The sequence below is a fragment of the Diadema setosum genome, chromosome 13 (genome assembly GCF_964275005.1).
Source record: "Diadema setosum chromosome 13, eeDiaSeto1, whole genome shotgun sequence".
Lineage (NCBI taxonomy): Eukaryota > Metazoa > Echinodermata > Echinoidea > Diadematoida > Diadematidae > Diadema > Diadema setosum.
In genome coordinates this window covers 8,574,876-8,635,823 of record NC_092697.1, presented here as the reverse complement: position 1 = coordinate 8,635,823, position 60,948 = coordinate 8,574,876, and the positions used below count along the sequence as shown (strand labels likewise).

The 60,948-nt window shown below is 40.2% G+C and overlaps 1 protein-coding gene across 1 annotated transcript; it reads right to left on the bottom strand.

Moving 5' to 3' along the window:
- Window positions 1-2,968: 2,968 nt before the first annotated feature.
- Window positions 2,969-31,633, bottom strand: LOC140236979 (uncharacterized). The gene is made up of 31 exons (XM_072316927.1): window positions 31,576-31,633; window positions 29,055-29,102; window positions 27,272-27,822; window positions 26,718-26,928; window positions 25,966-26,245; window positions 25,298-25,565; window positions 25,046-25,150; window positions 24,510-24,895; window positions 24,064-24,304; window positions 23,389-23,646; window positions 22,850-23,053; window positions 22,351-22,553; window positions 21,787-22,191; window positions 21,466-21,626; window positions 20,789-21,140; window positions 20,207-20,444; window positions 19,529-19,748; window positions 18,979-19,223; window positions 18,341-18,638; window positions 14,381-17,865; window positions 12,773-14,059; window positions 10,423-12,168; window positions 9,373-10,389; window positions 8,626-8,861; window positions 8,021-8,478; window positions 7,342-7,733; window positions 6,162-6,999; window positions 5,139-5,885; window positions 4,438-4,853; window positions 3,849-4,113; window positions 2,969-3,199 (listed from the first exon to the last, which is right to left on the bottom strand). The coding sequence occupies exons 1-31, from the start codon at window positions 31,631-31,633 to the stop codon at window positions 3,006-3,008; spliced, it is 15,813 nt and encodes a 5,270-aa protein (XP_072173028.1). The 3' UTR covers window positions 2,969-3,005.
- Window positions 31,634-60,948: the final 29,315 nt, after the last annotated feature.

The window sequence follows — 60,948 nt, the reverse complement described above, 5'->3', positions numbered from 1 at the left end:
ACAGTTATTTACGAATGTACAGTAGTCTTGATTTTTGTATGTAAGTCGTTTGTATGCAGTTGTCAAAACAAACGGGAGCTTTAGATTTTCGCGACGGGGACGTTCAGAGGAAAAAAAAAAAATGTTCTGAGCATGCGCAAAAACGCACGTCAAGTCGATCTATTTATAGTGTGCGTCGCCAGAGTTTTTCATTACGCGTTCTGGGCTATTTTTACGTCCGCTCAATTTACGACGTAGAGAGCTACTTCCTGCAACCATGACATGGGGGCGTCATTTTATTTTCTATAGGTTGCGTCTCCGCGTAATCTAAAGCGACTTTTCAACCCGACGCAGGGAGAGAGGAGAACGGCCAACGCAATCGTCTCAAACGTCCGCGCGTCAAAATCTAAAGCTCCCTATGGACTTTGCGTAGTACCTAGTTACCTTAGTAACTAAAGCTCCCTTCTTTCACTTTTGCAACAACACCATTATCGCAATTCTTAGCACGAAGAAAAATCCGTAAAGTTAAAAATAAACCTAGAGAGGAAGGGAGAGGGAGAAGGAGAGGGAAAGGGAGAGGAAGAGACGAGAGGGCGGGTGAGATTCGTGGTCTTCAAAAAAAAAGTTTCGTAGAGGGCGGTTCTCTTTGCTGCCCCACTTGGTAATTTCCTCAAACTCTTGATAAATTACCTCGTCTTCGATGTGTGAGCTATACTTTCACTCCGTTTACTTTGAAAAAGTGTGAAACGTTCCAGGAAAAAACAAAGATTCAGAAGTGATATAAAATAATGCAATGTAAACTTCGTCAGAAATTACTGAATGCCTGTGTGCTCAAATTTTTAATAATAGAGTAGCACATCTCCGATTCAATAGAGGAGCTATATCGGGTGGGGAGGATGTTCCAACCGGCATTGAAAAGAAGTCATAAATTGCTTCTTAGCTTTCCATGCTCTCTCCCTCTCTCTCCCTCTCTCTCCCTCTCTCTCTCTCTCTCTCTCTCTCTCCCTGACACAGGCAAAAGCAGCAGCAGCAATAACAACAGAATAACACACATCATCAAAGACAAATGTACCATCAACGCGTGCGCTCAAGCAACCACACACACACACACACACACACATCGGCACATAACTCAGACTAATACAGACAAGCACACACATACTATGCACAGTGTACAAGCAGACCTTGCTAGAGATAGCTATAACTTAGATGTGGATATCATAATTTTCTCTTTTATGTCCCCAGCAATTGACACTTGCCATAGCTCATACTCGTAAGGAATTAACGCGTGAAGCTGTTGTGTCGAACTAATTTCTGTGATGTTTATATGTCTGTGAGTGATCATATTCTTCGCAGATGTTGAATGCGTGCATTTTACCGAAATTAATTTCATTTTAATTCATTTCATTTCGTTATGCTTGAGAACGCTGAAGTGTTGCGTTCAAAGCTCTGTTCAGCTAGATTATTGCATTTGTTCGTAACCGCAGCACGCAGTATATGTAGGCCTATTTGAAGAGCAATTTAACGAAATGACTCTACGATATGAATATTACACCATACCTGCCCTATTTTCTCTCTCCCATATAGTTCACTTTCCTTTTCTATTTGGTCTTCTGCTTCTCTCATTTCTCCATTTTTTAGTTTCAGCAATTTGTCTCCGTACCCTTCACTAGGACATCTCTGCACATCTTACACTTCCTGCAATTTGCTGCCTTTTATCTTTCTTTCTCACTTGAATGCATTTGATATCATTAATACCAGAAACCAGTATTACCAGTTCTACTCGAAATATATGGCTTATGGGATGATCGATTGAAAAACAGGTGAATACACGTATATGTAGTCTGTGATTTTGTGTGTGATCTCTCGATTGAGTCGTGATGATTAACGTGTTCTGTTCCTTGTTTGAAATTCTCGCTTTTTTTTTTTTTTGAATGCCAGGGTGGTGCTTCATAAAATTGTTCTTAAAGTTACGAACGACTTAAGAATGACTGGTATTCAGTTCTTGTGCTGAATTATTGAAATTTTGATAAGTATAGCACATCAGAACTGATCACCAGTTGTTCTGTAAAAGTCGTTCTTTATTTTAAGAACAGCTTTATGAAACCCTATCCATGTACAATTTCGTAGTGTGGCAATTTCGATTTTCTTACTTTCAAGTCTTTCGCGCGGATTGCATCACTCTCGTAGCTCTACACTGTCACTAGACACACACACACACACACGCACACACACACATACACGCACACGCATGCCCGCACACACACACAACACACACAAGCTCACAAACACATGAAAGGACGCGTGAGAACCAATGTCTTTGTTTCATGCAGGTATCATTATTAAATTGACATTTGCAATGATTCACTGTTGATACATAGATACAAATATTGCCGATAAAATGAGAAAAATAAAATAAAGATAGTATCACGAAACTCTACTCTGGCTCTTGGAGATACCTCATCATCTGGTTTTGGAATGTTGAGAGTATAAATTTTTGCACCACCAGGAACATGATGCATGGTAACTTAACATTCGTCCCATTAACATGCTTCAGTCATTTTTTTTTTCTTGTAGGACCAAATTGTTACTTCAATGAAAATTAGGTTAAAAGTAATACCCGACTTATTTCATAATGCCTGGGGTCATGGATGACGAGAGTCCAGTTGATGCTCTCATAAATTGAATACAAAAATTGACATAAATTTATCCTTCTTATAACAAAATATTTGTCCGTACAAGTAATACAGAATCGTCGTCGAGGAACAAATCCAGTAAGTAAAAAAAGATACCTTTTTCAAAGGTTGACTACTTCGTAGCCACTGAAAACATTGTATTCATACTTGAAAAGTTAAAAGGAAGTTCGTACCCTGTTTAATGACAGATAAGATGGGAAATATTGACTATTTCCAATGGATGTAGAATTATGACAAGAGGACATAACGTAAATTTAACAACATTATTGTAATTTTGAGAACATGTTATTTTTTCTTCCTTTAATATACTGTATGCATTGGGAAACGTGTTTAGAACACTCCGTCAACGAAGCGGGTAATGCGACACTCCTCACGAGCCTCTCCGTAGACTCCAAGGGTGCAGCTACAGCTGTAGTCCACCTCACCGTTGAACTGGGGCTGCACCTGCTTCCAGATGAGCCTGGGGAACATGTAGGTCAGGTCACGGTGGCCGCTCTGGAGCCAGTAGACGCCCATGATAGAGCCTGAAGGAAGACAAAAATCAGCGGACATGTAGTAATCAAATTTTCAATAATCACACAAAAATGAATCAGCGCACGTAATCAATCAATGATTTTTTGTTTTTTTGTTTTGTTTTTTTTGCTATTGCTCAAAAGACAGAGGGATATTTGGTAATTGGTGCTACATAGATTCACTTGAAACTATACATACCTCATGTATAAGTAGCATTTTTCTTATATTACTGACGGCTCTTTGTGAAAAGAAACCACTTTGTTAACCTGCAAAACAGTATTATAATACATTGTAATAATAAGGTCTTATTTATCCATGGTAGCCTCTTCAGTTTTGCCACTGCTCTACCAGAGGGCCCTGCCATTATTATTACCCCAGCGTTGCCAGATACCCATTTATACACATGGGTCGAGAGGGACATGGTGGGTAAAAAAAAATCATGCCCAAGGACGTAAAGCACTAAGCGGGAATCAAACTCGGGTCCTCCGATTGGGAGTCGGAAGTCTTATCCAGTATGTCACAGCCCGGATAGGTACGAAAGAGAGCACATTTTCCCTTTTGCATGATGATGTTATTCCCTGTCATCAGCAAATCACCAGAGAGGGAGGTCACTTTCAACTGTTGGAATATTCATGGAAAGAAATGACCAACGATGCTTACCGCGAGTAGCAGTTGCGAGTTTGGCGTATTGTCCCTTGGGAATGGCAAGTCGGTCGATGCCTTCTTCGCCGCTGCTCTTCTTTCTGATCACCTGCTTCCCAAGGTAGTTAACACCAAGGATTGGCGACTCGGTGGTCTTCTTGTTCAGGGTTGGGTAGGATGAGAAGACGTTGAAAGTGATGCCCTGGCGGTCAAGGAGTTGCTGGATTGCTGGCAGAGATGTGTTGATGTTGAAGAGGAAGTCCCATGGCTTGCCACTCTCCTCCTACATGAGAAAAGTGAGAAAGAAGACATATGGCATCAGCATGGCAATGTAGCATTCTGGTCGGTTTTTCTAACGCACATGAACTACGAACAGTTGGCATTTCTTTTTCCTTTGTGTACGAGAAAATGCAATTCACAGAAATTTACCCAATGATTCAAACTATTTATATTCGTCGGTAAATGACTTTGGATCGGTCAGGTTTATATTAAACCAGAACAAAACTGTCTTCCTTTGGACATAAACAACGGGTCTGAAAAGTTCTATTGTCTTTCAGTATAGAACAGCCCGACATTTTCAGTATTAGGAGCATTCATAACAGCGTACCATCAGCTCCTCGTCCGTGATGAGGATGAGGATCTTAGCAGCGTCCTTGCGGAATGGATAGTGAGCCGCGTATTCGACAGCCTGCATGGCATCGATCGGCCCAGCACCTTGGAAGACGAGGCTGTCGATTCCGCTGTTGAGGCATTCAACGCTGCTGTCCATCAGATGTCCACAGGCAGTATGGGTGTGGGACTTGCCGTGGATGTCGGCTCCACCGAAAGCTGTGACACCGAATTTCACGTTGGTGACGTTGAACGCGCCAAGTTTGCTGCTGATACGATTGACAATGGTCCTCAGGGTACTTTGAATGGAGTTGTCCTCAGCCATAGCAAAAGTCTCGGAGATGACGAAGATGATATCTGCAGAGGTCACAGGTCTGCCATTCTCCTGAGTAACATCCCCGATGTTGCAACTCACTGTGTAGAAATAAACGAGGAGAGTTATAGATCACTTTATTTCAGAGAGAGCAGGAATGCAGGTTGCAATACAGGTAATAAATCCTCAAGAGTGAAGATAATTCTCTGTTGCTTATTTAAACATTGTTTCAGTTCAAGTAGTTAAAAGAAAACTTTTGCTGTGATTTCATAAAGAAAGATGATTTGATCACTCAGGAAAGATTTAGTGATGTATTCAAAAGTCTTTTGATTTTGTTAAATTTCCGTTTATAAAGAAATAAGGCAATCTGAGCCAAGGGTACTCACAGCATTCTGGTACGTAGCTGACGTTCATGCCTAACTCCTTGCCAAGAGTGACCACTGCGTTGGAGATCTGACAAGTCTGCAGGCATTGTTTGGTATCTTCGATGCAAAAGTTGTAGACCTCGGTTCTATTTATGACGCTGAATGTCTCCTTCAAGACGGAATTGTCGTCAAGGAAGAGGGCTCTGCACATCTCATAGTCAGCCGCGCATGACCCAAAGCGGGACGGGACAACATTTCTGGGGTTAGAGACCGGTGAGACGTCGTATGAACGTACAAATTCAAGCAGGTCAGTCGTGAGCTCACCCGTAGGAAGTACAAACTCGTTGTGGTATTCAGTGTCAACGTTGCCGAGAAGTCCTCGAGACTTGCCGTGGTACCAGCCGCTCAGATGGAAGATACACAGGAAGTGATCACTGTGGCACAGAAGAGCCATACCAGATGATGTGGTAACGTTGACCCATGGACCCTTGCGCATGATTGTCAGCTCTTTGCTGACTGGTGTCTGGTAGGGAAGCTCCTTGAATGTTGGCTCTCCATCGATGTATACTACCATTTGGTCGTCCACGGCAACGCTCATGTTGCGTACCAAAAGAGTGATGCGACTCTTCTGGACGAGCAGAGAGAAGTTGCGATCGACGAAGTCGTGAGCGAGGATGTAAGTCTGCTGTTCATCGTAGTATGGTGGCACGCTGTAAACCTTTCCATCGAAGGTCATCATGTGGGTGTCCCCGAAGATCATTGCAGTGTCTGCCGAAATATAATTGTTTAGCATATTGCAATATTATTGAAACCAAAATTGAAGGAGCTATGGTCGGAAATATGATTTTTTAGCATATTATAATATTATTATCAAAACCAAAATTTAAGAAGCTATGATTACATGTATTTTGGAGTGTCATTTTCCACTGCGCTGACAAAGCAATCCGTATCGACTATTGCAAGAATATGGCAATTGAAATTATTGGCGATACGCAAGACATTCATATGATTTGCAACCACGCATCACTTCTACACTATACTCACATTTCCATGGGTTGTACAGAGTGATGCGCTCGAGAGGAAGGATTTCAACAGGGATGCGAAGTTCTTTGAGGATGGAGAGAATCTTGTTGACCAGTTTGGTGAACTTAGCCATCAGTTGAATCTTGACGTCCTCGAGGTCTGCCTTAAGCTTTTTGTATGTCGCTGGCCAATTTTCCCTCAAGCTTAGAATCCTGTCCTTGAGCTCGTTCCACATCTCGTCTCCCTTCACCCTCAGCTTCTCGAGTTGGAGCTGCGTGTCTTCAAGGAACAATGTGACGTTGTCTTTGAACTCTTCAAACATCTCTTTCGCAAGTTCATATCTGAAAATCAGCTCCTCCTTTATTTCAGGATATTTCTCGTCAACAATGTAACTCTTCATCTCTGGGTATTTCTCTTCCACGATATACCTTCTCAGTTCGGGCAGATACTCATCCTTGAAGTAGGTAACATTCTTCATCAGGTTGCTGAGAAGCTTGGGGTCTCTGACAATACTGGTAACGTTGGCTAGCAATGCGTCGAATGTAGGTTTGATCTCATCTTCCCATTTGCTGATTATCTCCTCCTTCTTCTCAAGAAGAGTAGGCTTCCATTCATTCTCCCATTTCTCCTCAAGCAGCCTCTTGTACTCTTTGAGAATATTCTTGTACTCCCTAATCTTTTCCTGGATCTGTACACTGTATTCCCTGATCTTCTCGTCGATGATGGGCTTCTGTAACTTATAGAATTCCTTGACCATTGCTGATATTTTGAAGTATTGATCCGTCAAGTTTTGACGAAGATCAGCGATCCTAATCATGACAGGAACAACAACTGTCTGGTTCAGCTGGCTCATTTTGTCCTGTGAGGGAAAAGACAGTGAAAGTTTATGTTAAATAAACCATCGTTCATAACAATGAATTGAAAATGTTCGTAGCTAGAAAAGGAATAAAATACTAGATAACTATGGTGGTTTCACAACAAGCACAGTATTTATGAAGAATTCTCTTTGAAAGATATAAGGTATATGTAAAAATGCGATATAAAACTTCTATCTCCCATCTCGAGAAGCTTTTAAAAGATCCAGTCGTTCTTTGAAAGACAAGAAAACCAATTCAAATTGTAGCATTTCTGCACACACACACACACACACAAAGTGATTTAATTTTCAAGTCAAACACTTTCACAAACACAAAAAAATTACCTTCATATACTGGATTTGACTCTTGCTCAGCTTAGGGACGGTTCTGAAGCTTGTCCAGTTAAATGGATGAGAGATATTCATGGCAAAGCTGTGACCATCAAGACGACCGATGGTATTCAGAGTGTCCCTGATGAGAGTGCGGGTGCGATTGATGGCTTTTTTGGTGAGATCACGGGTCCTTTCAAGAGCAAACTGTGTAACCACGCGAGTCTTGTTGACGGCGTACCTTGTGAGCGCTTCACTGCGGTTCAGAGCCACTTCGGTCATGAAGAGGGTGCGGTTGATGGCAAATGCGGTCAAATTTTTGGCTATCTTGACTGGTTCAAGGGCGGCAAGGTTCACACGGACCTTGGCTGGGATTTGGTCGATCTCGTAGTAGCGGATCATCCAGCCTGTAGCATTGACAAAAATAAAATAAATGTGCATAATGTGTCCTACTTAAACATTAGCACATACATAGGAAAGCGAGGTACATTCTTTCCTCGATTTTAACGCGTTAAACTTGTTTTGTTTCAGAAAATACGTGCTCCTGACATAGAGAACGCACTTTGTAGGCATTTTAACAAAACCAGAAATCATACCTTGAAGAAGAATGTCATGATTTTGGCTAAACATCAAAATGTGCTTTGACATTGCTATAAATTCCAGCACAGTTTAGATATACTGCTATACTTCTTACCAGGCATGGTATTATTGATGTAAGTCACATATTCCATGGTGAGGTTTCTTGCAGTACCATTGACGAATGTCACCATGTACGTCGTCATGTTGCGAGCATAATCCATCGATAGCTTTGAGAAGTTCCTTGCTCTGAAGATAGAATCCTTGGTGATGTTCTTTGCAAGAAGGGCATACTCCTTCGTCAGATTTAGCAGAGGAGTCTCATCCCTGATGTACATGACGAGATTGACACTCTTGTTTCGCAGAATGAAGATCGTCTCGTTGGCAACGCGAGCGTAGGTGACTATGAGGTCCTTGGTCGTGTTAAGGTACATCTTCATCATATTGATGCTCTCCACGGAAGTGATATTCTTCCACGTATCAATAAGTCTGGTTTGGACCATGATGTAGGTTTCGTTTGCCTTGCCCATCAGGATGACGGAAGTTTCATTCAAGAAGCTGAGAGTTTCATTCAGGAAGCCGAGAGTTTCATTAAGAGTGACATTCCAAGGCTGGAAGCGAGTGCGGTTCAGGAAGAAAACCAGATCACGTGTGGTTCGGATGACGGAAGTCTCATTCAAGAAGCTGAGAGTTTCATTCAGGAAGCCGAGAGTTTCATTAAGAGTGACATTCCAAGGCTGGAAGCGAGTGCGGTTCAGGAAGACAACCAGATCACGTGTGGTTCGGTTGACGTAAGGGATGATGACTTCTCTCACGGTCTTGTTGGTAAGGATGAGGACGTCAAAGACTGTCTTGTTGGCAGCAACCAGGGTGTTGTTGGCCCAGACAAGAGTCTTGTTGGCATAGAATTTCGTGAAGTTAGTGGCCACCAACATTTTGCCGTAGGTGAAGTTTCCAGCCTAGTACATTGATAACAAAATAAACAAACTTAGTTCGTTTTCAGATCACCCCCTGTACTGATTAGGCAGAAACAACAGTTTCTCTTTGAGTGTACAAGAGCGACAACAAAAGAAATAGATTGATGCATCAATGCTGTTCTATCTATGAGTCCCATCACAACGTCACATTTTGGCGGGATTTTGACTTTGACTTTATCTCGCAGAATGCAATACCAGCATTGATGTCGCAGTATCATTATCGAGCAACAATATGATTAGAAGACTGTAAATTAGTTAATGAATTTAATTACTCATAACCAATTTTAGTGGCGTGCATGTCATTTTGCTCTGCAAGCATCCAATGTATTCTGCATCCTTTTGCTTACAATGGTACTGTTGTTGATAGCCTTTTTTTTTTTTACAGATACATTTGTAGCATTGAATAGATATCAGAACAGTCTCAATTTTCCTGAACAATTTATTGAAATGTGGAACGGAAAAGTGGACATATTAATCTTATTTGGAAAATTACCTCAAAGATGGTCATGTTGAAATACTGCACGGGATAGATGTTGAGAGCACTCTTCCTATCCTTGATGGACATTTTAGCGCTGTCAACAAACTGCATTATCATATCCCTCACATCAACGGCCAAATGAAAGATAGTCTTATCCAAGGCTCTTATTGGTAGTTCATTGATCAGGGAGAACTCATCTTTGGCCATGAAGATTGCAAGATCAATTGTCTCGTTTATCCTGAGCTTGGTGGCATTGAACAGCTCCAAAGATTTGTTCACCATGACTGGCCTGATCATCATCCACCTGTTCTGTGCTGCCAGCATGTACTCATTCAGTTTGGTGTTGCTTAGGAGGTACATTTCCAGGGCTTTCTGAGAGTAGCGCATGTATATCTCTGTAGCATTTTCTTTGACTTTCAGATAGAGTCGAGTCAGGTTAGCCTTCAGTACTCCGTGCAGGTTAGTTAAGTTGACCCTCAGCTCTTCAATCTTAAGCTTGGCCTCCTCGATCATTTGGAGAGTCTTTTGTTTGTATTCGGGGTATCGGTCAATGTGGTATTCAGCAATATCCATGAGGTACTGTTCTGTCTTTGCCGGTAGTTTAGTGATGCGATCCTTCATGTCTGCCACACGAACCTTCATCAGGTCGTATTTCTCCATGACGATCACCCGGTATGGTTGGACATGTGGCTCAAGCAGCTCGATAGTCATGTTTATGTACTTCTCGGTCACATTGCGCAGGACGATGGTGTAGTTAAAGACGACTTGTGCGGCTAGGCGCGTGTAATTACGTATGGTCTCGTTGACAATTGGGACATACTTCTCATAGTATAGGGTAGCGTTACCCTTGGTCATGTTGTAATACACGATCGCCATCTGTTTGAAAGTTTTGCTCTTCTCGACGACAAGAGCTTTGTATTCCTTCAAGGCCTCTTTCACAATTGGATAGTACTTCTTTGACAGGGCGACTCCTTTATCCAACGCAATTTGAGAGTATACTTTGGTCATGTTAATTACTTCCTTTCCGTACACCTTGGTCATGTTGATTGCTTCCTTTCCGTACACCTTGGTCAAATTGAGTGCCATTTTGCTGTACATCACTGTAAGGTTCATTGTCATGTTGACTGGAGGCTGAACAAGTTGGTAGATGGTCTTATTGAAGTAGCACACAGGAAGCATGTTGATGGGATGGGTTTCATTCTTTGAGATTTCAATCACCTTAGCGATGATGACATCAACCTGATCCTTCCTCTTCATGTATCCTTCAACCATGTTCGCATAAATGACATCAATGTCAATTTTGTAATGGTCTAGGAGGTAGCCGGAAATGATCTTTTTCATTTCCATCATCATTTCCGTCATGCGCATCTTCAGTTCTTCAATTGATCTGGGACGAGCATCCCACTTTTCTTGAATATAGGTTTTGATGACCTGCATGTTAGATTTTGTAAAGTTGAGAAGAGACTTTGTGATGTTTAGTACCATTTCTCTTGTCATGTTCAGTACCAGCTTGACGTCATCTTTGATGATATCAACGTATACGAATTGATGGAAAGTAGCGTTCCACTCTCTGAGCATCAGAAGTGTATTCTCAACCGTCTCGTTCACGTAAGTTTTGTTGACATAACGGAACATGGTTGAGTTGATCACCTTAAGTCCTTCTACGATATTGTCTTTAATTTCCAGGACACGGTCTTTGTCTACAATATCAATGACATTGCGTGGTCTCAGACGGATGACTTTGCGCATCAGATTCTGGACTTGAGCATCATCCTTGTAGTCGATGAAGATGGATGATTCAATGGCATTCAATGTGGTGCTGTTGAGGTAGTACACGATGAAGTCCTTGATCATCTGCATGCGAACCTTAAGCTCGGTCATGACCATTTCGCTGTCAAGTGCCAAGATTTGCTTCTTTAAGGCGTTGATTTTCTCGCCAGTGGTGAGCCTGAGATCCTCCATCATTTGCTTGATCTCCTCAATCTTCAACTTCAGCTCTTCAATTTTTTCCTGCATCTTGGAAACGTTGAAGCGTGTTTCGATGTTCTCCTTGAGAGCAGCGACCCTGGCGTCATACTGAACCAGCTCCTTCATGTCTGTGATAAGTTTCATGACTTCCGAGGTCAGATTTGCCCTAACATCCTCCAGGACGACGAGAATTCTTGTCTGGACAACATCTCTGTTAGACATCATCCAGCTAATCTGGTCACGAAGCTGATCATACTTAATGAGGACCTTGATATTATCTAACGTCTCCATGGGATGGGTGATGTTGTAGCGGAGTTTGGCATACAGCTCCCTCAGAGTGACATTAAGTCTAACAACTGTCTCGTTCACGCGGGAGAGGTTCACATACATGTTAATGAAATCCCTTGGGTTGTTGCGAGCAAAGATGATGGTCTGGTTGAGCCTCTCCAGTTGGTTGTAGAAAGTCTCGTTCAGCTTCATCAGTTGGACGTAGACGGTTTGATTCAGTTCCACGTATTGGCTGTAGAAGGTTTGGTTAAGCTGTGTCAGTGCTGCTCTTAGGGTCTCATTGGCTATCATGTAGGTGTAACGCATGAAACACTTAGTGCAGTTGGTCATCCTCTTCGTATGAGTGAGAGTGCGATTCGTAATATCCATGATTCTGGCTATGGTGCCGTTAGCAATGTTGATGGTATGGTTGAAGGTGCTGTTGATGGCGCCTACGGTGATGTCAATGATTTCATGAGCGGTGTCTGGATTCCAGCTGAAGTTGCTGAAAATCACGGTGCTGTCATTAAGTCTCAAGAACCAAGCAATGTCGTTAACGGCCTGTAAGTTATCCCTCTGTAAGGATACAATCAGTGAAATTCAATTACCACTTTATTTATGTATGCCAGGATGTAAGCGAAAATTTGTTTCTTGAACAATCACGTTGTCCATTCTCGTGTACATCAGGCTTCTGTGGTGAACAAGTTGATATGTAATATTTCAATTGCAGATTAATATTAACTTCAACTGAAATACATCACGTTTCTGCATATTTGTATTATCACATTCTATTGTGTATTATCAGATTTGGCCACCATCACATTTGGATTGTACATTTACAAAAATACAATGTCTGATATACCACCATAAAAGATTTGCTGTAGTTAGAAAACAGACCAAGCGTGACTGTAAGTGGACTGTCACTTGCAAGCATACGTGCACATGTGCAGCAATTCTCAAAAGTACAATGCGTTTCGAGGAGCGTTTTGTTTATTATCTAAGGAACACTTGTCATTGTAACATTCTGCTTGCAACTTTATCGGCTCAAGATGTTTGTCTTTTGCTGTCTTTTCCATTTTACTATAAAAGTGCAATATTCTTTTAAATCGGTAGTAAATTCGCACGTTATGAAGTAAGCTACTAGAAATGGCCACCCAGTATTTTGCATTTTAACACTTACCTTAAGTTGGTGATCAACGTAGATTCTCAAAGTATCTCCATAGGTGTTAAGGTTGGCTCCAGCAGAAACAATACCAATAGAAGGCACCTTCACAGCAGCGACCAAGTTTTCGTAGTCAGCCCGTTGAGAGATAAAGACGATTCCCATGGGATTCACCCAAGTGGCATTGAACAACTGTGTCATATCCTTAAGTGTGGTCATTTCAAATCCATTCTTCATGGTTACCTCGTTCATTGGATCAGTCCAGATGAATTTGAAGCTGTTACTGATCGCCGAATACTTCATGCCTCGCAAACCGGAAATTACAACCGAGTTTTGGTAAGTGGTATTCACAAATTTGGACTTGAAGTTGGCAAATGAATCAGTCAGTGCTTTTTGGACGGTCAAGATACCTGCGCCTCTGGAAACGTAAACTCTTGAGTAACCACTCGTCTCAAAGAGCGGATTTGTTACGTTAGCTGTAACCAAGCCAGAAACTTCCTCGAAATGTGTCAAGTTTGTGAAGCCATTGAAATTCAAGTCCCCATGGACGTGTGTTAAACCCACTGGGGTTTTGAGAAGAAAGGTACCGTGGGTTCGGGAAGCTTCAAATCCAAAAAGAGATCGAGAGCTGTTCGTCTGCATTTCAACCATGGTGGTGCTGTTGAGCCACTTGCTCGTGACATCACTGTAGAGGCGGCTGACCTGTTGGTTGTACTTAAAGAGACCTGCTTTGTTCTTGATTGAATAAATGTACTCAGTTAGGGCTGTGACTGGTTTGCTGATGAAGCGGGCACCAGATGTGACGTTCAACGATTCAAAACTAGTCAAGTTTTGAACATTGCGAAGCTCAAGCATGGTGATGGCACTGCCGGTTGCAAACCTGGTGTTTAAAGTGGCAGCAGAACGCGATAGCAGTTTGACAAATCTAGAGAAGCTTGACGAATCTGTTATACTGTGGTTTGTCATTACTGTCACATTCATGAGCATATTCTGCGTGACTGTTTCCATTGAAAGCCCAACCTTCTTAAAGTTGAACAGTGAGATGAAGTTTTCCATGGAAAATCCGCCAGTAGTCGAGCTGTTCAGAAGAGTGCTGTTGAAGTTAGTCAAGAAGCTGCCGTTAAAACGTTCAAATGTGGTAGGTCCCCTGAAATCAATAAGTTCCATTCCAGTCATGCCGTCCATAGATGCAAGCCTAGATGTAAACTTTACACCAGCAGAGCTGTTGATACGTTCGAATGTAAACATTCGTTGGAAGTTTGAAAAATCGATTCCAGCCATAGAGGTAATATTGGCCATAATAGTCTTGACAATCATAGAGGTGTTGGCGGATACTTTGTCAAACGTGAAAAGCCCCTGGAATCCAAGCATTTGCATTCCAGCCTTTGAGGTCATATTAGCCAAAATAGTTTTGACCATCATAGAGCTATTGACAGATATTGAGTCAAAGGTGAAAAGCCTCTGGAATCCACGCATTTGCATTCCAGCTTTTGAGGTCATATTAGCCAAAACAGTTTTGACCATCATGGAGCTATTGACAGATACTGAGTCAAAGGTGAAAAGCCTCTGGAATCCACGCATTTGCATTCCAGCTTTTGAGGTCATATTAGCCAAAACAGTTTTGACCATCATGGAGCTATTGACAGATACTGAGTCAAAGGTGAAAAGCCTCTGGAATCCACGCATTTGCATTACACCACTAGATGAAGAATTGAAATATTTGCTGGCAACAGTCATTTCGGCGGACGACTCCGAAGACTCGAAGTTGGTCATGTTGACAAAGTTGGCGAGTGTCGAATTGGAGTTAGCTGTCACATTAACCATGGCTGTCAGGAAAGAGAACTCATTCCTCATTGCAACCTCGTCAAAATTAAACAGTTTTCTGGAGTTGATCACCTGAGATGTTGTTGCTGTTTTGATTTTCCTCGTGAGAGGTGTATCAATTGATAGTGACCCCGTAATGTTAGCCCGTTGGACCTTGAACAGACCAGTTCCTACGTTGGCTTGGAAGTTCATCTGAGAAGTGGTGTTGAAAATTCTGCTCGTCACATTTGTTGATGCAGAGCTCGAGATGCTGTCATACCTCATGAAACCGGCCATATTCTGGATGTTAAGCATAGATGCACCATCAACCTTCAGTGGCCATGATGAAAAGTTGGCAACGGTAGACACAAATATTTCATCATAGTTGAGGATTCCTGACTGACCGTTAATGTAAGCGCGGAGACTAGCATTATAGGATGAGATGATGCTTGTAAAGTTTGAAGAAGCAATGCTCTCTACTCGGGAGTAGGTGAGAACGTCAGTCATATCTTCCAACCTGAAGTGAGAGTGTACGTTCCATCGTGCTATCCTGGTAAAGACATCATTTCCAGCATTTACCTCAAACTTTCCGAATCGAGTAATGTTCATCCAGTCATTCATCTCGACAGAGAGAGCAGACCCTGTGTTGTGCAGAGGTGACGAAGTGTTGAAGAAGAGGTCGATATTATTCGTGCGGAAAGTGAGAAGGCCTTTGAGGTCATTCACCGCCCAAACTGCTCCTGTGTCGATCTTCGCAATACGAGAAGAGATGCTGAAAAGATTCCTTGAGTTGGCAGCATATGTCGTCAGGAATCCAGTTGATCCAATAACATTGTTTGTAGTATTGAATATCGTGACAAACAGTGGATTTCTGAATTCATTTAATGCTGTCACTGCTATACGATCAAAGACAAGGCCAGACCTAAAGCCAGAGAAGTCAGAATCCATGCTCATGGTCCAGTTGGCCCACTTTGATAGAACAGCACTACTTTTGGCGAATCCGCGGATGTAGTTAAACTTATTGAATTTGTCAAAACCGAACAGGACAAGACCAGCATCGTATGAAACGTAGGTGGTGTTGAGAGGGGTGATCCTGAAAATGTTTGTTGTTGTCACGTTTACACGGTCAAATTTGAATAGTGAGTAGAAGTTGAAAAACTCGACCAGACCTCTTACAGTCATATGAGTAAAGGGAGTGTTTACCACAACGGATGACTCGCCATTGATGCTGTTGAAGTCAAACATACTCCTCATGACGGATACATCAAGTTCATGAACACCAGTTGCATTGATGATGCTCTTCAGAGAATATTGCAGTTGGGCAATACCGCTGTCAAAGTTAAATGGACCACGCATCGTAACAATGCGCCCAACATAGGAAGTTGACATGTTCAGTCCACGGGATGTGATGTTGCCCATGACAAGGCTCTCTGCCAGAGGAAATTGGAACCATCCACTCATGCGTTCAACCTTGTGAGCCTGTTGACATGTCATATTGAGGGGGAAGGTAAAGAACGATGAAAACATGTCTACTGATGCCAGCTCAAACTGGTTAATACGCTGGAAGTTCTCGAGTGCGATGCTCTCTGACATGCTTGTGTTCAGATAGTAACTGCTGGTTGCAAACTCCATGGAATGCCTGATAGCGTTGAAGTTGAAGAGGGACCTTACGCCATCAAAGATGATATCATTCAAAGCAGAAGTTGACACGTTAAAGACTCTAGATGTAAAGTTGGTTTTTGCTGAAATCAAGTCAAAGTTTAGCCAGGACATATGTGTATTCACAGCAACGTTGTGGGTGAGGGATACGTTCACTGGACGGCTTGTGAAGTTAGAATAAGAGTCAATGGCAATTGCTTCAACTCTCGTCATTGATTCCATTCTCTGAATCAAAAGAGTGTTGACGGTGACTGCCTGTGCCACAGGAGATGTCATGTTGGCAGAAATACGACCTGATACTCCATCAAAGTCAAACAGGCGCCTAAAGCCACTCAACGTCATGGCATTGTCCATGGTAGCATTCATTACAGGAGTCTTGATGAACCAGATTTGGTTACCAGCGATACTCTCGAACTCGAAAACTCTGTTGAATCCATCGAGTGTGAGTGTGTTGTTAGCAGTAACATTCAAAAGGCGAGATGACATAACATAATTCGAAGAGCCTTCAAGTTTTTCGAAAGTAACCAGTGACTGAACGTTGTTGACGTTTACTTCTGTTTCATATGTACTGTTGACAAATTTACTTGTGATATTATTCCTCATGTGTCCAGACAGCTCGTCAAACTGCACGAGTCTGTCCATGTTTCGGAGGGCAAATGCAGAACTGTGGCTTGAATTGACCAACTTGTTGAGAAGGTTGGCATCAAGGCTAGTACTGATCTCTCCAAATTGAGTTAGGGTGCTAAAGTGCTGCAAGAGAACATAGCCATCAGCATTCCAGTTGATGAGTTTGCTTGTGATATTATGAGATACAGTGCCACGAACTGTTTGGAACTTGAAAAGCTTCCGGAATGTGTTCAAGGAAACGGAACCATCGAATGAAGTATTCATGTAACGAGAGAGGACATTGTAGTTCATATATCCGGCAATAGCGTCGAAGTGAACAAGTGATTGCATTTCAGTAACACTGAAATCGCCAATGACGGCCATAGACCCAACTCGAGAAGAGACTGTGGTATTATGATTTGCGACCATGTTAAGCGTTGCACTTTCCCCAATATCACCGTTACCTGTGGACATGGTACTGACGTTGAGGAATGGGCTGATAATTTCGATGTTCTGGAATGCTTCCAAGTCAAATGGCAGACTGAGCTTAAGAATGGTAGCATTAACTGATGTCAAGGTCTTCATTTGTAGGTATCTGCAGAAAGACAGGTTTCCTTCTGTCTTCATGGTTATATCAGAGTCGGCCATTACCATAGAGTAGTTAAGTCCGCTGGAGATATTGAGACGCCTCTGAGAAGCTGCAAGCGACAACTTATGATCAAAAAGCTCTCTGCTCAAGAAGAAATAGTGAGAAGCCGACATATTTGCAATGATCGGGCTTGACACGTTGATATTCTGGCGAAGAGTGAGTGAAGAACCAGTGACATTATACACAAATTTGTTCAGGACAATATCCTTGACTGCTGAGAATTCTCTGCGAACGGTCTTGTTCAGAATGTCACGGACTATAGCTGGTAAAAGCATAGGGCGCATCTCTGTGATGGGGCCACCAAGAGCCAAACTGTTGGAGACGTTCGATGAGAGAACCTTTGTTAGGTACGACCAGTACATTGACGCAGCAGTTGGTTTCAAGGAGATTGTACCTGTAGTGGAAAAACGAAGAAAAAGAATACGCGTACAAATCTCGATCGATTTTTTTTTCTATAGATGATACATTATACAGTGCTAACTGGAGAACATGTCGTCGTGCGCATGGCAGATTGTCGTTAGCGCACTTCCCTGCGCCTGGCAGATTGTCGTTACAGCGTGGGAGTGCGCATGGCAGATTGTCGTTAGGGTATGGGAGTGCGCGTAGGGTTAACAACATTCTGCCATGCGCACGGAAGTGCTCTAACAACAATCTGCCATGCGCACGGAAGCGCGCTAACGACAATCTGCCATGCGCACGACGATGTGTGGACATCTGCCAATAATAAAAAAAAAAAATCCACGTATGTTTGATTCTATTTTAGGCCATTTTGTGACATATACTATAAAGTGGTTCATGTTAACCCTAAAAATACTTTAAATGAATTCGTTAGTTCCTCCTAAATTCACAGGATGTAAGATTGAACTCACTCATCTCGATGTAGTCGAGAAGATCAGAGAAGGAGCTATTCTGACTCATTTCAAAGAAGTACTCGACGCCATTTTCCGGAGAGTAGAGAGCAGTGTAGTTCTGGTGGTAGCTGAGAGTTGGCACTTGCATCTTCATATACCATTTGGCTGAAGGTTTCTTCCATCCCATGCTGATTGTGTTGGAGATATTGGCCTGCTGTTTGTTGTAACGCGTGTCGTAGGCTGTGAACACGTGCTGTAACATCGCCGAGCCGACTTCAGTATCGACCATGAGATGAACAAGATTGATGCCGGTCATCTATGTATGATATCGAAAAATCTCATTTTAGCAAACGCGTTATTTTTGTCTTTGCATGGTGTTTTCACCCACACACACACACGCACTCAACAACAAAAAAAAAAACTATTCTTGCAAACACATGGGCACTCTGGTTCATTTGTTGAAACCTCCTCTTGTCTTATCATTTTACAGGATATGCGAAGATTTTACATAGACATAACAAACTCTCTAAACTTTGATATTGCCAGTCAATGTGAGACAGACTTATAATAAACTTAAGAAATCCTTAACCACACATCTTATTTTTTCGCAATAAAAAGAATGATTTCGCACAAAAGAGGTTTGATTTCATCCGTACCTGTAAGAAAGGGACGGGTGTTGACAGCTCCAGGGAGTAATCTCTCTTCTTCAAAAGACTGGCATTCTCGCTACGGAGATTGAAGTCATATTTGAGCAGGCTGGTTGGGTTCCTCGGGTTTGGAATGTAGACTGTGGCTTCGATCAAATGCCTGCTGGCATCACTTGACTCATCGGTGATTGTGAAACTCACACCACCTGCAACTTCTACTGGTTTGTCGATGAGGGCAGTCTCTCCAAAGAGTTCTGAAGAACGAAATGAAAGAAAACATGTTCAACATGCTTCATTGGGACAAGTATATTAGTTGTGCTTGTGTGTGTGGCACGCAGTGTAATTTGATGTATATGAGGAATTTTCTCGCTTTTCTCACAAGCAGAAACCAGCGCGAAAATAAAAGTACGTGAATATTTGTACTTGCCATATGTTCCAGTAGTTCATGTCTTGATTCCGCGGAATTCAACAACACGCGGAACTCATATGGAACGATAGGGTCTTAATCATTGCTGACTGGCATGCGCAAGAAAACAATGAGTCCTTGAAAGTTACTTACTGAGGAGGATTGGCGAGTTCATGAACATTGCCAGGTCAGGGTTGTCGACAAAGACGTCAGTCCTAAGCCCAGTCCTGAAGTAGTGGCGTGCCACTCGTCGCTCATTGGTGACGAGGTATTGAGCGAAGACATGATGGGTGTTGCGTGAGATCTCCGCCTCGACGGTGTAGCCCAAGTCAGTTGTGCTGTTCCTTAGACTGGCGTTCAGGAGAGGGAGTTCCTACATGACATAAAACAAACAAACAAACAAACAAACAAACAAACATCAAAGCATTGACGGGCATTGCAATCATCTGTGACATTATTTTGTACCTATACACAATATCTTACAGCGGTACATTTTCAGACAAACCCCTATCTTTTTAGTTTGTGTTGGATGTCGATGTGAAAAGGAAACCACGCACCTGAATTGGTAGACTGAACTAACAATGATAACTTGAATGAGAGTGAATTGTTTTGTGTTTATATTAGGCATCAAATTGATATGATAAGCCATTTATTCTCCCACTTAATTTATCAATGAAGACATGATTGAAATCGACAAACACACCGAGACGGCTACACTCGTTTTTAAAACCTTTATTCTTTTTATTGTTTTGTAAAAAGAGAGAATTTTAATAAGAATATATGCCATCACGTTATTCACAGGACTGAAATTAAATTTGCTTCAAGTCTTACCCATGTGGCATTTGAGATCTTAGTGCGGAATGTAAGTGCCTTCAGAACATCAGTGACGGTCTGGCGAGTGTCAATGTCGAAGGCCCAGCCCAAAGTTGAGATCCTCATATTCCGATCAACCACCTGATCATCACCTTCCCTCACCAGAGAAATGTAAGTTTTCTGGTACTTTTCGTGGTTGATCTGGTAGCCAGTCCATGGGAATAGCATCTGCCTGTAGAGTGGTGTCTCGTTATCCCTTTTCAACGGAAGATAACATCGTTCTTAAACATAGCGAATGCGACGCTTGTAGGAACTAGAAACATCTATCAGATTATATCAAAACTGTCATTTCCTACTGCCAATTTAAATGAGGTGTTTATATATCAACATATGTGTGTGTGTGTGTGTGTGTGCATATACATTAATCTATTTACTCATGTACTTGATAGAATTGTAGTTTGGTGTGCATACGTGTACATATTACAGAAGTCCCGATGCCAAGTGCAACGGATATGATTGTATTGACATAAAGAAAGCACGAAACTTAATTCAACAGCGTGCAGTTAGCATTGCTTTCTATGATAAAATTACAATACATACCAGTAATATGTTTCCGTGAGGTGAGCGTTCCAGTTGCCACTAGCTGACTGCCTGATAAACTGACCAACAGTAGCCCAGTACAGATTGTTGATCGATGCGTTGTAGACAGCAGTCAGGTTCTTTTGAGCAACTGTTGTCTCATTCTTAACGAGGAAGTCGACGGATGCAGCGTTTTCAGCCCCAGACACGTTGAAGACCGCGCGGTATGCCGATGCAGCCTTGGTTGTCTCGTTTATGATTCCAGCAAATATCGTGAGGTTTTTGACCTCAGGAACGGTGAATGTCCACTGCAATGTCCTTCGTAGACGGTCAAGACTCATCAAAGAGGTGACATTGCGAGTGAGGTCTTCACCTGTTTATGGATGCAAAAATATGGATGAAGAAATACATGGACGTCAGTGACTACGAACAAGTTTGACCAGCGATTTCAGATATATTTAGATATTCCAAATAACAAACCAGTTTGTTCATAGACTTAAAGAATGTGAAATGGGTGATCAAACACTTATACTAAAATCCTCGATTTCACCAAAAGAAAGAAATATCACGCATCAGTGTATTGAGTTACTGCAGTACATTGTATTGACACCTCCTTTCTTGAAGTTCACGGTTCACATTTTCTGCTTATATGAAAGTGAATTCGAGCGTTGGAGATCAAACCGAGGATTATACATTACCTGGCGCATAGAATGACATGCGAACAGTGTCAATGAGCTTGGTAAAAGGCTGGGCACACTTTTTGGTCTTCTTGCCGATGGACTTGAAAGCCACTGGTGTTTTAGGGCAGTCCTCCTTGATCAGCTTGTACTGAGCGTCGAAAGTAAAGGCCTTCAGAGCCCTATGTTGTAAGGGATAGAGATGAAAGGTATGATATAGAAGTATGATATTAATCGCTCTTGTGGAAACTAACAATAATAATAATGTAGAGTTAACTTTAATAAAATCATATCAATCTACTCTCATTTCGTTTTGTTCTGTTAAGTGGATATTCTACGTACTTGTCAGTGTTGACCAAGGTAACGTTGAAGCTGTTTGGTCCTGTAAATGGGAATCGTGGAGCCTCCGGAACATAGCTGGCGTTGGGGTAGGCCCATGACATGCAAAGATCCACACCGAAGATGTTGCTGACGTTAGTGCACCTCTGGCTCCTCACGGCATCTTGAAGAACGCCGGGGATATATTCAATGCTGCCATTTGCCCTGATGAGATTGTACGTTGTGGAGTAGTTGAAGAGGTTCATTGGTTGCTCAGTGTTGTTGAGGTTGATCTTGAGGTGTGTGCCGTCGATGGTGACGTTGCCTCCAATCTTTGAAGAGTGATAGACAGATGAGTTGGCCAACACTCCAGTGAAAACCTTTGTGGGCATGCCGATTCCCATCGTAGCTACGACCTCAACGGCGCCACTGTGATTAACATGCAACAAAAAATATATATAACAAAGATTAAGATACGTAGACGCTACCATGATGATTTGAATGGTTAGTGAAGCGAAGTGGAAAATATATTTTCTTTTTAACATGTGCCATGCAAGACGTTATTCTACAAAACAGATTGAGCTTTACCTTGGAGCAATGTAGCCCGAGGCAACGATCTTGGGCAGCTTAATGCTGAACTGGCTCCTCATACGTAGACTCACGACAGCTGTGCTGTTGATGCTACAGTTGATTGGCATACCGAGACCAGTAGGCATGATAAAGCTTTTGTCCATGAGCACGAGAGAACGAGTTGTGTTGACGTTGAGTCCATTGGACAGGAGCTGCGGAATCTGAAATCCAATAACAATAACAAAATGCGTGTCATCATGTTTATGTCGACATTTTTATTTATTTATTTATTTATTCATTCATTCATTTGTTCTTACTTAAAAACAGGGTAGTCTTTTCATAGCCAACAGGCCTGCTTTAAAAACAGAGCCCTGATTATACAATACAGATCGGAACTTATGAACTTATTATTCAAAATGCGTTGATACTTTATCAAATGTTGCTTCCATTCAACAAATGTGTTTAACTGTAAATGTATGGAAATAAGGTAGTATTTTTTTTTTTTTTGGCAAGTTACCTGCTTAGTCTTGTTGACAAGCTCTTCAAAGATGCCCATGGTATATGGGATGACCGACAGAACATCACTGGCGCTCATGAAGCCAAATTCGTTTCCAAGGAGACGGAGGAAGATAGTCGCATCGGTAGCAGAGGTCTGCATGCGAACAGCCTCATGAAGTTGATTCAGCTTACTCATAGTTGTCTCATGGATGATGTCAAACATCTGAGCAGTAACAGTGAATAAATCATTGAATGTGCAGATACTAGTTACTTCATCAAGAGTCTGGCGATGAACACATCTACATTCCAGGAGAATTAAGACCTCATCAGATATGTACTTAAAATACTAGCATCAAGATGTACAGATGTATACTGCTTCAGACAATGTTAGTTTTATGCTGACCTACGTGTTATAATCCAGAGAACACGGATGTGTCCAAGTGTGAAATCATCTACCGATATTACATGACAAGTAAGAAAGATGATTGTGGTGACAGAAAACCAGTTTGCGGTTAGATGCTATGATGCGACGACGACAAAGATGATTAAATGTCTTACCCTTTGATTGTCGCCAGCCTGCCTCTTCGCCTTCGTTTGGGATTTATCTTTGCTGAGGATGTTGTTGCTAGTAGTCTCAACATCTGGGTCGGTGATGATCCAGTTTGCCAACTCGGCTTCGGCAAAGTCGCGAACCTTGGACAGGATTTTTTCATCGAAATTTTCGAAAAGGTTCTGGAGGCTGATGTCCGGGAAGAAACCCTCGGGGCCTAAGATGGATTCGAGTATTGGCTCGAAGCCCTTCATTTCAAGTCCGGTCTAATTGAATACAAGCATTGCAAGGAAAAGATAAGTAATATGTTTATTTTGACTTTCTTCTTTCCATCTAATTCGTTAAATTTCTAAGCAGTGACTTTATGTGTTTATATGCGTGGATTGTGCAATAAATGACATGCTGAGTATTTTTCATTTCCCCCAAAAGTTATCATGCTCCTATGAGCATATGTTCTCCAAGTATATCGACTTCCATTGTATTTGCATTGCATAGTATGTGCAGCGGTCGAAGGTTTTCCAATGTTACACTTGTTGTTGCTCCTGAAGATAATCATGTTCCATCAGACATCTATGTGCTCAAATTTGTTAATGTGATTAAACTATTGGAAATAGAATGCTTTTGTTGTTGTTTTTTATATTGAGAATACAGAATTCAGAAACAAATTGTAGTTCTGTGATCACCTCAAACAGATCCCAGCTCTTGCCAAAAGCGTTCAGGACGTAATGGAACATAACTTCCTGAGGGAGATAGCTTTCCGGCTTGTAAATGAGGTCACCCTCAAACTGGACGGCTAAGGTGTTGTTTCTCCAGGGCTCAGTCAGGTTGTTCGAAAGCTCAAAGCAGCGGGAAAACTTGCGGAAGTCCTTGGGGTAAGCTGGGAGTTCGTCGTCACCCATGGCTTCCCTCAGGTTGATCTTCATCCTGGAGACATTTAAAAAGAACATACTAAAATTTAGAACAGTTTTGAATATCAAGGCGCTTTAGCAACGAGTGTGTCTTTAGTTTCTCTTCGTGAGCGTTTCAATGTGAATTAGTTTTTACAACTTCTGCGATGTGTTTGTTTGTTTTTTATATCAACTTGAATGTTACCTTGTTTGGAAAAAGATATGTTGTTTTCACCACTTACTGTTGAAGAGTTGGTTCGCTAGATTCCAGCATATTCTCGATATAAGAGAAGCAGAAGGCTTGCATCTGCCTGACGGGTTCAGTCTTCAGGAAAGTCCAGATTCCAGTCAGCTCGGAGACGCTTAGGTTGGCCTTCATGGCAAGGAGGAAGGCAGCAATTCTGTGGGGCACAGGAAGAGATGTTTCCTTGAAGAGCTCTTCGATGACCTGGCGACGAAGCTGGCCATCGAGGACGAAGCGACGCATGGACGGGATGGCAGCCTTGGAGATATCACTTGGGATATCCTTGTTCTTGGCACAGCTGATCAGAGCGGGCGAGACTTTCTCTGAGTAGCTAAAAGTGAGCTGATCGTAGCGTTCAACTGGTTCACCGATGTTACCAATGGCCTGTTAATGATAATGAGATTATCAGGATAGGAGTGTGTTGACGTACACTGATTTACATCTCTGTTTGACTTTATAACATACCAAATGTTATTGAAACCTCACTACGAAGCCAAACGAATATGATAAACAGACATTTCCTGTTACAATTACCTTCAGGGCAATCATGGCGAGACGCTCATCTTCGACGGGAACACTGCAGTCAGTATGGACGAGAGATTTCAGGTACGCAATGGTGTTCATCATGGGCTCCGGGAGCTGTGCAAACGGAAATGGAGAAAACAAACAAAATCCATGTTATCAAGAGATTGAAATCCTCACAATGGCTGATTCGTCGTCAGATCATAAGAACAATATCTGGGGGAAAACGTTATCAAACTGGAATAATTTGGAATTCATCCTTACCATGTTGCTGGTGTGGATGTCTTTGTTGTTCATCCAGTAGTTGTGGACCATGATGCTGAGTGGGAAGATGGTAATCTGAGATGGAACCATCTGGGCCATGCGCAGCATCTCACTCATGAGCTCCAAGGTTGGGTAGTTCTGGAATGCCATAGTGACCATCCAAACGTTGGCAAGAGGTTTTGGTATAATGCCCTTAGCAATGGCGTAGTTCTTGACGCTGAAGCAGGGCATAGTGGTGCACGGAAGAAGTCCGTCCAGGAGGTACTCCCTTGGGTAATTGAAGTAAATAAGCATATTATGTGTGGTCCGTCATGTAACACGCTTATACCTCACTCTTTGCCATTTCAACCCATTCGCCTCGATAAGATAGGGAAGATATAACGAATTGGTGCCTATGCGTGCCATTATGTGATCATCATGACGAAAGAGGCAGTAATGATTTCTATTCACTATTGCTTGTAGGAACTCTGGAGGTTAACAATAATGGACTTTCTGGCCCTCATTTCTAAAGGTCATGTTAAATCATTCACTAAATGACAGGATATAAACCCTGTAGCAGACAATATAAATAAATCCAAATACGCATGAATTTAATGTGAATTCATTCAAACTTCATTTTCAAGAAAGACAGTGCGATTCAAAGGAGAAAGTAAAGTGTGATTCTATACCTTGCAAGCATGATTTTGTCTGGATTACTGCGGCATGTCTGAGAGTAGGTGCTGCAGTCGTAGGCGCGATCAAAGACCTCATGGATGGTGTCGTTCTTCATGCCCTGCAGAGCAGCTCTCCACCTGCCGAAGAGTCGAGGAGTCTCCATCCTGACTTCCTCGCGGGAAGACTTGACTAGAGCCTTCAGAATGTCAATGGCCTGATCGGCTGTGACGTCATCTGGCTTCTTGCCAACTTCCTTCATGTCGTGCTCGTACCTCAGCGTTGTCGACCGCGTGTCTGTTCAATGTCAAAAATGTTTACTCAGAGTGATTCTACTGGCCATGATTTTCTACTAATCTGCTCCCAAGGGACGTCTTATATTAGGTCGTTTCAGCGTGTAAATTTCGTGAAGTATGTGATTGTACAATGTATTTGTTTGTATGTTAGTGAACGTATGTATACATGTAAAATGTGCTGATCGTATAATGCTAACTATGCTATGTACGATTGCAACAATTAAGGCAGGGTATGAATGCTGGGCCTTCATACAACAACGAACCGAATGAATTGAATATTTTTGTACCTATTAATCAGTGTTAGGAATGTTCTAATTTCTACAGAAATTGACCAAAACGAAAGGAAATGGCTGACTGTGTTCTCCACCACAGGTTTTAAACACGTAGAACAGATTTTCGTCACTCGAGGAGGGTAAAACAAGAAGAAGAAGAAGAAGAAGAAGAAGAAGAAGCAAGCGTGAGAGTAAACTTACTTGCGGGGTCGATGTAGAGGGTGTTTAGCTTTCTGATTTCAAGGCTCATCATAGTTGTTCGGATAGATGTGCGCACTCCGGTTTCACTGTTGAAATTCATCGGCCACAAGGAATGGAGCTCAGTGCATTCGATGCGCTTGAACTCCGCGCTTGTTCCCTTGACGTCGTAGAAACACAGCTTGGACGAATTGAAGTATTTGTCCATAACAGTCTGGAATAGAAGATAATGGTATGTGGTGAAGATCGGTGATTACCGAACATATGCAGGCAGTATCACAGAAGCTTTGGATATCGTTGTAGCATTTCGTATTTGTCATCATCAAGTAAATTGATTTCTGTTCATTAGTGGAGCAGTGAGGGCACGCTTTTACGGGGAAAAAAAAATGTTATCTACTGATGAGACCTTGCTATCATGTATTGCTGTCCTGCATCATGGCTTGTATACAGCATAATGTAAGAACAACATGATGGTAACATTGACATTCATATCGGCCTGTGCATCACATACATTATATCTTTAATTATACATTACACAATATTTTACTTTTACTTACGGTGTTGAAGAGAATATCAGTGAAACTCTGCCACATAGTCACGTTCTCTGGGAGCTCCCTGAGTTGACATGTGCTCAGGTCGGTGTAAACCTCAATCTTGCGGGGGCGCTGCTTGTTGTCCCTCGTCTTGACCATCATCTCGTTGCTGCAGTTTCCGTGGACGGTCACCTCATCGATGATGATTCTGTCGACGTCGTCGGCTTTCATGTCCAGCTGCAGGTAGGTGAGGATACCGCGCTTGACGTTGAGAACGGACACGGGTTCGTCAGGGTGAGCCAGCAACTCGACGATACGTCCCCTGTTCGTGATGAAGACGAGGTCGTGAGCTCTCATCTCGAATTCGAACTCCGGGTTGGTCTCTCTCCCGGTTTCGACTTCGTAGATATGGCAGTCGAGGGTCTTAAGGACGTTCGTACATCGTTCCGGTGCTTGCACTATGACGTTACAAGTCACGTTCATCATCGATCCTGGTCCGGCGCCTTTAATGCCTGACTCAGTCAGGGCTTCATAGGCGAATGTGTAGGAGAAACCTTCCCTGAATCTTGTCAGATCTGTAAAATGAAATGGCAAGAGGACGTAGGTGGCAAGCCTTCACAGGTGACTCATAGCATTCTATAGCCGACATTAATATATTCTGTATGTCAATTTATGGCGCTAATGAAATTTTCATATTTTTTTTTTCATTAGCGATTATTTTCAAACAAGGGTTAATGTGTAGTGTAACACAAATTTCATTTCTCGGTTTTGGGAACAGATAATATGTGCAGAATAATGTCAAAACCTTAGCTCGTAGCACAAACATACGAAATTATGGGTAAATATCACTGCCATTTATCTCAAGTCAAGAGACGAAGAAGAAAAAGAAAAGAACAGGCAAACTTATATTTTGATGATGAGTCATGTTTTATCTTTATCATGGTCAGTGGTGTGTCCGTCTAAGAATTCTATTTGTTTGCAAGATCCTTACATTGCGCAGTTCTAGATGACGACGCAAATAGTTATAATCATCCTTGAACGAAGGGGCTACTTTATTGCAGTAGACAGACTGGGTTTCCCATACACCTGACAAAACACGCGATAATTGGAAGCAATATCCTGCCTAATTCTTCCAGATCTATACCCAGAATCTTATCGATTGGACTGCAGTGATTACACAGTTGGTCCCTGAATCTCGTATTTGCTCTTCTTTTTCTTCTTTTTCCGCTCGCGGGGACATCGCGTTATCATGGCGCACACAATCAAGTGAACAATTAACTACATTAATCATTGTTTGGCGCAAGGATTATGTTTTGGATCCAGGTGACGGTAGATTACCCCATATACCAAGGACAAGATACCTAGTAGTTGTCCTAGAAATGTCGGCGGACTAGACAGGATTTCATTAATAGGAGTTAAATGTGTTCAGGAGAGACCAAAGGAGAATATCTAGCGTGAACGCCGTACACATGCTATCGACTTTACAGGGAATGAATCCCAAATGTACGTGCGGATGAGTTGATACAGAAATAGGGACCAGTGTCTCCTTTGTAGACTTATTTATTCAGGTAAGCCGAGATAGGTATGATAGGTAATATACAAGAGTGTTTGAATTTTATTCTCGAAATCTGTCAATTTCTATGATTATATATAGATGAGGGGGAGAGCAGGAGGCCATGCAAGCGCATTGCTCTGTGAACAGGACACACACAAACACAGAGACATACACACAGACACGCACATACACTGACAGGCAAATGTACACAAAGAAAACAAGAAAACAACCAAAAAAGTCAATCGAACTCACCTGAGCATTCAGCCTCGGGGATTTCATCGATACTCCTCCGGACGGGGCCTGTTAGTAATGTCAAAGTACAGTAGGTTTAATCACAATCGATGCCGAGGGAAAATAAAAGACTTATTCAATATCTCGACCAATCTACCATTATCAATGAGGTCATTTTTTTTTCTGGAATCATGATGCCTATAATTGCATGATTATACTGTTTGTTTTGATTTTTAAAGATATTTTAAACACAATGCCTTCTAATGTTATAAGATATCCAAACTACGACTATAGTTGATTGTATTCAAGGAATATTTTCATTGGCAGTGGCAGGGGATGTGAATCGAAACCAGGAGAGCGCCTTCTTTTGGAAGAAAACGACGATATGCTACTTTTAAAGACGACAGGGAGTAAAAGATAAATATGTTGATTATACCTAGTACATTACTTTTGACAAATTACTCTATAAAAAACCCCAAGTGATTCATCAGCGTCTTATCTGACAATGAGTGAATGTTATGTACACATACGTTTGAGTTAAGGTGAAGAAATAAGCATAGGTCCCTATAAATACATTGCATCTGTATTCGATTGGAACGGACATTCCAGCCAAAATCAACAAGATAAAATGACGACTTTAAAACTTTGGAAACAATTTCGAAAATCTTAAAAGCTCATTAAATTTTGATCTTTCTCAGTTTTGGTGCATTGATTGAAATTTAAAAGCTTGTTTCCATTTTCTTCTTGTCCTTAAAAATGAATATATAGTAGTACGAGTTTAAATGTATTACAGATTGTGTCTTTCGTTACGCAGTCTATACGACAATGACACTTGATAGTGGGCAACTGGTACACAGATGGGTCAAATGGATAGCCATCTCTACATAGCAGTATTGTTGCCTATGTCACAGTTGTATACGTACATTAGTTAGTAATACTATGCTTTTTTAGAAGGAAGGAGGGAAAGCAGAGAAAAAGTACAAAGGGGAGGGGGAAATGAAAGTACAGAGACAGAGGGAGAAAAAATAGATAAACGGTTGTCAGAATACGACGCCACGGAGTACTTCGGCATATATATATCCAGTATTACCAGGGCGGATAACAGGAGCGCGCGGGGGGGGGGGGGGGGGAGGGGAGGGTATAGAAAGAGTTCCGGGTTTAATTTCATTTTTTCTTTTTATTTCTTTTGTTTTTGACGGAAAATAAAGGGGGGCGTGCGCAGGTTGCGCCCCCCTCTGGATCCGCAACTGGTGTGCAAGTACGTGTATGAAGATTTGGAGGAGGGGGGGGGGGGGAGAGAGAGTAGGAGAGCTAGGAAGGAAGAGTAGGTATCAAAATGAAGAGGAAGAGAGAAAAAAAGGGAAAGGGAGAGAGAGAGAGGGAAGGAGGTATAGAAAAGGATGCATTCACGAGTGATACCTGTTAACTAATAATGTCGCGCTCTTATGAGCCAGGATTATACATAACAGAACCTGGTGAAGGACGCTCTATTTGAGAACACCATAATATGAAATATGATGTGGAACTGATACCTTTGTCACGGAGCGTGACAAAATGCTGTGCCGCTTCCTCTATCAATTTAGTTGGATGGTGAAAACGATATTCATTCATGTCTTATCTGGATTTCTTCAAGACATATTTCGTATATTCAATGACGCTGTCGTCATGGTGTCTCTCGAGTATAAAAGCATTACATTAATAAGAATATAAACTTAGGTACGCATTACGTCACACTGAAAAGCACAAAACAAGGTCCTCGGAGCGTATTCATTTGGTATTAGTAGAGACAGGAATGTGGAAATCTTTCCAGAGTACTCATGAACGAAAGCGATGTGGTCAAGTGGTTATATTCATAAATCTACGGAAGTATATAACACACTGCATTTCATCACCCTCTGATAATCGGTAGGCGAATATCATCAACCATCATTATTCAATTCATTCCAGTTCAATTCAATTCAAATTTCATTTCCATTTCAATTTCTTTTTTTTTTTCAGACAGAACATAACATGCACTTCACTCTTAATTTCTGTGTAGCAACGGAATAAATGCAGGTGATAGGTTGTAAGATGTACAGATTATACAAAATAGCGAAACATGATAACAAAACATTCTAATACATCACCGAGGAGAATAATGAATGATGTTATCTGGTGTCATCTAACGACTACAAACACTTCCCTTTTTAACAACACAGGCACTATAATGGTTTGCAAGAAAACAACCGCACAAATGCTAAGGTCACTACGTGCTATTCTACCAATGCACGACTCGTGTATTTTATATGCCAAAGAAAGAAAAAATATTCATCCTTCAGGTCAGATATACTCATGGAACAAAAACAGACTTTTGAAAAGGTTTTGTTTGCCATCTGTCCGTGAAGGAATACAAGCCACAGTGTAGCATCCCATCGTCAACGTTAAAGTACTTTACCAGATGGAAGTAATGGCAAGCTCAAAATTATTTGGCTAAATCTCATTCAAACTTCGATTTTCAAAATGGAGGGAAAAGAGAAACGCAGTGGTTGTATACGAAACTTACCGGCAACGACGGCCGTCGCGAGGAGTTGACCGACTAGGAGAAAACAGACCGCCTTCATGGTGACGGTATTCCTGATTTCCGATGCTGGTCCTGGGATTGTCGGAGGATAATGGCTGGTGGAGAGAGGAACGTCCGTTTTTATAATAGCCCAAGATGCGATAACTCGACAAAGTCAAACTTCTGAGTGGCGGGACGTGCCTCTTGATTGGTCGAGACTTGTGCGAGAAGGACGGGTGAACACGCATTTCTTCGACGTGATTGGTGGGATATAAGGGGGGGGGGTGGTGATAATACGTTTCATAAGTGTATGAATTACCTTGGCTCCTGAACGTAGATACGAGTGTCAAGTCAACACTGGTAAGGACATCATTTTGTACACAAAGAGACAGACAGAAGAAGGGTGAACAGAGACTAATACAATATAACCATTGGAAAAATGTTGGCTTAAAAACAATGACAAGCATGGGAAATGTCAAAGACCAGGCACCCTTCAAATATTTAAATTCCAGTGTTATTGAAAAAATTGATAGCACTGTATCGATAGGAGGTTATCGAAGAAACACTTATTTGATTTTTCTTTTGTTGTGCTCCTATCCATGCAGACATTACTAGGTACAGAGGCATGATTTCATTGTTTGTGCAATCGATTACTTTGTCATGTGTATACATGCTGGGAAAAGGTCACCTTGCAAGTCATGCTGAATAGACAAGGCGTGTTCTTTTTGCTTTTTACACAGTCAAATATTGCGCCACCAGAGTGTAACAGATAAAGACGACGCGGTCAAGATGACTTTTAAGACAGACATTTTCTTTGATGACCTATACAACTGATCAAAATTATAACCAGTGATGAACTCAATCCCTCTATTTTGATTTCTTAAAATGTTGCTGATTTTCATAAAAATGCACGATATTAGCGCGTCTATAAAATTATATCAAGTAGTTCCCGCTCTTCCTCCTTCGTTGACTTGGAGACGAATGTATTCCGGTTGAATGTGTTTGACTATCTCGTCACGCATATCTGTCGAACATATGACTATACAATATGCGGTTTCTCCTCTAGGATTAGGAATTTGCTTTTTTAAAATGAAATTTAGTCTTAATTTACCTCTCTTTTCTTTGCAGCGCTCTTATCTGTATAGACAAAATTACGACAAAATTCATCATTACGAAGTTTCTCAACTTAACAGTTAAAGTTATAAAAGAGCAAGCTTATCAGTAGAACAATATTCGTAATTAGGTTACACAACAAATCAATTATGTTTGGTGTTACGAGTGGACTCACGTGACACCTCGTTGCTCAACTTCTGGAAATATTTCACCTTATCCCATTAGCAACTGAACCGCCCGAAACCATCAGTCAGATTACTCCCTAAAACGCACGAAACTGCCCGTTCTCTTTAAAACAAAAAAAAAAGTTTTATATTTTACTTTCTTTATGGTTTTTATGTGAAATACATAATTACATTCGTTGACAGAGTTCAAAGGTCACCGAAAGTATGTCAGAATTATTACTGTGACACACAAGTTTCTTGGTAAAATCTTAATAGGCTTTCACATAAACATATCTTATAAAAGACAAAAAATTGACGTGCAATGATCTATTTTACACAACTTAAAAGATTTAAAAAAAAAATGAGAGTATTATTCCTGTTCCTTCTAGGGAGAAATAAACCATTATGTACGGAATATTCAATTGCTAAGGGGTAATATGATTCCACTTACTCAACTGTATTTTAGCTCTGCCTTCTAGAAAGCAATAGAACAATTCGTAATTTGGTTGCACAACAAAGTAATCATGTTTGGTTTTACGAGCAGACTCAAGTGACACCCAACTCCTGGAAATATTTCACCTTACATGATTCCACTTACTCAACTGTATATTCCAGCCCAGCGGGTTATGCTTATCAGTTCTATCTCTCCCATAAGTACTTGTTTTGTGACTAATTCTTGCTACCGAATGGATGATAAAGTCTATATTGTTTTCTTTTGGTTAGGCTGTGGGCAAGGGGACTGTCTCCAGACGCACAATGACAGCGATCAACACGTGATATAATACCAGCGACGCGTTTTTATCAGTGTCCTCTTTTAATGCTTTGTGCAAATTGAACGCTCCTCTCATGCCCTTAAAGAGTTCTGTTGGTTTCACATTACTTGACAAAATATCACACACACACACACACACATACACACACACACATACTGACACACACAGGAAACAAAGTTCACATAATAAAGATAATAGATATATAGGAACCCTAAATAGATATACACGTGGATGTATCTACGCGTAGGCCTATGTGTACTTACATACTTTTATGTTTGTTGCAGAAGCATACATGGACAATTACAATCATAAGAGACATTTCAGTGCATTATTTTTTCCGGATTGATGCGCTTAGAAACATCAGTATTAAGCAAAATATAAATGTTATTCATTATCATTATCATTATATGTAAAGCAAATATGATGTAAACATAGAAATAGAAGCAAGAGGTAACGTTTGTCAGTACAATATAGATATTATATATACATTTGCAGTATATGCATGCAATAAGACATCTATATGATTTTGAGAAGTTATGCTATATCAGCTCAGTTATACTCTGACTCATTAAAAACAAACTTACTCACTCGCCGATTACTTTAGTATATGATATCTCAACGTCCCGAATATCTCACAAAATTTGCAACTAATTTGCAAATTGCCCTTCATTCAGGTGTAGGGAATAGATTCACAAATTCGCCATCATGCAGACCAAAGTTCCTTCAGCTTGCTTGGCATTATAAAACAAACTGGATGAACTCTTAAAAGGGGAAATCCAGTCCATATATAAGTTAGTCTGATAAAAAGAGTAAAATCTTACGAGTTCAACTGTAAAAATTTGACTGAAATCGGATAAAAATGAGGAAGTTATGCAATTTTTAAGTTTTGCTTATTTCTGCAAAACAGTAATTCTTGTTCAGTGGACAATGTGCAAATGAGTGAGCTAACCATGTCATAACCTAACAATATTCCATTGATCGTGTACAAAAAATGACGAAAATTCAATGTTTCTGTCATTTAAGTCTGAAACTTGATGTTATTCCTGGTTGAATAACTTCAGAATAGTGATCAGTTAGATATACGAGGATTTAAGCCTCGGGCATAATTGCGTTTGAATGAAAAACTGAAAATTTCAAAATTCTATTAAATGTACAAACTATAAGGCAAGTTGAGAGGGTATGAAACGCTCACTTTACCATTTGCATATTCATATTGACTGTTCAAGAACTGTTTCCCGAAAAAATAGCGAAACTTCATATTGTCATAACTTCCTTATTTTTCATCCGATTTCGATCAAAATTATATCGTTGAACTCGTAATATTTTTCTCGTTCTTATCAAATTAACTTATATTTGGAGTGGATTTCCTCTTTAACTATGTCGAAGAAACGAGAGGAATGCCATGGTAATAGTACTATATAGGTTTTCCCATTCATTTTCAAAATTTTTCATTCAATTTCACAAATTTTTACTTCAATTCCGTCGCGGGATGTCGGGAATAGGCCAATCTTACTTTCAAATTCGTCTTTCGTCGTTCATTTTCAAATAAAGTCCATTCAATTTAGTCATTTGGCATACATTTTCGTCATTTACAGCTCAAATTCGTCAGTCTCACTCGCAGCACTCAAAACAGCAGGATTTTAACATACACTTGCGTGTATGTTAACTCCTGAATGTAAAATGTGAACGGTTACAGAACACAAAATACATGAATGACTGGAAAATCACACCGGATAGAGGTAAGAGGAATATGAATGAAAATTTAACGAAAATGATTGACAAAAGACGAAATCGATCCTGCTGTTTTGAGTGCTGCGAGTGAGACTGACGAATTTGAACTGTAAAATGAACGACGAAAGACGAATTTGAAAGTAAGATTGGCCTATTCCCGACATCCTGCGACGAAATTGAAGTAAAAATTTGTGAAATTGAATGAAAAAAGTTTAAAAATGAATGGGAAAACCTATATTTCCCTCGGTGTGAGATCTTTTTTTTTTCAATATCATTCTTTATTTTTCGATAGGGCTAAATCGTCATTTGAGATCAGAAATTATAGTGGTACAGTATTACTCAAACACTTCAATTCGTCTCTGAAGTAGGCCTGCGGTGGATCCAAGCTTACAAAGAACATACATTCCTTGAAATTAACTAACAGCCCTGTCTGGCATAAGTGGTTTCCTCGCTAACGTCTGAAGCAGGTCAGTTTCGTAGTCCCAGGGTATATCAGGGTCAATAAGCATACCACAGCATTTTGTACATTTAACATTTTGCATGTACTATACGATACAGTCGTGGAGAAAATTGAATACTATTAGAGAGTATTTTTTTTTTTTTTTGGGGGGGGGGGACCCTTACTGATATTTTAATTCAAAGTTCCTTGTCAATGTTGTCAGTTTTAAATAGTGTTCGTAATGGGTCACCCCACGAGATCGACACCCAGGACGGGGGGAGTCATACAGCTCGCACGATTCATACAGCCCATGAGTTAGACACTAGGCATATAAGGCCATTTCAAGTTTGAAATTAGGTAAAAACGGCCCACAAGTTCGACATTACAACACGAGGCTTAATGTATCGGCCTCGTGAGCTTTGTTTGCTATGTGTCGAACTCATGTGCTGTATAACTCGAGGGCTGTATAACTCGTTTATAGGCTGTATGATTCATGGTCTGTATATGACTTGTCAACTGTATGACTCGTGGGTGTCGGTCTCGTGACGTGCACCCATTTGTAAGAGGGGTTGTAGATTGGATTCTTGTGATACCCCGTAACCCACGTTTTATTCACCATCGCCACTGTTGGTGCACCCTGTACGTATTTGTCGATAGGTTGACTCTCCGAGTAACACATCGAGCATCTGACCATATAGATCTGCGTGTGACATTAATTGTGCACATGTTACTCATTGGTACAGAATCAGTTAAATGAGTGTGAAATTACTCGTCGGGACACACAATAGGGAGCTTTAGATTTTGACGCGCGGACGTTTGAGCCGACGCTTGCACTGGACGTTCTCCTCTCCCTGCGTCGTGTGGAAAACAAAGACGCTTAATAAATAAGACACGAAAGTGCGCGCTAATCCTGTACAAAACAAATGGACAGCGCGCGGTCTTCAAGCGTATACGCACATCACCTGAGACGCGCTGCTTTTACGCTTGATAAACAACAGCAGCGGCTTCAGGGACAGCGCGTCTCAGGTGATGTGTGTCTTTGCCTGAGACGCGCTGTCTTTGCAGATGTTGTTGTTGTTTATCAAGCGTTTTTGATTGTGAGATCATGTTGTTGCCAAATTTTTACCTCCACGAAATAATCCTTATTACTCTAAAATCTCGTTCTTCAAAATTATCCCCTTCATCGAAAAAAAGCTACGACTATAATTTTTAAATCTTTTCAAGATGACAAGAATACCACTACCTTTGGAAATGAATGATGTTTCTAGGTGTACTGAGTTTGTACTTAGCTCTCTTTTGTATCGTCGTGTAGGGTAGCCATTTTGTGTCCATCTTTATCGCGCGCCTTCGTATCTTATAATCTCTACTATCTTTGGTGGAAAAGTAGCTTTAGATTAAATACGCTGGGACGCAACGTATATAAAAAATACAATCGCGCCCCCATATGATCAGTGCTAGCCTTTAAACAAGGCGACTCGCTCTGCGTGCCCCCGTATAGCGCGTTTACCCCACAAACCTGTTGGCCGGCGAGTGGCTCGCTCCACTCGCCGGCCAACAGGTTTGTGGGGTAAACGCGCTATACGGAGCACGCAGAGCGAGTCGCCTTGTTTAAAGGCTAGATCAGTGCATGAAGAAGCTCTCTACGTCGCAAACTGTGCGGACGTAAAAATAGCCCAGTACGCGTAGTGAAAAACTCAGGCGACGCAAGCTAAAAATAGATTGACTTTACGCGCGCTACTGCGCACGCTCAGAACATGTTTTTTTTTTTTTCCTTTGAACGTCCGCGCGTCTAAAATCTAAAGCTCCCTATTGTCTGAATAGTTTATGCAAGAAAATTCAGTTAGAATAACCATTCAAACTGCGGCGTCAACGCTTTGCTTATAAAATGTGTGACCTGCAGCTGGGCCCCGTTGCTAGAAACTTTGCGTTTAAACGCAACTTGCAACTGATTGTCACTGGCCAATCAAAATCATTGTTGCATTCATGTCTTCTTAATAGGGCAGACCCTGAGCCAATCAGAATGGTTGTTTCAGAATTAGCAATTATTTGCAATTGATTGCAACTTTCTTGCAACGGGGCCCTGTACGTATAATCGGGCCACGCCTTATGCGTAAAAACCATAGTATCCATGGTGATGAGCCACACGTCGGTAACCTTCAGTTGATAGGTTATCATAGAGAGCGCTTCTGTCGGAAGCCAGACTAAACTCTAAATTAAGCGTCATTTTCTTCTCGATATATATACCGGCTAATCTCCTGCCTCTCAAGATTTTCGAAGATATTTGAGACGACACTAATACTGCAAGAAGCGATCGCACCGTAAATGTTTGTAATATTTTGTCACATACCTTGGACATTAGGGATTACTCGTATCAATTATTCAATTAGAAATACAGCTGCAATCATTTAAAACATTGTCAATGAATAAAGCTGGGATTGGAATCAACATGAAAACACTGTCATATCAACAGGTTTCTCATTATCAGTTATCATTAATCTAAATTGTTTCATATATCTCAGGTGAAGAAAGTTGAAAATGACAAATATGATATATCTTGATATTTTTACTGAGCATAACAAACTCACAAATTGATCAATGACAAAGTAATATTTCGGGTACTAAAGAAAATCAGAATATGACTTAGCCAACAGATCGGGCAAATTTGTTTCAGTGCAGGTCACAGTAATCATTGCTTCTTTAGAATTATTAAAATTAGTTGGACAATGAAAAATCACAAAGGGATATTGAAAATACAAAAATGAATCAGGAACGATGAAGAATAAAGACGAAACGTAGTATAGCCACAGTCACATAATACTTCTGAAGTAGTCGCATTCACAACATTTAAATGTACAATATTGTATGTGCCCGTCCTTTAACGTTTATTACATCCGCCAAGGAGGATATGTTTTTGCTGTTTGCCCGTTTCTCTATTTGTTTGTTTGCAAAATAACAACTCAAAAAGTTATGGACGGATTTGGATGAAATTTTCAGGAAAATTTCATTGTGGCGAAAGAAACAAATTCTTAAGTTTTCGATGTTATTCGGATCACCGCCTGGATCGAGGCTTTGTTTTTATTATTTTATTTATCCTTAAAAAAGGACGATCTATCAGTGCCGTTGGGTCAAATCATGAACACTAGATGGCGCGCTTGCTTTTGCGATCCTCCGAGCCATTGCGCTGTTGGCTAGAAAGTACGGCGGAGGCAGCAACGGCTATGTAATAATGCATGAAACTTGTAATGCAGATGATATGAGTATGTGACTACAATATAGGGTGGAAAACACAATATGGGTGGAAATGAGCTGCTTGGCGGAGGTATGCGCTCTCTAAGTGCTTTTCTAGTTCAGGCATACATAATATTTTACCAGTTGAAGTCTCGGTATTTTACCACCTGTACTCGGTCACACAAGCTTAGTGAAGCATATTATGCGTAAGTAGAATTACGTGTATCAAAAAGTAGAATCAGAAAAGTGTGATACTAATTGAATAAAAGTGCAAGAAGCTCTCGGGAAATCTTGTTACGTTCTTTATACCCCCAAATTCCTTACAAAGTTAGGGGCGCTGTGGCATAGTGGATAAGACTCCCGACTCCCGACTCCCGATCCCGATCGGAGAACCCGGGTTCGATTCCCGCCCTGTACGTCCTTGGGCAAGATGTTTTACCCACAATTATCCCTCTCGACCCAGGTGTATAAATGGGGACCTGGCAACGCTGGGGTAATAATAATGGCAGGGCCCTCTGGTAGAGCAGTGACAACACTGAAGAGGCTACCCTGGATAAATAAGACATTATTATTATTATTATCATTATTATTATTATCTACAGCTGTGTTCAGACGGAGGCAGTTTTGGTCGGAGTAACTTCGGAGGAAGGGTCGGAGGAAGCTTGGTCGGAGTAACTTCGGAGGATGGGTCGGAGTAGTGCCCGTCTGAACAAGGTCGTGGTAACTTCCTCCGATCGGAGGAACTTACCACGACCTCTTCCTCCGAACGAGATACTAGTGAGTTTTCTCAGGAGTATCTCGCTACCACGACTAGCCGGTCGGAGTAAATTGCCCGTGCGGACAAGCCCTCGGAGTATCTATGAACTTACATACCTTACGACCTAGGTAAAACCTCCTGGGTCAAATCGCAATGTTGACATTTTGCGAGTACACAGGCAATTCTAACCTAGTCAATCGCGACGAAGAAGCTAGCGCTCATGCAGAAATTTCCATCAACAAGAATGGAGGAGACAAATGCCACTGGTAAAAAAAAAAACAACAATCGCATGGTCGACGTGCGCGGCGCTACCACTTCCGGAAGTTACACCGACCCTCGCTCATAGATTGGTCGGAGTTTCTTCCCACGACCGTCGTGTGGACACAAGGGTCGTGGTAGGATATGCATTAATTTGAATTTCAATTGCCGTGCCATCAATTTTTACTCCGACTAGAAATACGTCTGAACATGGCTTATAATGTACATGTGTTTACACAGAAGAGCTCATTAAGTATGCGCAGTTGCATGTGACAACAATGTTGGAGTGAGGAGAGAAAAAGAAGAAGGAGGAGGAAGAGGAGGAGGAGGCAAAGAAGAAGAATAATGCGGAACAACCACTCAATAAATATTCTTTAAGAAAAGGCATAAATGAACGATATAGATATTATCTAAGGGTATACTGTATTATATTCCAGTAAGGCCCGTTAAACATTGTTTTTTTTCCCGAACGTGCCGATGTGTGTGTCGATATACGTGGAAGGTGATATTGATTTTGTGGCGTAGAATAAGAATGAATATAATCTATATAGACTATTGCTATTGAAAATTGCTTGCCAATCCGCGGAGTTTGTCCCATTATCACTAGGCAGGACATCCAAATCCAAGACTTTGAGACCTACACTGATAATGATAAGATCTTATTTATCCATAGTAACCTCTTCAGTGTTGCCACTGCTCTACCAGAGGGCCCTGCCATTAATATTACCCTAGCGTTGCCAGGTACCCATTTATACATCTGGATCGAGAGTGACATGGTGGGTAAAAACATCTTGTCCAAGGACGTAAGCACTGGGCGGGAATCGAACTCGGGTTCTCCGATTGGCAGTCGGGAGTCTTGTCCACTGTGCCAAAGCGCTGATCTTATTTCTAAACTAGTCTAGAGTAGAGGTTTGGATTCTCATAGAACATTTTGACATTTGAAGACTCCACTCCGCTTTGCGCATGAGCAGAAAAAGGTCATTTGTATACAACTGGCGCGTTGGTTTTTAAATTCACTGAGATAATAATTGTGATGGAATGATTATTCATGCAATCCTTATGGTGCTTGCCAGCACATCCATCTGGTCGGAAAAAAAAAAATCGGTATTTGCAATATCAATAGAAAGAGATTGTTTCATTCAGTGCAAAGTAATGAAATTGATGCTTTTCCAAGTGTTATTTGACGGATCATTCTGGCCATCTGGTCTACACAAGTTCATTCTTTGTTTGAACAGGATTGAGGAATTCATAATTTGTTACGTATAGCTTATGCACTGAAAACGAGTGCAATGCCCCTAACCGACTGAGGAAAAAGAAAGATCATTCGTACCAATGTGCCCATATGAACTAACTCCGAACTGGCTTATGCAGATCATAGCACAGGCCGTTTGATGGCGCTATTCACCCTTGCCAGTTGGCGGTACCGTACTGATCATACCAATAAGCACGGGGAATGGCTGCATACATACAACATGTACAAAGCAGGGGCGGATCCAGAGAGGACAGCAACCGGCGCACGCCCCCCCTTTATTTTTTGTTGAAACAAAAGAAATAAAAAGAAAAAAATGGGGGGAGGGGTGCGTGCGCCCCCCCCTTTATTTTTGTAAACACGCCCCCTCTTTACGGAATTCCTGGATCCGCCCCTGCAAAGCACAGACAAAAGTACATGTAGATCATGGAGGTTGGGAAGAAATAAAGCAACTGATTTGTATTAGCCAATTTGGAGGTGGCTCATGTGCACGTTGGTACAAATGACCTTCCTTTTTGTCTTTGTTGGTTATAGGCACTTCACTCGTCGTTTTCAAAGCGACATAATGCACAGGCTTGAACGACGTATACTTTTATGGAATTCGTCTATCATGTTACAAATTAATGATGAACTTGCGTATATAGACCAGGTGATCATAACGATCCATCAATAAATACTTCGGGAAGCATCCATTTCATTATTTTGCATTGAGTGTATAAACAAACCTTTTGTATCAAAATTGCTAAGTACTGGGTTTGATGTCAGGTCGATGTGCTGGCAAGCGCCATAAGGATTGCATAAACAGTCATTACATCACAGATGCAGCATATCTCAGTGGAATATTAAAGCCAGCATGCCTCTTGGTACAAAATGACCTTTTACTGCTCATGCGCAAAGTGGAACCCCTGTAGTTTGAGTGACTCTCATATCGCTTTTCATTACTTTATCGCAATCTTTGGTGTGACATTCTTCAGTCCAATGCATTCATATCCAAATGAAGTTGTCTAGTTTTATTTCTTTTAGAAATTATATGTTAAATCTTAACATGTTCTTGTCCCCAGGTGTCCTAGTTGGGTATCTCTTCGATATCGACCCATGGAATCATGATTGTTTTAGAATGCCTTCTCATTTTTATCCTTGCATCAACAGAAAGAGCAAAATTATGACAACAAGTTGAGTTCAAATTGGCCATTATAAAAGTTTCAAATTTTCACAGTTTTACATGTTCCTCAAAAATATTCTTTTTTTCGGCATAGCATCCACAGTTGGAGATTAAAAATTGAATTGAATAGAAAAGAAGATCATATCGTTGTCATTGAGTTTTTTGTTTTTGCGATAAATAATGTTTTTACCATCATTTTTTCCCATAATCTAGACATGACAATTCGACAATAAATATTTGCACCCTTTAAAACTGTTTATGTTTTTCATACTAATGATAGTGATGACAGGGTCTTACCTATCCAGAGTAGCTTCTTCAGTGTTTAATAACACTGTTCTACCAGGGGGCCCTGGTATTAACATTATCCTAGTACAGTTGCATAGGTTTTCACAGTCACTTTCATAATTTTTGTCATTCAAAATCACATTCCGAGCATTCAATTTCAAGCATTTCATGCTCTCCAGTCAGCACTGAATTTAGAATCTGGTAATTCAAATTCATTATCAAGCTATCACTTTGCGTCATTCCTGCAAAAAGTAGGATCATGTATTTTGAGCAATGTGTAACTAAATTCATTTTCAATCTATCACAGGGTGCTGTTCGTTATTCCGAAGGTTCGCTATTCCGAAGGTTCGTTATTCCGAAGGGTCGTTAATCCGAAACACGCAAATTTCCTATACCTAGAGGTTCGTTAATCCGAAAATCAAAAAGGGTACGTTAATCCGAAAATTTGTGGCGTTATTCCGAAGGTTCGTTACTCCGAAGATTGGTTAATCCGAAAATGAAATTCGGAACAATGAACCTTCGGAATAACGAATCTTAGGAATAAAGAGCCTTCGGAATACGAACCTTCGGAATAACGAGCTGTAACATTCGTGGCAAGGTAACCATAGTTTGAACGAATGCATTCAATATAAAAAATTTATGTATTTATGTGTCTGGTGTCTGTGTGGGTCTTTTCACTTAGTATAATGAAATAGACTGGGCTTTAGGCATTGTTTATAGTTTTCTCAATTGTAACCTCATTTTGGTGCAAATGACAACGCGTACGCCGCAGGGTTGATGCATTATTATACAAGCGAGGATAGGGAACGTTGATTTACGCCTTCGAAAACAATCTCGACTATTAAATACTGACGCTGAAAACATGAACATTATCAATATTTTATTCGTTGTTTATTGATATCTCACTGGATTCCATTCGCGCGATTGCGAGATAACATTGTTTATCAGTTGGTCTCTGAATTAACGGGTTGTGCCGATCAGTGTTGGGATGTTGTCTTTTTTTTTTTCAAACTATGATGCTATCAAAGTATCTGAGTTAGAAATATCGTCGTGTTTTTTTTTTTTTTGTTTTTTTTTTGGCTGCTCTGTTGAATGAGCCTTGTCAAGTCAAATTTCTTGAAAAGAAAACAAAAGTACAGAAGAATACATGAACATAAAGGACATTATAATATCATTGCAAGGAGATGCAACTTCAAAACAATGTAGAACCTAAGAAATGAATCTATTTTATGTAGTCCTACTATAAAAAGAAGAATATGGATATAAGATTTTTGAGTGTGTATGTGTGCCAAGGAGGTGTGTGCAGGTAATTTTGGTATATGCGCTCGTTTTACTTAAAAAAAAAAAGAAGCAACCAATTACATCCGTGCCCCTCTTTCTTTACCTTATCTTCTCCACTAAATTGAGTGCACGGAGTACAATAGGAAATGGATCACCTGAAAATGAAAGTGACCCCCAACCTTGATATGGTCATCGTGAATTTTGAGAATATGAATGCGCACTTGGAAAAGAACGTGCTCGTATTTGGAAAGTGAAGACACATGCATGATTTCGGTTGTGATTGGAAGGAAATAAATAATATATACTAATATATTAGATTGATTTATCAGATTCTAAATTTGAAGGCCAGAATATTTTCACCGGTGTACTCTGTGTGAATTTGAATACACATTCATGTATAAAATTTTATGGTGAAAGCATGTTTTTCAATGCACTCACATATAGTGCAATATATAATTTTATTGCTACTCTTGAACACAAGTTCCTATTTTTTAAGTGCGAGCTATACACCAAATCGTTTTCATTGTCAAGAAAATACATTTACTTATATGCAAAACAACACAAATGCCTAAAAAGACATGGGCACGATGAAAAATGGATGAATATGAGTCATGATTATAATAACAATGATCATGGGACAAAACTAAGACGGTTATCTTTCTAATTTGATTACTTGAAGTGATAAATTGATTACTCCGTAACGAAATTGAATGCTGAAATAGCTGCATTGTGCAATCACGTGCCCGTCTCTCACTATTATATTGAATGACCACTTTGTGAAGGCGTAGTGTTTCTTTACGAGTTCGAATGGCAACATTTTAGATTTAAGCGATGTAAAATACAAATTCGACTCATCGATAATGAATTTGAACGACAAAACCGGCTTTGCGTGACGAAATACCTCTAAAGTGAATGAACGTACCTACTAAATTTACCGTACGAACCTATACATGTACATTGCATTAAGAAGAAGAAGAAGAAGAAGAAGAAGAAGAAGAAGAAGAAGAAGAAGAAGAAGAAGAAAAAGAAGAGGTGCTCTTTCATGCCTGCATGCTATTTTGACATGCTGCCCTCTACGGTCAGGAAACCTCTTCATCACTCCTGTGCATCATTGATTCCTCGTGGAACAGAATAAAGTGTCAGCAGTAGATATATTGGATTTTTCCACGAGCAAGACATGAAAAATGGTCCATGAGTCATACAGCCAACGAGCTGGGCATTAGGCAGAAAAGGTCCACGAGATCGACACTATGTAAATTAAGCCCTGTGATGTAATGTCAAGCTTGTGGGCCTTTTTTTTTTTTGCTTTGTGTTGAGCTCGTGGGCCTTATTTGCATAGTGTCTGGGCCGTGGGCCTTATCTGCCTAGTGTCTACAGCTCATGGACCGTATAGCTCGTGTAGTCCAGTCAAAATATGAAATGACCCACAACTAATTGCAACAGAAACAATTCCACTTGCATTTGACCCGGAAGAGCTATCAAAATAACATATTAAAAGTTCCCTAAAATTCGAGTGGTGGATCAGTGTCTAATTTGCATAAATTCAAAATGGCCGCCATACAACCTATTTATGCCTATATCTGGGGATATATAACCCACAGAAAGTAAACTCCGGTGTCTAATCCTATGTTTTTTAGGTCAAGGAATACAATTATGTTATGTATAGCAACTTTCAAACATCCTTTTATATAGTTTTTGCATATATTTGCATATAATTACATGCAAAATGGCCGCCATATTGCCTGCGCAAGCCCGTATCTTCGTATATCATTAATGTAGTACACTCAGGAATAAGTCGCTATATATCTGGACATAAAACCCACAGAAAATAGATTCTGGTGTCTAAACCTATAGCTGTTTTTTAGGTCAGGGAATACAATTATGATATAAGCAGTAACTTTCAAACTTCCCTTTATACAGTTTTTGCATATTTGCATTCAATTAAATGCAAAATTACCGCCGTAGTGCCACTACAGGCTTATATTTCTATCTGTAAAAGGTACCTAGTGATGGTGTCTGTGGTCTTAATTTTACTGCTGAGAATCACTGATGTAGAATACGTTCCACACAGGAATAGTTACCTATATTTCACTAAAAAATTGCATATATTTATGCATAAATCTATTCAAATTACTACCGTGAAAATGATTTCAGATATACGAATACAAGCTGCAGAACGTTAATTGTACTGTAATGTCTCATCCAAGATATCAAGGGAAAATTGTTATAATACCATTTAAAACCTTGATGATTATCCTACTCCTAGTGTGTATATTCTTGCATTTATCAAAAGTATTGTATTATATTGTACTCACATTTTCTTGAGATACAGCCTCAAAACAGAAAACAACTGTAAGTAGCATCGAATAGAACATACCTTTATTTAACTGTAAATTCAACTTATCTTCCAAAGTGTGCTCAATAGCTACACAAATATTAAAGTCTCAAATTATGTAGTAGGAATCGTTAAAATATTTCATGATTGCATGATATTTAATGTATTATGTTTTGTAATTTGCCCTCATGTTTACTGCTTGTTACTTGTGTCTATGTTGCAATTCTTTATTCCTTCTCTCTTTTTTTTTTTTGCCAAAGGGGGGGGGGGGGGCATATCATCAAGTTCATGATTATCCATAAGCTACTCTACAAAAGTTTCATGAGTTTGGACATATCTCATATGGCTTTCAAAGTGTGCTTACGGTACACAAAAATTGGTCTTAAATCATTCAGCAGGGTTTTTTTTTCAAACATTTTTTTTTTCTTACCTGCGATGATTTACATCCATGTTTAGTTGATACTTGTGTCCTTTGTTGCAAAACTTTTGGTAAAGGCATGTTTATCAATGAGCAACATATGACCGTGATAATTTGTATGGAAGTGGATTTTGTCATATTCTTGCACGGTTTCACCCAGTGACTCACTGAAAATGTAAAACATTGTGATTTACAGCCAGATACAAAGAAAAAGAAAAAAAAAAAGGAAATGCCTTAAAGGAGACCTCCGGATGACTTTCAGATTTTTGCATTTGAATAACTATTAGTTATACAGAGGACAGAGTTTCAGAATTTATGATAACTGGGTTGAAGAATAAGAATATTTTCAAAATTTAGAACAAATTGAAATGAACAAGGATGATGACATGGCAGAGTCACCATAAGAATGCTTTAATTGGGGCTCAAGGAAGCAGAACAAAAGAAGAAGGCATGCATAGATTATACACAGGTGAACTCGCAAGCAAGTGGTATTGTAATGGAATTACACTGCTACATTTCTGAAATATGTGAACCTCCAATGTCATCATCCTTGTTCAGTGTAATTTATTTAAGGTCTTTCAAAGTATTGTTTCTCTGATCAAGAACCACAATAAATTCCACAAATCTATACATGGAGTTGTCGTTTTATGTACTACATGATGTGAAATTATGAAAATCGTCTGGAATGTCCCTTTAACAGTTCTATTACTAGTACTCTGGATTCATCAGTCGATCAATACAAACAGCATCCTTCTCATTGGCTTCAAGCTCATACAACACATATAAATTCTTATAAGTCTTACTTTTACCATTTTTCGTGTTGTATCTGCAGCTTTATTAAACGAAACGTTTCCTATTGCATTGAGGCTTCGCACTAATAACATTTTCACCAACACACAGTTGTTGTTTTTTAGAAATGCGAGCAGCATGAAGGCTGAATTCAATTTTGCTGGCGAAAAAGCAGTCTTAAGTCAGATAAAAAAGAAAATACATAACACCATTTTCTGTTCCTAACCCTTCAAAAAGGTCCCTTCCCTCCACCTTGGTAGCAGCTTTTCTTCAAGTTAAACAGTGGAAGGGAAATGACATACAATCATTGGAATTGGGACGATTTGAGGAAGATGTTTAATCAAAAAATCAAATATATTCTGATCACTACAGACAAAGCTGCAGCTATTAAGGAACTCCTGAAGAAAGTCTGATGCAACTGCAAGACAGGATGTTAGCAACTGGCAGTGTATAGTTGCAGGGCAAGCAGATTTGACTGCACACAACCCATACCAGTGTCAGATGCGGGCCATATATCAGACACTTGTAATGTTGTATTTCTAAAATATGTGAGGAGTGAGATTATGCTGTTCTAATTGGTGACTAGGAATAAGAAGCATTCTCGAAAGACATCGACACAGTTTGCAACAAACGTGAGACTTACCACGCTTCAGTATGAAATGGAGCCGAGATCCTGTTTGCTTTAAATTAATCAACTGCAATTTCACACCATCCTAGTCCAGAATTTGTGGTAAACACATAAAACACTGTGAGTGTAAGCTATACTCGTTTTTCACTTTTATCATTGATCTCTATTTTGAGAGATCACATTACATACCTTAGTATCTGTATTATCACAAGCTAGAAAATGAAAATAATGTACAGGAAACGAAAGAAAGTTTTCTTGAAATCAAGTGACTTTGATCCATTAGATTTTAAACTCATCTTAGCCAAAGGTTCAAGACAGCAAAAAAAGTTCAAGCTAATATTGCAAATAGCCATCATTTATATTCTACTGTCCGGTCGTCGGTCATGCATACATTTTCAAAAACCATTTCCAGGTTCTCTTTAAAAAACCCATGTAATGACAGATTTTCAACAAACTAGGCAAGTAGCATCCCAAGGATGATAGACATTCAAGGTGTTCAAATAGACACCATGTCCAAAAGGTCCCAGAACCCCGAAATTAAGGAATCTATTATAAAAAAAAAAACTCCCCTCACACACATACACCCTCACACACACACGCACACACACACACACAAAAGTAGAACCAAGTGTAACAGAGCTAGGTATAATGTACAAAGTTGAATATCTTGGAGATTGCATATAGATTTAAGTTTACTTTCGCAGTTTAACTGTTTTCGAAATATTACACATTGTATATATGTATATATATATATATATATATATAATATGATACTTGTAATCCATGTGTTGGTACCAGTACAGAAAAGATGACGAATTAGGGTGGTAATGCATTTCAGTCCAACAGTGCTATTTATTCAGACCAAATTTTCGACGAAAACATTCGTCTTTCTTCACAATTGTCATTGTCGATCCTGAGGAAGACGAATGTATCCGTCGAAAATTTGGTCTTAATAAATAGCACTGTTGAACTGTATTGCATTACCACCATACTTCGTCATCTATTATATATATATATATATATATATATATTTATATATACTCCAACCCCCCCCCCCTCCTCCACCCCAGGCCACAGGATGCCCAAAGGCACCTTAAATATTACTTATAGGTGCGGACGCCTTAGGGCTGGGACCAAATTATTGGGGGCCACTTTTGATTTTTGATCCTCTTTTTGAAAACATATATGGTCAAATTTTCAACAAACTTAGTACTGTAGGTGCATTTATTGCTAGTGTCATGAATATATGAACATCATGCCTCCCTGGACCATGGAGGTCCCTAAAGGCTTGTAGATATGGCCCTAGAGGTTCCCAAAGTCTTCCAATTTCCTCTCTCCCAAGTAAAAGTCTGTAAGAATGGATGGAAGGTGAACTTGAGATACTCAGTGAGGGCTGGACCCCTGGGTCTTTTATTCAGAAAGTGAGTGAGTGACATGGTACCAGGATATGACAAGAACATTCTCTAAACAAATGTCCAAACTCATGAAACTTTTGTAGAGTAGCTTATGGATATAAGCTACTCTTAATTTGAATAGATTTATGTATAAATATATGCAAATTTTTAATGAAATATAGGTAATTATTCCTGATTGGAACGTTTTCTACAACAGTGACTTTCAGCAGTAAAATTAAGACCATAGACACCACCACTGGGTACCTTTTACAGATAGAGATATAAGCCTGTAGAGGAATTATGGTGGCAATTTTGCATTTATTAAATGCAAATATATGCAAAAAATGTATAAAGGGAAGCTTGAAAGTTACTGCTAATATCATAATTGTATTCCCTGACCTAAAAAAAACAACAACATAGGTTTAGACACCAGAATATATATTTTTTGTGGGTTTTATGTCCAGATATATAGCGACTTATTCCTGAGTGTACTTCATTTATGGTATACGAAGATACGGGCTTGCACAGGCAATATGGCGGCCATTTTGCATATAATTATATGCAAATATATGCAAAAACTATATAAAGGGATGCTTGAAAGTTGCTACAGATAACATAATTGTATTCCTTGACCTAAAAAACATAGGTTTAGAAACCGGAATTTACTTTCTATTGGTTACGTATCCCGAGATATAGGCATAAACAGGTTGTATGGCGGCCATTTTGAATTTATGCAAATTAGACACTGATCCACCACTCGAATTTTAGGGAACTTTTAATACGTTATTTTAATAGCTCTTCCGGGTCAAATGCAAGTGGAATCGTTTCTGTTGCAATTAGTTGTGGGTTAACCCACTTTTTGTCGTATTTTGACTGGACTATGAGCCCTGTTCACTCAGTGGCTAGGTCGTGGACTTTTTGACTCGTGAGCTGTATGACTCGTGGGCAGTATTATTCGTGGGCTGTATTACTCTTGAGGATCGAGCGTGAGGTGCACCCGATATCAAGGAAGTGGGCATTCTCGTCCCCATTACTCATTTTGTATAAGCCCTTTTGACTGCATAAATATGCCTTGATTTTCTGATGTGAAACGGCGTGATCACATCACTTCAAGTCGTGGTATCCCGCAATCACAGCTTCTCCAGAACGTAATACACGTAATTCCACAGCACCGTTTGGACCGTTAAATCTTCACCACTTATGTTTTACCTTCTAGATCGTTGCCAAAGAGATATTCAGTTTCTTCCATGCTCGTAAAGTCTTCAGATAATACAATACAATACAAGGGCGTACCGAGGGGGTGTTTTGGGTGTTCAAACACCCCCTTTGCCAAAATCGGGGTGTTTGAGGTGTTCAAACACCTCCCTTGGGCAAAAGGGAGGTGTTTGAGCTATTCAACACCCCTCTTCAGCAATGTTTAGATGTTGACAAATGAAACAAAAGCTGTGTTCTTTACCGCTTTTATTTCCGTTTTGAATTCCGCCTTTCCTTTCTTTTGCGTTCATTTTCTCTCTCTCTCTTCCTTGTTTTATCTTAATGTTTGTGTGGATGATGATACATTATGGAGTTACATAATATTATACGCACTAAAGAACTCGTGTACAGTACGTGTTAATAGTACGTTACTGCACCGCGCGCGAAGCTGACGCGCAAACAGTAGACATTCCCGATCCCTGCTTTGCTTTCTGGCCGAATCGCGAAGATACATTGCGCATAATGTTCACCGTTTACCGGTATTATACCGTACGCGGTACCGTAAATTGTGTATGATGCATAATATTATGTGTGCACAATGCATGCTGCGCTGCAGCCTATTATAGGGACATTGCATGCTAAGTTAGTAGTATTAACTACCAACAGTGGCGTATCGGGGGGGGGGGCAAGAGGGGCACGTAAAAAAAACGAGAAAAAAAAAAGAAGAAGAAGAAAAAAAAAAAAAACCGACGAAGAAAAAGAAGAAGAAGAAGAAAAAAAAAAAATCCTCGCCCGGACCGGGGGGGGGGGGGGGGGGGGGGGCAGAAAACCAAATCAAACAAGATAAAAACAAAACATGAATTCCATGTTTTGTAACGCTGAAATATAAAAATTTTCGGCTCGCTCGCTGCACTTGCTCGCCAAAATTCTTCAATATCTATTACATTAAATCACCCTCAAAAGACCCCTTCTAAGTGCTTGAAAAAGCATATCATGTTGACTTTTTTTAAGTCCCTACCGGGATGGGGTTGGACACTGTTGGTATAAATCGTTATCTATAAGGCCGTCACTATATATTGATTAGAATTGTAATTCGAAGATTTAATAACCAAAAATGACAAGAATTCCATGTTATGTATAAAGCTGAAATATAACAATTTTCGGCTCGCTCGCTGCGCTCGCTCGCCAAAATATATCAAAATTTAGGGTTGCCTATTACATTTAAATCACCCTCAAAAGACCCCTCTTAAGTGCTTCAAAAAGCATATCATGAGGACTTCTTTAAAGTCCCTACCGGGATGGGGTTGGGGTTGAACACTTTTTCAGAAATTAGGGGCGCAATTTTCGCGCTTGCCCCGGGCGCCGTTTTCCCCAGATACGCCACTGACAGTGGCGTAACTACGGGGGGCATGGGGGGCACGTGCCCCCCCCCCCCCCCATCCGCTGGTTAAAAAAAAAAAGAAAAGAAAGGAAAAAAAAAAGAAAAAAAGAAAAAAAAAGAAAAAAAAAAACCTACGAAAATGGTAATTCAAGGGTTAGTAAACTGCTTTTGAAATCGACATGAAAGGATGATCAAGAAAAAAAGATATTTTTCTAAGATTTCTTTTAACCAAATAATTAAAGAGGTATAACATTGTTCAAAAAGCCCGGGGACGACAAAAGATTGTGATTCAGCGTGATTTCTGGTTGGCATTTCGAATACAAGCAGGATGTACTCAGTGTACTCAGAATATCGGAATGGCAAAAAGAGTCGCTGCAATGTTGCGCAATGTGATGTTTGATAGGTTGTACACATTTGCTATCAAAGCTTGATAATTGATTTTGCAGTGTTGCTTTACATACTAGTCTATATTAAAATGCCTTGCATTGCCAATAATAAGACTTGACCCTGGCTATTTCCTAACTTTTCCATCTATTTGAAACACACACACTCACAAACACAAACAAATTATGGGATGCTCTATATAAAGTGCAGATTTTGGACATCCTTCTCCCGCTTGGTCACTTCGACGCCCCCTCGCTAGTCATACCTCCCCCAATCATGAACATAAACCGACACCCTTGACTACCAGTCGCGGATCCAGGGGGCGCACCGGGCGCCCCCTCCCTCCAATGCGAAAAAAAAAAATATATACATGTAGCTACAAACGACAGTTTTTGGACGGTAAAAGGTCAAAATTTTCAAGCTCGCTCGCTTCGCTCGCTCGCATTTAATCGTTATTTTATGCCATTCTCCTGATGTTACTGCCAGTAATTGCCAGCAGCAGTTGCGCCCGATGCGCCCCCCCCCCGAATTTCCAAAGCGAAAAAATATAGCTACAAACGGCAGTTTTGGGACTGTAAAATGTCAAAATTTTCAAGCTCGCTCGCTTCGCTCGCTCGCATTTAATCGTTATGCAATTCTCCTGATGTTGCTGTCAGTAATTGCCAGCAGTTGCGCACGATGCACCCCCTCCCCTTGATTTCAAAAGCGAAAAAAATATAGCTACAAACGGCAGTTTGGGGACTGTAAAATGTCAAAATTTTCAAGCTCGCTCGCTTCGCTCGCTCGCATTTAATCGTTATGCAATTCTCCTGATGTTGCTGTCAGTAATTGCCAGCAGTTGAGCCCGGTGCGCCCTCTCCCCTTAATTTCTAAAGCGAAAAAATATAGCTACAAACGGCAATTTGGGGACTGTAAAATGTCAAAAATTTCAAGCTCGCTCGCTTCGCTCGCTCGCATTTAATCGTTATGCAATTCTCCTGATGTTGCTGTCAGTAATTGCCAGCAGTTGCGCCCGGTGCGCCCCCTCCCCTTAATTTCTGAAGCGAAAAAATATAGCTACAAACGGCAGTTTGGGGACTGTAAAATGTCAACATTTTCAAGCTCGCTCGCTTCGCTCGCTCGCATTTAAGGGACATTCCGGACGATTTTCATAATTTCACATCATGTAGTACATAAATCAACAACTCCATGTATAGATTCGTGGAATTTGTTGTGGTCCTTGAGCAGAGAAGCCAATAAATTGAAAATCTTAAACAAATTACTCTGAACAGTGTTGATGACATCAGAGCCTCATATATTTCAGAAATGTAGCAGTGCAATTCCATTACAAGACCACTTGCTCAAGAAGTTCACCTGTGAAGAATCTATGGCATGCCTTCTTCTTTTGTTCTGCTTCCGTGAGCCCTGACTCATGCATTCTTATGGTGAGGCTGCCATGTCATCATCCTTGTTCATTGCACTTTGTCATAAATTTTGAAAACATTCTCATTCCTCATCCCAATCACTATAATTTCTGAAACTCTGTACTCAGTTTAGCTGATTTATAGTTGTGCAAATGTAAAAGTCTGAAAATCACCCGGAGGTCCCCTTTACTCGTTATGCAATTCTCCTGATGTTGCTGTCAGTAATTGCCAGCAGTTGCGCCCGGTGCGCCCCTCCCCTTAATTTCTGAAGCGAAAAAATATAGCTACAAACGGCAGTTTGGGGACTGTAAAATGTCAACATTTTCAAGCTCGCTCGCATTTAATCGTTATGCAATTCTCCTGATGTTGCTGTCAGTAATTGCCAGCAGTTGCGCCCGGTGCGCCCCCTCCCCTTAATTTCTGAAGCGAAAAAATATAGCTACAAACGGCAGTTTGGGGACTGTAAAATGTCAACATTTTCAAGCTCGCTCGCATTTAATCGTTATGCAATTCTCCTGATGTTGCTGTCAGTAATTGCCAGCAGTTGCGCCCGGTGCGCCCCCTCCCCTTAATTTCTAAAGCGAAAAAATATAGCTACAAACGGCAGTTTGGGGACTGTAAAATGTCAACATTTTCAAGCTCGCTCGCTCCGCTCGCTCGCATCTAACTGTACAGTTATGCAATTCTGATGTTGCTTCCATGAGGTGCCCCCCCCCCCCAATGTCTTGACCCACGGTACGCTACTGAACACCCCCCTCTAAAAAAATCCTGGGTACGCCTATGATACAATACAATACAATGCAATACAATACAATACAATACAATACAATACAATACAATACAATACAATAGAATACAATGCAATACAATACAATGCAATACAATGCAATGCAATACAATACAATGCAATACAATACAATACAATACAATACAATACAATACAATACAATGTAATACAATACAATACAATACAATACAATCAATGCAATACAATACAATACAACTTACAGAATATAACACTGGTCCTTATGTATAGCGCTCTAACGAGTAAGCATATTTCACAGCACTTCACAAATTATCAAACTTACATATTAAGGGGTAAGGAAAAAAAAAAAAGAGCTTAATCCTACACCATGTTCAAGTTGGCTTTGATAAACAGAGTAATATCTGACGATCAGATACACGCCAGAATACAGGATTAGCCACATCCAGACCTAAAACCAGAAAGGTGTGGAATTTTGAAATCTACCATGTTTCCACAGATCACTATAAATCGCAGCTACATATCCTTCACTCATAATAAGTCTCTCCTTGATAACTGCACAACACACAGCTTCATTAAATCTTATGTGTTATCATGAAATTGATGGGAATACGATGCATTTTTTTTTTGGGGGGGGGGGGGAGACGAGGTCAAATTATTGTGGTCTTGTAATTGCCTGACAATCATGACCAAAACACTAGGTTTTGTTATGAGCTTTGAGAGCAAACATTTTGATTCTAAAGATCTGGTCAGATGACAACAATAATAATTTTTTTTTTTTCTATTCGTAACATATTCCTTTATTTCTGAGGAACAAGAAAGTCTTCAGTTAATACAACCTTATGTATGTACAACCTTATGTATGTGGTTTACAACATGAAAAAGATGGAAAATAAGTGTTTTACAATCTTGAAACTTGAAACTTGAATATGCGTTTAGTCTGTAGATGATCGATAAACAGTAACTCAAAAGGGTTTTTTTTTAAGTTTTGAATTTTTACTTTTTGTTCAAGAGTAAAATGAATTTTGAGGATAATTCTTGAGGACATTAAATGTTTATTCTTGAGGTACCCACGGGGATGACTTCAAGAAAATAGAAAACTTGCCGTGTGACTTTATACAAGAGATGTCATGTCGCAAAAAACAAAAACACCTATACAACAAAGTATTTTGACAGACTGCCCCTTTTGGCAGAAAACCTACAGTCGATCACATCTTGTTCAGAATGTGAAGTAACTTAGTAACCAACGGCGTAAATCCGTCCTGAGGAGTGGGGGGGGGGGGGGGTGGTCACCATCACCACGATTACAAGCCCACCGGACCGGCGCAGCCTTGGGAGGGGGGGGGGGGGGGGGAGAGAGAAGCTTGGTGCCCCCCCCCCCCCCCCCCACACACACACACTTTATACAGGGATCGGATGTCCCACTCTTTTGCATGAAATATAATGTGGGAGGAAAGTGGCAGCAAAAATATGAAGACGAAGTTCTTGTTGCCTTTTTTTTTTTTTTTGCTTATCAGATGACTTTCGGCGGAAAATCAGACCTTGTGTATGGGGGGTGGTAGCCTTCTCCCACACGAGGAAGATTTTGCATTTTCAGCCCTGAAATTCAGCGATCTGGTGCACACTTTTGGTAAAAAATGTGTTTTCTTTTCTTTAAAAAAACAATAAGAAAATGAAATATTCACAATATATTATTGAATGACTAAATCGTGGTATTTCAGCTCTTGCTCCGCATGTGCGACATCACTATGAAGGCCTACTAAATAGTGGGGCCTATCACCGGCGTAGACAGGATTTGATCTAAGGAGGAACGGTTATGTGAGGGAGCGAAGCAAGCGAGGGGGGGGGGGGGGGAGGGTATGGTAGGGGGGAAATTTTGACATTTTACAGTCCAAAAACTGCCATTTGTAGCTATATTCTTCGCTTTGGAAAATTAAGGGAGGGGCACACCGGGCGCAACTGCTGTCAATCACTGGCAGCAACATCAGGAGAATGGCATAGCGATTAAATGCGAGCGAGCTTGAAAATTTTGACATTGGGGTTACAGTCTAAAAAATGCCGTTTGTAGCTATACTTTTTCGCTTTGGAAATTAAGGGGGACCGCACCGGGCGCAACTGCTGTCAATCACTGGCAGCAACATCAGGAGAATGGCATAGCGGTTAAATGCGAGCGAGCGGAGCGAGCGAGCTTCAAAATTTTGACATTTTACAGTCCAAAGATTGCCGTTTGTGGCTGTATTTTTTCGCTTTGGAAATTAAGGGGGGCACACCGGGCGCAACTGCCGGCAATTACTGGCAGCAACATCAGGAGAATGGCATAACGATTAAATGCGAGCGAGCGGAGCGAGTGAGCTTGAAAATTTTGATATTTTACAGTAGTAGTATATGAGGTACCTTTTCAAGAGGTCCAGGAGCAGGAGCAGGAAGAGTAAACAATAGAATATGAAATATGAATATTTGCATTGTTCTTAAACAAAGAGAATATGATATTAACGATCACAAAATTAATCAGATTTGTATAATTAGGGTATTAGTCGATAATATTCTATTGTTTACTGCTGAGTCTATTGTCTTAGATCACGCTCATAAATAATATTCTTTTGTTTTAACGGTATGCTATTTGTTCGCAAGATGATGGTTAATAGTTCTAGCAATATGCTATTGTTTTAACGATGAGTTTATTGTTTTAGATCATGCTCATGAATATTCTTTTGTTTTAACGATACACTACTGTCGACAACGTGCTACGATGGTTGATTGTTTTAGCATTATCCTATTGTTTTAACGGAGATGATGGTCGATTGTTTCAGCAATATCCTATTGTTTTATTGATATGTCTGTGTGTTGTTGTTTTTCATTACGCTCATAAAGATTCTTCTGTTTTAACAGTATATTAGGTAACATGATAGTCCATTGCTTTAGTTATGTATTATTGTTTAAATATGCAATCTATTATCTCAGCGTGATCTTACTCTTCCTTATAGATATTCTGCTTTAATGAGACACCGTTGTTTTTAGCAAACCCCGGCTGTGCTGTGACGTGTTGACGATGTCCATTGTTCATAACCGTGACAGTATCGGACACGCTTGGATAAGATGGTGAATTCGATGGAAGTATATTGCACCATCGTGTGAAAGAGAACAAGGTAAACTGTATCTAGTCAACAGGTGTGAAACGAGGTCCATTGTTATGTCATAGCCGTAACAGCGTCGGACACGCTTGGATAAGATGGTGAATTCGATGGAAGTATTGCACCATCGTGTGAAAGAGAACAAGATAAAATTGTATATCTCAACGGGTGTGAGGTATTGATCTGTATAACTCGATACAGATGTGAATGATGTGAAAAGCTGATAGGTCAAGTTTCGGATGCTTTAGTCTATCCGTATGAGACGAGTATATGCTTTGGTAGCTGTTGCGTTACCATGCAGTTCAAGTCATTTATCCCTCCCTATTCTAGAGTCTATGGAAAGATCCTGTAGCCATGTTATATTATTTTGTCTGCATCTAATAAAGTACAAGGAAACGAGTATATTACACTATCAGTAGCCTATGGCAGTACTATAACAACGCATTACAGTTGATATAAAGTAATGGCATCGCCTTCTTACGATAACCACAATGAATTGTTTCTCTCTTAGTTGCTAATTTGCGTCAATTTTCATGAAGAGGATAAAAGTAGTTCAGTTTAAATAATACTAACAATTGGTAATGAGCCTGTCAATTTTTTTGGTCCTTCTATACGATTATATTGTCAGGAAGTAATATTAAGATATTTCTTTACTTTTTAAATTATACCTATTTAGATCTATTATACTATGAGTGTAAGTATCATTTGTGTGCACGTTGTAATTGATAAATAACATCTATAAATATAATATATCGAATAAATCATACGAGGTTTGTTGAATTATACAAGGGCCTAGGCTGGTTATGTTTCCTTTATTTTCTAATGATCATCATAGTGATTAAAAGAAAAACAAATCCGTCCACTCAGAAAAGAAAATCGAAATGATAAACCCATTGCTATTTTAATGTGAGAAAAGTTGCATTTCTTTTTTATGCGGAGGTGATTTCCACTAATCTGTATTCGTACGATTAAAAGCTGAAAAGTGCAATCATTAACGGTTGCTACTACACATATATGTTTGATATTCTCCATCCAAACATTTCATTTTTTTTTTTGCCGACAATGTTATACGATACGGTCATTCATGGTTCGTGGTTCACAATGTTGTTTTCCCCCTTATGTTTACGTTGCTACGTTGCCATTAGCCAAAGATTTGGGGGTTAAACATTCTAGTAAAACTTGTTTCTATATCAACCCATCCCCCCCCCCCTTCATTCAGCGCATGAGTTTATCCTCACTGTCGATGTATGTGCAAAAAAAAAAAAAAAATGAAACGAACCCTGCTACTAACTTAAGTGCATCCTAAACACTATAGAGCGGGTGTCATACCGCTATACTGGCACTGACCAGTGGAGATCGCGCGTGGCTACGAACAATACCTTTTCCCTGACGTCATTTATGCTTGGACAAAAGGACCGGTCTGCGTATCCCAACGAGTTCAAGAAATCGATAATAGAAATTCCCCTCTCCTGATATCCCCGACAGTGAACATACCTCTTCTTCATTCTTTCTTAATAATTCGTGTAAATCACTATCTTCTCATAAAAAACTTGGTCGTTACAGTTTTGTTCTCGTTTTTTCGTATTTCTTTCTTCGTAGATTTGCATAAATGTGTATTTTTTTTGAGCCATCACACGTTCATATATCATTTTTTTTTTTCATCGTAATTTCATAACGGTAAAAGCATAAAATATAATACCGATACATGTTTTGAAGGTCAATCATTGAATTGAAATAATCTTTCTTATCAATCAAAAATAACAGAACTGAACCTCTCTTGGACAAACGAAAAAAAAAAAATCACACACACAATGTGTCATGTATTGTTATGCACATAATCTGGTCAGATACATACACATACACACGTTAAATATATTTATCCTCTTCACTCGTTCGCACAAAGATGTGACATGTTGTTCCACTTCTTCATTCGCATCGTACAATGACACTCACACGATTAGGCCAAAAAAAAAAAAATTGTTTGTTTGCCCTTAATTGTCAAAACCCAAGAGGGTCGGTAGGTCGGTATTTTTTTTTTTTTTTTTTTTTTTTTTTTTTAATACAGGGTACCCTTTTTTCCATGTCAATGCACTCAAAACTCCAAGAGATTCATTCAAATTTACGTCTTGCCAGGGCCCGGTACGCGAGGCAGAAACACTCACTGACAAACACTTATAACGTTCATCTTTGTTAAATTTTGCAAACAGCTCCAAAAAAGTACCTTCCAGTGAGATGCTGGCAACTGAACTCCAAACAGTTTTGGTGCCATGACAGCTGGTAACGGATGCTGCAAAAGTAGCCATCTTGTGAAGGGCTGCACACTAACCCATTTTTTCTGCCGGTCCGACCTGTCTCTGTCGGACCGGTAAATGTCCCGTTTTACCATTTTTTACAGGTCCGAACAGTAAATTTATCGGTCAACAACGACAACATAAAAAACATTAAATGACTTGCAAACTTATTTTCTTGTTTTTTATGGATGTACCCCCCTCATGTACATTTTACAGATTAATATATTTTTTTTAAACTTGCATTATTTATTGCACAAGAAATTTAAAAATAAAGACAGGAAAAAATTAGAATGTTTGTTTGTGAATTAGTGTAAAATGATAATGAACAAAATCAGATTGTATCAAATGCGTTTGTGACTTTTTCTAAACATCAGCGCACGAACTTGCTGCGTAACCTGCTCTTGGTGGTCAGTTGGATTGCGATGATTTAATGAATTATTTTAGCTGTGATATTTTCTGATGCACGCGATACAAGGGGTTCTTTATTTTTCTCCCGATAATCTCTTCGCATTTGTGCATGCATGCGTTCTTGAAAGGTACACGACATGCAGGGCCGAATTCGCAATCCTTTTTGCGCCCATTTCCACCTCAAATATTAGCGGGATTGTGACGATTTCATAAATTACTTCGGCTGTAATATTTTACGATGCACGCGCCAAAAGGGGTTGAAAATGCGTCCTTTATTTTTTCCCGATAAACTCTTCGAATTTCGTAAGTGCGTTCTTAAAAGATGTACCACACGGCCGAATTCATGATACTTTTTTGCGCCTATTTCTACCTCAAATATCAGCGGGATTGTGACGATTTCATAAATTACTTCGGATG

What these genes read in the sequence shown, in the direction of transcription:
- LOC140236979 (XM_072316927.1), bottom strand. Translation starts at nt 31,633, where the DNA reads ATGAAGGCGGTCTGTTTTCTCCTAGTCGGTCAACTCCTCGCGACGGCC. An exon ending in CCCCGAGGCTGAATGCTCAG is followed by an intron (nt 27,823 to 29,054) that starts GTGAGTTCGATT and finishes TTCATTTTACAG; the next exon opens with ATCTGACAAGATTCAGGGAA. An exon ending in AGAGCTGGGATCTGTTTGAG is followed by an intron (nt 23,647 to 24,063) that starts GTGATCACAGAA and finishes GTATTCAATTAG; the next exon opens with ACCGGACTTGAAATGAAGGG.